This window comes from Sylvia atricapilla, chromosome 13 (genome assembly GCF_009819655.1).
Source record: "Sylvia atricapilla isolate bSylAtr1 chromosome 13, bSylAtr1.pri, whole genome shotgun sequence".
NCBI lineage: Eukaryota > Metazoa > Chordata > Aves > Passeriformes > Sylviidae > Sylvia > Sylvia atricapilla.
Genome location: NC_089152.1, coordinates 6,501,750 through 6,573,389, shown reverse-complemented (window position 1 = coordinate 6,573,389; position 71,640 = coordinate 6,501,750). Strand labels below are relative to the sequence as shown.

At 44.9% G+C, this 71,640-nt stretch overlaps 1 protein-coding gene across 1 annotated transcript; it reads left to right on the top strand.

Moving 5' to 3' along the window:
* The first annotated feature begins 37,370 nt into the window (after nucleotides 1-37,370).
* Nucleotides 37,371-63,567, top strand: SV2B (synaptic vesicle glycoprotein 2B). Its single transcript, XM_066328290.1, has 12 exons — nucleotides 37,371-38,065; nucleotides 48,249-48,429; nucleotides 49,029-49,180; nucleotides 51,014-51,147; nucleotides 51,872-51,961; nucleotides 54,106-54,216; nucleotides 55,326-55,414; nucleotides 56,099-56,263; nucleotides 58,802-58,935; nucleotides 59,673-59,873; nucleotides 62,097-62,256; nucleotides 63,275-63,567. Exons 1-12 carry the CDS (start codon nucleotides 37,582-37,584, stop codon nucleotides 63,456-63,458), a joined length of 2,085 nt encoding a protein of 694 aa, XP_066184387.1. The 5' UTR covers nucleotides 37,371-37,581; the 3' UTR covers nucleotides 63,459-63,567.
* Nucleotides 63,568-71,640: the final 8,073 nt, after the last annotated feature.

Here is a 71,640-nt window from a genome sequence, read left to right as displayed (position 1 = left end):
ATGGCAGCTGACATCACACCCTGGCCTGTCACAGCACACACCACTGACACCTTTTAAGAGCAGTGACTCTTTGGAAAGCTGAAGCTTTTATGCCACAAATAGTTTCCAGCAAAGTGTTTACCCTGATGCTAATTTCCTATTTTTCTAGTGTGTTACACACTCTCCAGCTCAGCTTTCCAGCTCAGGTAAGTTGATATTGCCATGGTGGCTGAACTTTTACCCTGAAATCTCAGCACCAGTGTTGTCACATGGGTTTGAGATAGTTCAGGAGCCCCTTTGGCTAGGAGGGCACAAATGCAGGATGTGTTTTGCAGCTTGTGCACTCATGAACCACCTCTCTGAGAAGGCAATGGGGCCAGCATTCAGAAGTGCAGTTGCTGCTGGGATTTCTTGGTCTTCCAGCAGCTGTGCAGCCCTTTGGGTTGCCATGATAATCAGGAGCTCCTGTCAAGCAGAAAGTAACAGGCTAATTTTAGAGAAAAAATATTATGTGGAAACAAGAGCCTTAATCAGAAAATCTCAGCATCTTGGGGGAAAATATGAAATGCATTGAGGTGTTTTCCCCATTTCTCCTACATTCAGTAATTCAGCTCTTTTATGCAGCACATTGGTGATGTGGGTGGCAAGGCTGGTGCTGCAGGAGTTACAGCACCCTGCAAGGGGCTGCTGCTCCTGAGCAGCACTGAGCAGCAGGGCCCATGCTGTGGGTGTCTGTGTGTATCCACACACCCCATCTGAACTGTGGGCATGGAAACCTTTCACAGACCCAGGCCCTGACTGCTGCAGGATTTCACATTGCAGTGTATTCAGTGTAAAACCCTTTTTTCCCCACTTCAAGCTGGCCTTTTCCTCAGACCAGGCAGCAGCAGAGTCCCTTTCTGGCAGGAGACAATGTAGCATGGTGTCACTCTGTCTCTTTGCCATGTGCTCTCTCCTCCTAATTTGTTTTTGGGTCTTGGCAGCACAATCCCTTCACAGCACAGTGAACTGACAGCTGTTTTATTGATATCCAGATTGATTCCATATGCATTTTATCTATATGTGCCAGTGATCAGGCAGCAATACCAATAATTAGACTTATTACCTGTGTAGCTCTTTACATTGTATTTGTTATCTGCATTACTAATCTTGCTTATCAGGTGTAATTGAAGGCGCAATCAAATATTGCCTGGGACTTTCCCTTCTATTAAGGCCAGATTCTGGCTTTTGAAAACAAATTTCATTAGCACGAGTGCTGGAGGGAGGGGGAGGTAAGGGCTGTTTCTGGCTGGACAGCTGTCACCAGTGGGGAGCAGCAGCCACCAGCCTGCTGTCACTGCACACCTTGGAGAGGTGGCAACGCCCAGCTCCTGCTGCCACCGCCCTGCAGCCAGCCCCCAGCCTCAAATCCTGACCCCTCAGACGTGTTTAACCCCTGACAGATGTTAAAGCTGATTTCTCTTGGCTCCTTCAGGACATGGACACCTCCAAGGACAGGTCAGCTGGGGCTCCTCGTACAGACTCTGTGGGAGGGCTCAGGGCAGTAGAGGGGGACACTCGAGTGTGTGAGTGTTGTGTGCGCACCCCCACACGTGTGTGAGTGTCTGTCTGTGGAGGGAGCCCTGAACATCACCCTAAAAGCCCTGAGCTGCCCCTGTCCTGGTCACACAGCACCATGTTGTAACGAGTGCCTCTCACAGCCAGTGCCTGGGCATGTAAGCCATGGCTCTGGCAGAGCCATGAAATTGTTTCATGTTTTGTTTCACACAAGCAAAACCACACTGTTTGTGTATTTTTAGAGTTGTGCTTTCCTTCTAATTACCTTCCTTTCACTCCAAAGCCTGTGAGCCATCCCAGAGGCTGCTCCTTCATCACTTTACTTCTTGTTTTGCTTTGCACACCTTCCCCAGAGCATCTGAGCACTGCTGAAGGAGGGTACCCTGCTTTGGCCAGCTCTGCACCTCAGTGCCAGGGTCCCTGGTGTCTGGTTCATGCAAGGAGGCAAAAGAGAAATTGCTGAGGTGGGATAAAAGAGGAAAATGACTGGATTTTGATGGTGGGGCTCTGCTCCATTCACATGGATTGGCCAGATCTCTCATCCCAACCTGCTTCACAGTAGATCTGTGATCTTTCCACTGTGCTCAGTGAGTTTATGGGGTCAGATCAAGCTTACAGGGTTAGAACAAGCTCTCTTTGCCTGTGCAGTCATATTGGTAAGTACACCTTCATGATCAGCCTTTACACAGTCTCCTATTTCCCTGGGATATGACAGCTTACATGATTTTACCCATCTCCATGCCAGGTACTTATTCATTGCAGCTCTGCTTTGTTTTCCATTTGCTCCTTGCAGCTCTGAGACAGTCGGGTTGCTGCAGATTTCATTAATGTGCTCTTTTGAACAGGGAGATGTTAGGCCTCCCTGTCCTGCTGCCTTGGATGTCAGGCAGCCCGTGAGGTTCCCCACTGGCACCATATGGCACCAGGGAAAATGGCTCTGTCTGCCTGAGGTACCTGGATACGGGGGCAGTGATTAACAGAGAGAGCACAGGAGGGTGCAGAGGTAATTAGAAACTCTGATAATCACAGTGCGTTGGCAAAGAACACCTTTAAACACCGTAACACAAATAAACAAAGATTTATTGCCTCCCTCCCTGTTCATTCTGCTGGGAGGTTTAATACAGGTTTACCTGAATTAGATCTCTGCTGCATGGGAAACAGTGAGAATATGCAGGGACTTTTCTGGGAATAGAGACAAGCCCAGCAGGGACACTGAGGTGCTTATTTGGCCAGCCTGCCTTGTCTCTCCTCTCTTCCAATCCCTCGTGCAAGTGGAAGGTGAATGAGGCAGAGCAATCTCCTTCCAACAGCCCCTGGGATGGAGCTGGGATTGCCCCAAGCCCTTTCCAGGAGAACACAGCATGAAGGGTGCTGTGCTCCCTGAGCATGACCCAATCATGGAGCTGACACCTGCAAACAGAGCTGCTGTGATTAGAGGAATTTGAACTATTAATGAGCTGGAGGACTGAGAGAAGCAGTGACAGGCAAGCAAGCAGTGCTCAGTGGCATGGTGATAGACTGGCTCTTTATAGCTTTGCCAGGGCCTTGATACTTGGCCTGTAATGTGCAGGAGTTCTGGTAATAATTTGACTTCTGAAGTGCTCCCACATCAAAGTGATCAGTGCACTGTACCAAACACAGAATGCAATTAAGCTAATGTACTGTGCAAGGGAGAATAAAGCTGAACCTTAGATTCGAGTTCCAATTTTTATGAGTGGGTGTAAAAAAAAAAAGATCTGAATTAATCACCTACTGCGTTTCCCGTATGGCAGCGATGCCACCAGTGCAGTCACAGGAACTGTATCAGCAAGCCATCGGATAAACAGAGAATTTACAGGCCCAATTTGGAATGCTGTCAATTAGAACAAGCACACCTGAGCTGGAGATTCAGATCAGGTGAGCTGAGGGTGTGCAGTAACATACAGGCCAGGGAAGAAGAGTGGAGTATGTGTCTAGAGAAACCCTGGAAACAGCCAAAGGAGTGACAATCTCTAGGGCTTATACAGCCTGGAGGGGCCATCAGTGCCAGTGCTGGCTTACAGGAGGGGAAACTGAGGCATGGAGTGGGAAAGTGGCTTTCCAGATGTCACCTGCTGATAGAGGCGGGGTGGGTGGCTGGAGTTGCACTTCCACTTCTCTGCTCAAGTACAAGCAATTCATACCCTGTAAATCTGCCCCTGTTTCGTTTCTGAAAAGCCTGTGGATCCATGCTGCTCTTTACGTTTAAGTTAGCAGAAGGAGAAATGAAAATCTGTCAGTGAAAATATTGCTCTCATTATCTGGATTAATTTGGGCACCTCTGCATGGAGAGATGTTGCTGGCTGTGGACATGCCCCCCATGTGCACTGGGAAGGCTTTCTTAGGAGCTGCAGCCTTTGTTTCTCAGTAAGACACCTCGTCATGTTACTGCTTATCTCTTTTAATAACACAGAATGATGGGGATGGATTTCCAGGGCAGACTGTGTTCCATGCTGCTGTGTCCACATGGTCTCTTTCCAGCACCAAATTGCATGGACAGTAGGATATTTCCTGCTACTCTTCTGGCAATGAACTCACAAATTATAAACACAAGGGAATTTTAAACAGAACAGACTTTTCCCAGGATTTTGTTTGAAACATGCCCCTACCCTAGCTATCCCAGGGAGAGGGGTCTCAAATGTAGCAGTGGTCTAAGATAAGAAGTGGAGAGATGAAGGATGCCCAGTCATGCTGGGATTCCCCTCTGCTTCCAGCTAGAAACATTCCAGTATGTCAGCAATTACACCAGAAAAAAAAAATTGAAAAAAAAAATCCCTCATGTAATGAAGAACTCTGCTAGAGAGCTGCAACACTTAGGCTCCGGGTTGGATTTTATTACCGTGATGAAATTACACAAGCCTTGCCTCTCTCTCCCTGCCTGCTGTGCAGCTTCTCGCTCTCTCCGCCGCTCCTCGGCTGCCTCCGCACGCTCCATCCCCGGGCTGGGGACGGCAGGGAAGCAGGTAGGGCACGCTGAGCTCCCTCCCAGCGCTGGGTTTCCTGGGCTGGGATCCCCGGGGCTGCATCATTGGCATGCGGCGCCTGGCAGGACTGCATCAGCGCTAGCGGAGATGCGAGCGCAGAGCCGCGCTGCGCCGCACCGCCCCGGCCGCCGCTGCCCCCGCACCTCCCCGCGCTGCTCCAGGTAAGAGCCGGGCTCTGCCCCACGGAACACGGGGGAACAGCTGGCACCTCGCCTTTGGTGGGGCTCGGTGCCAGGGAGGGGAAAGAAACTATAAAGATGCCGCTGGAAAAGAAGATGCGCAAGGGCGCAGAGTCGGCGGCGGAGTTGGGATGGATGGGTGGGGGCTGTAGGGGCTGGGTCGGTGTGGTGAGACCGGAGGGGTCAGGGCAGTTGGGAACAATTGAAACCAGCCCCGTTATGCCGCCTCGGCTCTCTGCTGGGAGCCCGGGAACTGCTGCGCTCTGGAGTTTTAACTCGGGCTGGAGCAGTTCGGAGCAGAGCGCTCCTGGTGTGTGTCCGCCCGGGGCGGACTGGCGGGGAGAAGGAGAGGAGGTTTGCCCGGGGTCAGGGGCTGTGGTGGCGGCACGGAGCTGTGCGGGGCTGTGGCGGTGGTGGTGGCAGCCCGGGGCTGTGCCTGAGTGTGCCGGAGCCTGTGAGCACCGATCCGGGCTGTCCTGCACCCACTGCCATTGCCCTCCCTTCACCGTCCTCTGCATGAGAGCTCAACTGCAGCTAAAGATACAAACTGCAGTGAGTCTCCCCTCTTAGGAAGGGTTAAATGAAGCCACAGAGAGAGAGCAGCGGTCTGGGAGCTGGCAGGGCTGGCTCTTTGGACGGCGGCTGTGGTGGGATGCAGGTGCTGTGGTGACAAGTTCCCGTGCATGTGTGCATGCTCACAGCCCGTCCTGTAACACATCCAGGCACACATCTCTGCAGGGATTATTTTTCTTTTGCAGGACAAGTGTTATTCAAAGGAAAATTTTATTACACGTGTCAAACTGCAGCAATGTGATCTGTGACACCAAGATCCCATTAAAAATAATGGGTAAAAGTGACCCTGCAAGGATATTAGTTGACAGAGATGACCTCATCTCAAGAAAAAAAAAGGAAAAGAGTAGCAGCCTGATGGTGATAATGTACAGGGGAGGAGCATGCAGTGCTCTGTGTGTGCTGAGGGGGATCCCTGACTGTGTTTAGGTGGGATACGTGTAGGTGCCCACTAGAGCTTATGGGGGACTCCTGCCATGAGGAGTCAGAGTAGAAGCTTCTGGCAGGCTGAGAGAAATTCATGGGTCTGACATAGCATGAAAATTGCTGTTTCATGTCTCCTCTCTGTCCCTGCTGTTATCAGTTGGGGGAAGGGAGAAGAAAAGGGTTAATTCTCTGGTTTACTTAGCCAGATACTGAACACCCGACAGTGCTGCACTAACCAGGCACTGAATCCAATGAATCCCAGGCACTGAACCCAATGTCTGCTGCTCATTTGGAAATACACCTTAGTGCCTCTGCCCTAAATGACACGGGGCCCTAGCACTTCATGCAGTGGGGTGTCTATGGCCAGACTCCTACAGGAGAACCTGGAGGAAGGAGTAGGAGCAGAGGCAGCAGCCATGGCTTCTGATTCTTTGTCACAATAGAAAAGCCCTCTTCCATCAGAAAGAGGAGGGGAACATCTCCAGTCTAAGAGAGTTACCACAGGTAGCAGCACCTACACTGAGGCCCTGGGTCTCAAGAGTTCCAAGAGATCCTAATTAACTCCTGTTCTTCTCCTCCTCATGGCCCTGCTGTGGAAAGCATGTCCACCACTGTTAGATGAATTCACCTGGAGATCAGACCTTCAAGGACACCTTAGGTTTTCCTAACACAATTTTGCAGTTGCATAATGGGGGTGCTGGGGAACCCTTTGGGAGCATCAAAGCCAGAACCAGAAAGCAGCTGACAGGAGACAGCCTTCCACTTCAGCTTGCCAGATTCTGAGAGGTCTGTCCCATGAAGCAGCTTTTTGCACCTATTTATGTTCTGGAACATCTTTAAATGAAAGTCTCTGGTACCTGACAACTTCTGATTGAACGAGCTGAGCTGGAGGAGGAAGCCCACTCAGGTTCTGAGCAGCCCCCAACCTGCAGGCACAGAGCTGGATGCTTCCCTAAAGTCAGCCTTGCACCTGCAGATGATTTCTGCCAATCTGGCTGTGTGCCTGCAGGCAGGGTGTGGGACCCAGCTTTTGATAGCACAGTCAAAGTGTGAAAAATGCCATGAGGAGAGCACATGGGCTGGTACTTGGTACAGGAGGTGCAAGAGTTTAGTTTAGCCTGTAACTGCAGGGGAAAAGCAGGATGCTTAAGATGCATCCCTTTCATGCTCTGAGCTGGGAGCACTGCTTTGGTGAAATAAAATTTTGAGAGATGAAAAAGGCAGGAAAATTCCCCATGACCCACAGTGATGCTGCCTCACCTGTGTCCAGCATACTATTGGGCAAAACCTGGTGAGATAGTTGTGGTTTTGAGGCTCATCCTGCAACTTCCACAGCTGCCTTCCTTGCCTGAGCCAAATGATACCCCCTGGGTCCTGCCACCTCCCCTCAGAGCTGTGGTGGGTGGCCTCTTCCTGGCCACCAAGTCCCAGAGCTGATAACAGTCCTGCTGGGGAAGCCAAAGCCAGCCTTGAAAATCCTCTTCCTGCATCATCAGGCTGGCAAATTGATTTTCCAGATCATGAGCTGAACCTCTGAAATTGTTCTCTTCTGAAGAGATTATGGAATTACTCCTGTGCTAATGAATGCTTTAATGTTACGGTGACTAAAGTCCCATAAGGACTTTAACTGCCAAAAAAAAAAAAAAAAAAAAGCCATTGTAGGAAAGGGGAGCCTGTAGTGGCTGTGTCAGACCGCATTTCACCATCTGGGGAAGAGGAGAGGAGGAAAACGAGAGGCAGATGAAGAGACACGCTCAGGAAAATAAAGAAAGAGAAAATGAGAGAGGTGAGGCTTGCTGTGGTCTCCCAGGGAGCTGCTGAATCCATCAGGAATTCCTCCTGCAGCTCCCCAGTTTATTCCTCCATCTCTGAATGCAAGCAGGAATGGCAGCATGTTAACTATTCCCTTTTCACCATCTCTCTGGCTGTACCCTCTGGCAGCAGGGATAACCCAGGTCCTATTGACCCAGGGCCCAGGGTGGGCAGCAGAGCCCAGGTCCTAGGGCAGGCTGCTGTAGCTCCCATGGGATTATCCAAGTTTAGCACTTCCCTCTGCCCTCCTGATGCATTGCTGTCAGGCTCTGATGGCACCGTGACACTGGTTTCCAAATATACAGTAAGTATATTCCCTGACACCCCCCACAAAGGAGTTTGATATTTATTAGGCAGAGAATGTGCTTGTGGGGATGAGTCTGCATTGATCCTGCCGGTGTTCACAGAACACAGTCTCACCTCTGCCTTACAAACCCTGGTTTTATTGCACTGTAGCTCCATGGGTTAGAACCAGGTTGTCCCAGATTTGAGCAAGAGCAGAGTTAACCCCTAAAACAGGACTAGGAAGCAGTGCAGGGAAAACACCTCTGTGCCACAGGAGCTGCAATGCAAGGGGAAGGCTGGTTTATATTTAGGTTAAGGGCTCTGCACAGAATGGGTAATCCTCTTTTCATGAATTATCCAGGGGATTAGACAGCTTTAAACTCCCCCAGGCCTCCCTGGCTGCAGCCAGGCTCGGTGGGAGCCATCGGGGGCAATGGCTGGAGGGAGATGCCAGCAGGTTGCTGATGACTCATTTGGCTGCTGCCAGCCTTGCCAAAGCACTCCAAGAGGTCACCAGGGGCCCAGACGCAGAGTGACACAGGAGTGACGTGCAAGGCGGAAGGGAACATCCCAATTAGGAAAGAACATGGAGCTTTATAAATAATTGCAGAGACGAGGAGCGTGGCAGCAGGTAGGAGGAGGGACAAGAGACCCGAGGCAGCAGTTTTCCAAAGTGTAATATCCTCGCTAGACTTTTCCAAGCTGTTTCTCTAACCAGAAAAAGGGATGATTTTGGAACTGCAGCTGATCCATCCGAGGAGATGCTCCAAACCCACCTGCTTGAGCTGGCTCTGCAAGTGTGATTCTGGGGATGCAAGTCAGGCTCATCTGTTTGGAGTGCGAATGGATCACTGTCAATACTCCATTAAAATGTTGAAGAGAAGCCAACAGCACAGCTCAGGGACAGTGAGGGGGTGGGGAAGAATGGGATGCAAGCAGGGAGAAAAGCTAGATTGCACCAAAACCTGAATATTTCACTCCATTATTGAACAAGTGCCCACAGCAGATTTCTGTTCTTTACCTAATGCACAGCTGCTAGAAGAAAAGGAGCCCTGTCACTAGTCTCACCCTGGGGTCCCATTCATGCCACAGAAGAGATTCTTGACCCTCCACATGTGGGTCTTGGGACAAAGCTTTGGTGTGGAGATGAATGAGAAAGGCTCAACTGTGCATGCTGGGCTGTGGCTGACACCCAGCTCCGCAAGGATAACGAGGGAGCTCTTCCTCTTTGTGCCAAAGGCAGTGGAAAAAGCCAGCAGGGAGGACCAGTTCAGGAAACAGGAACAGAGTCCTTGTGTCCTAGCTGATCTTCTGTCCATGGGTTTGTGGTGGGGACACTCTCTTCCTCCCCTAATCTCTAGATTAGGGGGTCTAGCTCTAAGCCAGTACTGTCTGCCTTCCTTCACTCCATTTTCCAGGCTGTAACTAAGAAATCAGTGCAGGGCTTTGATTTTCCCAATTCTCTTCACATTTTACTGCTGCCTGGACATGTAGCCACCTTGTCCTGGAGTTACAACCCCCTTAACCTGTGCACCCTCACAGTACAGCTCTTATCCCCCAGACTCAGCCTGGTCACCCTTGTCTGGACTGTGGAAAAAACAGGTTTATTCATGGGGAAGCTGAGTGCACCAAGACACTTTATTTCCCCTACATTTAAATCAATTTATTCTACTCTCTGCTGCTTATCCTACATAAGATAAATCAGGATTTCGACCCTGTGTTTTCCCCTGCCCAGAACTGGGACAAATTGAAAGCCTTGTTCTGCTGTTCAGCATCCCTTTCTTTTACTCATATCATCTAGAGGATGCTGTTTAAATAATGTCAAGGGAGTCTGAGTTGAAGAGGAAATAAAAGAACAGTCTCCCAACTCACTGCTAGGATGGGGAATTCTGTGGCTGGTCCCGCAGCTCCTGCCTTGCCCAGACACACACACAGAGTCAATATCAACCGTGGCTTGTTTCTGCCTGTGAAGGCAGAGCTAGAAATCACTGGGGAAAGCCTGTGTGGAAGAGCGAAAGCTAAGAAGGGAAAGACCGTGGAAAGTCTTTGCCTTTAATGTGCGCTAATGTCTTTCCTCCTTGCGTCGAACATCCCCAATTTCCTGTTTAACTCAAAGTCAACACATCTGTCACGTTAGCATCGCCCGCTGCCTGGTTTCCCCAGGCCACCCCCTCCCATCTGCTGTGGCTCCCGCCTGCAGCCTCCGTGCGCTCCCATTGCTGTGTGTGTGCCAGGCTGTTCTCTGCTGCCCCATGGACTTGGCCGCAGCTCCTGCTGCACTACCTGGGTGCGCTCGCAGCGGGATGATCGGCTTGGCTTGCAGAGCATTTACTTCTAATCTCCGGCTTGTGACATCCGAGCAGAAAGGGGCAGCCCTTTCAGGAGCAGCTCCGCTGGCTAGAGAGAGGGGAAATGGCTGGTGAACGGCTGTGATGAGATATTTCCTAGTTCTGGTAAGCAATGATGCTTTTTTTTTTCTTTGGTCCCTTTCTGGGCAATCGGTGCAGGTGCAAAAGTGATAGGGCTTAGTGGGGTAGAAAAGCAAAAGGAGGGAGCTGAAAAAGAGACAGGAAAAAAAAAAAAAAAAAACCAAAACCAACAAAGCAGTGAAGCTCATTTGGTTTGTAGTGAAGCTTTTCCAGGGGTCAGTGCTCATCAAAGCAATTTAATTACTGTTAAGTGAGAGGCTGGGAATCCAGCAGATCAATGTGTGTGCCTGGGCAGTGGGACCAGCTCTCACTCACAGGCACATCCACTGCCCACCCTGTATGTTTTTTCCTTTATGATTTCCAGCTTGGTCTGATATTTTCCATGTAGTCCTTTGTGAGCTCCTACCTGAATGCTGCTTTTTCTGCCCTGTGCTTGTTACTGTTGTGGGAAGTCATTCATAAATTCCTGCCCCTGAGTTGATGCATTGATTTTCCTAGCTGACAAACTGTCTCCATCCTGACGTCTGACTGCATTTTTCACTGAAACCAGTCCCCTAGGTTCTGCCAGTAGCTGATATATATGGAGATGCAGATAAGGATGTTTGGAAGGAAGGGGGTCTCACTGGACACTCTGTTGGGACCATGAGCTGTCTGATGTCCTGGACATGGGATTAGTCCAAGTGAGAGGTTTGCAAGTCAGTGTCTCACAGGATTCTCAAAATAGGTGTCCTGCATCTTAGTCAAGTGACAGCAGAGCTCTTAGACCAGGGATGAATTTAGGACCCTTGTTTAAAGAGGATCAGGGAATAATAAACCTAAGAGCAGCCTTTGCAATCTGGCTGTATTGAATCTGCAGAGGTCTGTACATAACAAAAAAACAAAGGAAAAATGTACTGGAGGGGCTTTGTCAATTTTTCTAACAGGTTCAAAGATATGACCTTCTTGACAGACCTGTGTTTCACCCAAAAATTGGTGCAGAATTTGGTTTGGGTATACCAAAACATTTTTTTTTCTAGATTTATTTTTGATAGGCAGAATTAAAACTTATTCTGGAGAACATTTCAGAGATGACTTGTTTATAAAAATATTCCTCTCATGATGTATTCATGCAGAAACCTCCACTTGCTAAAAACCTCACACATTTCCTACTCTTTGAAGTTAGATACTGTGACACTGAGAGTAGGGCACTTTGGGGTTTGTGATTATTTTAGAGAAACCTAGACGCTTCAAGCACCAGTCATATTAAATCTAAGGGAAAAAAAGCCTCCTCTCTTCAGCAGCGGGTTTTGACTTGGAGTTTTGTTTCAAGTGTGTTTCAGGGGGACAATCTTTTGACCAAATCTGTGTGGTGAAAAGAGTGTGAAGAGAACATGAGGAACTGGAAAGGGCTTTGCATGACTTTGCATCCCAGCACAGGGCAAAAAGGAGAGAGTGCAAGTGCAGGAATTGCCCAACTTGCTATCTTTGGGGAGTTGACAATGTGAGGAAATCATCTTAGAGAGGACAGCTTTTGTGTCCTTTAACCAAAACCTCATGGTTTGTTTTAAAAGGTTAAAAATCTTTCATTCCTGGAATATTGCTTCCGAGCACCAGAAATGTCTATAAATTATTTTTCCTTGTTCAATTATCTTCTAGAAACTGCAGTAATGTTGATTCCAGAGTATCTTTGCTGTCAGTTTGATGTTGTGTGCACTTGTCCCACATTCAGTCTACCATGCTGGCCAATGGTGACTGTGCCTTCCTGTCCCTCTGCAGTGCTGCCTGGCACAGTTAATTTCCCCTGTTTAATTAATGGCTCTGTAATATTTATAAAGAGAAAAACCTCATACCCATCTGTGATAACTTTGGTGCTTCTGCCAAGATGAAATTCCAGGGCCAAATGAATATTACAATATGCTGGATATAGAGATGTTTATAATGTCCCAAATTTCCTGAGCCATCCTGATTTGATAATGAGGAAGTGAAGGACTGATCCTAAAGTCTTTGCATCTGGATAGAAACAGAATTGAATGTGCTACAGAATTAATGACTGTTATGACTTTAATTGAATTTTAGTCTTTTCTTATGGACATTTGGGTAATAAAGGATGAATTTCCCTCATGAAAGAAATCCATTTGGTAAGGGCAGGGAGTCATTTGGGATCTTAAATGAAGAATACTCCAGATCATTCCTCTGATGGCACTTGGCATCAGTCATCATCTCTTCAAGACAAGGCAATCAAGAAAGATGGAAGATGAAAACTTTCCTTGCCAGGGAGACTTCCACATTATTTGATTGAAATTGGAATCCTGTCACCTCATGCTTGTCTCTCCAGATTTTTCTTACCACATCTGCTAAATTACCACCAGCTCTTTGCGTTTTAAATGAGGGCTCCCTCCCGCACAGCCCATCTGCTCAGGCTGCTGGTTCTTCCCGTGCAGTCACGACTTAGTGAGCAGCAGAGGAAACCCACTGGTGCTGGGGGGAGAGGGAAGTTGGGATTAATTGAGGTGGCCTGGCAGATTCCCTTGGCTGTGATGAATTTGGAAGAGGAGCTGAGTTAAAGCTGAGGGAAGAACCTCCCGTGAATGAGACTTCAGTCAGAGAAAGGGAGCTGGGAAGCTCCGGCCACTTTGAGGACAGTTCTTCTCTTTTTCTAGTACTGTCCCAGGGAATCTTTACAAATAGGTGTCAGAGAGTCTCCAATATCTAAGGTGACATAGCTCACCTGGGCAGGGTTTTGACTGCCCTAATGCCAGAGAGGGAGAAGAAATTACAGCTTGCTCGGAGGTGGTTGAAATGTGAGAGCAGTGTAAGTATTCTAATCTCCCTCATTAAAGCTGGACGGGCTACAGGTTTTTAGAGATGTTTTCTGCTCACCTTAGTGTGTCAAACCTGGAAATATGACTACAGATAGAGAGGGATGCAATCGAGATCTGCAAAGTTGTTTTGTGGAGGAGACAGTCAGTAGGGCTGCTGACTTACCTTCTCAAATCCAAGACCCAGGCCACATCAGAACTGACTAAGAGAAGCCAAGTACAGCTCCAAGATGCCTCTTGGCATGAGGACTGTGTCAGGTCTGATGCTGGGCAGGCTCCTCCAGGAGATGCTGCAGGACTGTGAGGGCTCAGCTCTCACTGATTCAGTGTTTCCAGTCAAACTCAGTGTTTTGTTGTGCTTCACAGCAGCTCTTGTGGAAGATGAGTTTGCAGGAAGCTGGAATTCAGCAGCTACCCCCTGGGTGATGGATGGGTTTGTTCAAGCCCTGGTTCCCAGCACAGCAGCTGCCTCTTGTCCTCCCACCCTCCCAGGCTGGGAGTGAGAGGCATGATGTCCTCTGAGCAGCACTGCGACGTGGAGACTGGGCATAGTCCCTGTGGGGTGTTCTGTAAGATGTGAGAGGGTGAACAGATCCCTGCAGGGTATTTTTGACCCTGGGGAAAATGCTGTGGGAGCCAATCTGCTTGTGCACACGATATGTACACCCACCCCTTCTGCTCTGGAGGTACTGCAGTGGTAAAGTGAAGACTAATCCTCTGTCAGGACACAAGTGGTATCTTGGGGATCTCTCCCAGTCTATCCCTCCTGGCAGCAGGGAAAAACCTGCCTCCTCCAAGAGACACTTCTCTTGCCCTTTGTGGCAGGTGGTCAGGCTGCTGCAGATTAACTGCTGTAATTATTGCAGCTTACAGGTCCCTGACCTCCTGAACTCATATCCAAACCCTTCTCAGGCAGGACTCTCCTGGTGTCTCCTCCATGCCTTGACACTCAGAAAAGACCCAGAGGAGGTGGTGGTGACTTCTTTGAAGAACCTCGTTTATATTGCACTCCTACAAACAGTCATGGTCCTCCAAAGGTGGTCCATCCAACTACACCTTGTTCTGCAGCTCCTGAGTCACACTCCCTGGGGGAGTAGCACATCTGGGGAATCAGGTTAGAGGCAGATTGGATTTGTTGCCTCCAAAGGGATGATTGAGGGTTTGGGAGACAAGAATGGAAGTATGCAAAATTCTTCTCCAGCTGTACTTGGCACAGAGGGTGTGTTGCACAGGACACTCCTACTGATGGATAAAAGTTCTTTTAGATTTACAAGTTATCCTGGGTGGGTGGATCCTGGTGTTATTCTCAGGGCTGTAAATCCAGCAAAATAAGTAAAAATTTCTCTGGACTTATACCAGAATAAGAGATAAAAGCGCTACTTTTTGGGTGATATCACACCTGATAATTCAATAAAGCAAAAAATTATAATTCTGATCTGTACACAAAGCCCAGGGCTCTCTCTGGCTTGGTAGATGGGAAGTAGGAGAAGAGGAGATGATTTGTGGCCACAAGAGGTGTGGGCTTTTTAAGAATTGCAAACGGTTCTCAAATGCTTTCAGCACACTACAAAGGAGGAAATCTGACCCAAATTCTTCTCATCTGCTTCCACTGAAAGTGAGAGTGGGAGCCAATGGGATCAGCCATTTCTTGGGGGGGTTCATTTGTCCTTCTACACCCCTAAACCAATGCACTGGCAGCCCAGTACATTTCAGATATGTTATCAGGGCTGTTTCATTCCAGCGATCTAGCGTGCATTAATTATAAGCGTGTGTAAATGAGGTGTTAAAAGATTTATACACAGACCCAGATTGAAAAATCCCAGTGGTTTCTTCTCCTGATGTGTAGCTGCTGTTGAAAAAGTCAGACTTGCTGGCATGGAAGAGGAGATGAGGAGTGTTCACTTGCAATTCAGACCCAAAATTGCTGGGCTTGGTGCAGGCTGAGCCTCCCCCGTGAGCCAAGGCAGGCTGTGACCAGCGTGGAAGGAGCAGGAAGCCCATCTCCAGTGGGGCCAGCACATCCCTGACAAATCCTGCTGTCACCACTGCCAGTCACTGGCCCTCTGGGGGCTCTAGTGGTGCTCTGACGTTGGGACACCCTTGGGAAGATAGGGAATGCCTTTTGCATTCTCAGAGCCAGGAGGATGGGAATTAAGAACTGAGTAATTTTAATTAATCTTGTACTTATTATTTATCAGTAATTGAATATGCCTTTGGTGCTTTTTTTTTTTTTTTTTTCTTCTTCTTCTTCTTTTAGATAAAGGTGTTTGGGGTTGGTTATTAGTATCTATTTTATAGTTCTAGCAAGAGAGGATGCTTTGGTCTTAGGAGCTAAGACACTGCAAACCCTCAGAGATGCTGCCTGTGCTGCAGCCATGGCTGGATTAGTGCCTGGGGATGCTGGGCAGCACAGACACCTCCAGCCCCGGGTGCCCAGCAGCAGGGGAGGGACAAACCAGAGCCTTGCTGGGCTGCTCTGGGTGTTGCAGAGATCAGAGCACAGGTAAAAAACATTCGTAAACCATTTCTGACCAGAAAGCATTTGGTGTTTTGACATGATTTTGGAACAGGCATGACTAAGGCAGGTCACTTTGGGGTCTCTCCTTAAGGCTTTATTTCCAAGCTACCCTCCTTAATTATGGTGGCTGCCAACAGAGTCTGTGCTGAATGCTGCAGAGCCCACCCACAGTAGATAGTGTCCTTTCAACTCCTGTAATCCCTCTGACACACGCAGGACGGGCACTAAGGGAATGAGGAAAGAAGAGGAAAAGCCTAATTTTGTCCCCACAAACACCCTGCAAATTCTGCAAAGCCTGGTCCATAGCCAAAGCTTACACCAGAAAGAAGTGGGAGAGAGCTCGAGTCCTGCTGACTCACAATTACAGGGCGCTGAGCACAGCAATTTCCCAGCCATCAGTAGGAAAGAAAGTAAGATTTACACCTGGGAAGTGGAATTTGGAAGGGAGGAATGAAAAATAAGGTGCTTCAAAGCCATGCTGTTTGGAAGCTGTCACAGGTAAAGAAGAAGGATGAAACGGGGCTCCCATTTGGTTTTCTCCAGAGCAAATTTGTGGAGGAGGCAAGTTTTTCGGATGGAGAGAGGCTTGGTGAGGATGAGAGCCCTCATCCCCCTCGCCCACTCTGTGCCAGGCAGCTGCTGCTGGTCCCTGCTGTTCCAGGCCATGCAGCTGATTAAATATTGAAAGGGTTTCGTGGCTGTTGCTTGAAAAGCTTGTGTCTGGATGAAAATGGAGTTATGTGAGGACAAGTTTGTGCTGGTGAAATTAGTCTCTGTTTGAATACATCTGGCCATACCATACAAACAGACCCAAATTAGCTTTGTGGGTTTTAAGGGAAAGGCACCATCAGGACGTGGGTTTGGGTTCCTCGTTCTCAGAGCCAAGGTGTGGGAGTGCTCAGGGAGGTGGGGATTGCAGATTGGGGTCAGGCTGAGTTGTCAGAGACCTTGTGGCATTCAGAGGTGCTCAAAGGCTGGTTGTGATGGCAGCCAACACCTGAGCTTTGTGTGTTCACACAACAGCTCCAGGCTGAGCTCCCACACACCCCCAAAACCCCAGGAGACATAGTGACGGATGGAGGTGAAGGCAGAGAGAGAAGAAGGGAGAAGGGATTTGTGATGAGTTATAGGATAAAGGCAGAGGCAGGAAGAGAGCTGGGATTAGAGGTAGGGGCCTCTAAAAGTGTGAGAGATTGAAGGGTTGATCTGTGGGCTGTGACTGTAGGGAGTGTCACAGCAGCACAGCTTGGCCTGAGACATTAGTCACTTTATACTGTCAGAAAAGACACGTTTGAGCAGGGAAGGAAAGCTCCCTTCATTGTCTGAGTGTCCAAAACAGGCATGCAAATCTGTCCTGTAATCAAAGGAAAACTTTGGGAAAACGTCTCTGATGTCATTAGTGTAAGTATAAACAGAGAAAAGATATCAACTTGATTAAAATGCTGCTGTAATCTGCAGAGATGCAGGATAATCTGTCCTGAAAGCACCAGGCCACCCAGCAGGCAGGGAGCCCATCCAGCCTGGAGGAACAGGACAGGATGGGTAAAAAGCTGCTGGTCCCTCTGGGTCATGTAGAGGTTCAGACAGAGGATGGGGAGACAGGATTTCCATCCTTCCTGCAAGGGAAATTTAGTCCTTGCATTGGATTGCATTTATTTTAATACAAAATCACCACCAATAATTGGTTTCTGGTTGTTTTATCTATAAATTAGGTCAAATTTTGTCATAATTTTATGAAATATTTCTAGAGTTTGACGGTTGCATCCTATGGGATAGAAATCTGTAAAAATGCCTGTGAGTAAATATGCAAGAAAAGCTTTGCTTACCCACAGCCTGAGTGAACTGGCCAGAATTTGCTACACAAAACAAGGCATTCAGCAGCTAATTTTTTTTTCTCAGTGGTAAGGGAAAAGGAGATCATATTTATCTTTCTCGCTCAGACCAAGGTGATATGTCTATAGCAGAATCTGGGTTTTCATTATTCTTTGGACCTAATTGAAACTTGATTTCAAAAATTACATGAATCAGTTCAGTTTATGGGAGTCATTAAGCAGTTTGCAAGTGGTCTTTTTAGTGTTTCTTGACAGTTGTTAATTGCATTTGATTAGAAGAACATAGTCACAGCAGGGCTGATGGATGGATTCTCATCTGAGCAAATCTGGATTAATCTATACCCTAAGGTTGTGGTCCATAACATAATTGAAATCAAATCAAAAATCAAGACTGTTATTAAAATGGGATGTATGAAAGTCATTTGCTATCTTTTTGGCATCTTTTTCATTCTTTCAGAGCATCTAATGGAACTCTTCAATTTCAATTATTTTTTCATAATTATAAGAAAAGTTTTTGCACTGGGAAATATTCAGTCTGGAAGATTTCCAAAAGAAAATATTTCTTTTGACATTTAAAAATCAAATTCTGAAACGGTTTTTAATTCCTACTAGATTTAGATAAGCCATTTGATTAAAAAACCATCCAGAATTTCCATCTCCCAGCAGTGCACTGAAAAATGCAAGACCTCATTTTAATTATTTAATTAACTATTGTTGAGGGGCATTTTCCCTCATATATGCTATGAAATAATACCATGATTTTGGCAGGCTTACAGCATCTGAGCCCATGTGGCTCAGCAGAAATGCAGGGCAAGTGAGGAAGCAAATGAAGTTTGTTACATTTGTGCTACACAGCTTTTCCCTCAAATGGGAAGGAGTGCCCAGCCTGCCAACCCCACAAGTTGGAATTAAACCCCCCGGGGTAAAGAGATCATCATGGAACAGATTCTCCCAGGGGTCTTGATCTCCTGTACATCTTCCTGAATGAGAGGATTTTCCCTTTGAGATGCTGCAGCATCCCAAGGGCTGTGGGATGGGGGCTCAGGGCTCCATCACAGTCTGTGGCACCTGAATTATAGGAGACAAGCTTTGTATTTTTCCAATTAATAAATTCAGTTCAGTTTCTTCCTTTACTCCTTCCTTTCTGTAAGTGTAAAGTGTGTGGGAGGAACTCCCTGTGGAGGGATCTCCCAGGGATGGGAAAAGCTCTTGTGGTGCAGGGCTCGGGTTCATCCACCCACAGACACCCACAAATACCCACAGACACCCCACAAATACCCACTTTTCCCCAGGGGAGCTGGCAGGGCTTTCAGTGGCCTTGCAGCAGCAGCAAACCCAGCAGCTCCTTGCCCTGCCTTTGCAGGACGTGGGAGGTGGCAGCTGGTGGATCCCTGCCCTGTGGGGGTACTGGGGATAATGGAGCTGCTTCCCTGATTAACTCTGGCAGCGGCTGCTGAGTTAATTAGTGGGCAGATATAGGATACTAGGCATTACTAATTTGTCCACAGATGCAGCTTGGAGCTGAGTGGGTTTGGGGTGAATTTCATCCCTGCTGTTAGCAAAAATAATTTTCAATATCTGTTTCAGAATGTTTCAAATTCCTGCTCGAGCAGGAGATGCTTCTGCTGTTCCCACTGTGAGATTCCATCATGTAGTTCAATCTACATGACATTTCAGTTCAGGATCTTCCTACATGGCTTCATTTCACATCCATCTGGCCCAGCTTGCTCGTGTCTGGACTTGTGCCTTGCCCTTGACAGGTGTGGTCATTCAGACTTCACCTTCTCACTAGGAAGGGGAATCTTGCTTGCTCCATGTGAGGGAGATCCAGTTAAGCACCAGAGGCTCCTGAGAGGTGCCTAGAAATAATTCATTACTGCGGTTGCAGAAGCAGCAGCTTGCTCTGACCAGTCATGTGTGGTTAAAACACATGAAGGCAGAGATCTCCCAGGATCCAGCTGATAGAGAAAGGACAGGCAGGACCCTTGGTCAAAGCCTGTAGTAATTTCACAGGGAGCAGCTGTTCAGGTTTGCATGAACTCAGGGCATTCCCATGAGAATTCCCGTCCTTGCAGCTGGAAAAGAGCCATTACCAAACGTTCACTACCACAGTAACCACTTTACCATTGGCTTGTGGCCGTGGCATGATCTGTGCATCAGCAACTCCATTTCCTGCTGGCTCCAGGTAGGCAGATGTTTTCTTTGGGAGTGTAATAGAGACTGTTAGTGGGTTGGGTTGGGATATTGTGCCTGTGCTGCATCTGCTTTCATCAGATGCTTCTTCTATAGGACATCAGAGATAGCATCTTCTGAGTGGGTGATGGAAAATAGGTGGAGTAAAAAGGAGAAAGGTTGAAAATGGAGTTACCTGTTAGTTACTACTCAGTTATTCATCACAGAGGAGGAGTTTTCTTTATTTTTTCCTCAGTGATTGCTGAGTCAAATGTGCCTATCACACTTCACCAAACAAGCCTGTTCTGCATCCTTATGCAGAGCATTTCTTGCTTGAGAATGGAGTCAATTACTGTGCATGTATTTACCCAGCCTGAGGAGCCTGCCAGGCTCCCATCTATATTTCATCAGCCTCAACACTCCCTGAGGCTTGCAGCCCTTTGCTCTGCCTGCAGTGAAGGGCTCCTCCACTGCAAAAGCAACAATGACTCAAGAGAAACACAGACACAGATGAAGTTCCCTGGATTTAACATCTCCTGGCAGCTTTGGCCTTATCCCCTTAATGCTGGGTGACATTTGGATGCTCTTTTCAGCAGCCAGGTACCAGCTGATGTTTAATCTACCTGCCACTGGGCTGATGTAGAGAACAAGCTGCTCCTCACACCCTGTGCAAGTTGGACCCCCTCCTGCCACCCTGTGGTGTCTTTTCCATCTTTAATTCATAGAAGGGTTAAAGCAAGATCTCTTAAAACTTCTGGCTCAGCAGGACAGTCAGTGCAGACTCACAAGTTACTGCCAGCAGTTTGTCTTTGATTTTCAGCAACCCCAACTGATGAGGTTTCTGTCTATCCCCTCAAGATGCTGTCCTTCAACCTCAGAAATGTTACTGTCAGGAAGCTTTGTCTAAACTTCAGCATCAGTCTGAATTTTGGGATTTTGCATCTGCTGCAAGTGTCCCAACAGAGCTGGGTCCAGCTGGACTGTCCCTTTATACTACCCAGTGAAGTCATGGAAAAGAGAAACTCCTCATTTCTCTTTGAAATGTTCCTTCCCTCTGGTCAAAGAATGCTCATCCAAAAATTTTATTCTCAAAAGAAAAAGGATCTGTTCTGGACAAATTAGAAGTGTTTGAGAAGCAAATTTTTCCCTTTCTCCATTTACACTGAAAATTACTGAACCTACTGCAACACTTTTGAGTCAGGGCAAGCCAGCCAAATTTTCAAGAAAAATATTATTTATGTAAAAAAAAAAAAAAAAGGCATTATTAGCACCTCTTTTTTCATAGAAAACCAGTCTATTTTTTGATGCTTTTTCCTGCTTTATCAGCCCAAGGAAACAAACAAGCAAGCAGTAGAAAACAGATTGATTTTTTTAACCTTCAAAGTTATTCCCCTGATTTCTAGTAGATTTCCCATTTTCTGGGCTCTTAGTCATGCTCATGTGGAAGAAACAATGTTTGTTCCTCTGAGCAGGGCTGTATTCTTAGAAGGGATGCAGAACAGAGAGGTAAGGTGGTTTTTCTTCAATAACAAATGGAATTTCCAATAGTGATCCCATTTTTCTAATTATTTTGATTTTACTTTAGGATTGAAACACAGTGGGTCCTGATGGTATTTGAACCCATCTGTGCCCATGTGTGATTTCTTTACATTGCTTTTATCGTGGAAAGAAAAAATGACACATTAGAGTTAAGTCTTCAGTCACTGATAGTGCAGCTCGCTTCTCTTGCAGTTGGGATCAAGCCAAAGGAATAATCATGTGTATCTATGCAATGCATATCTCTGAAATCTCCAGCTCATATTGCTCTGGGATCCCAACACAGGTGATTTTATGACAGTTAATACCTGTTGTAATTAGGAACCTTATTAAATATCCTCTGGTCTTACCTTTCTCAGAGTCAAACAGCTCAGGGGGCTGATTCGGATTCTCCAAGTCTCTCTTCCCAGGGTCTCCTGCAGCAAAGCATGGGTGATCTTAACACCCTTTGAATACAGACACTGCTCATCAACATCCCAGAGCTCAGGGGTGAATAGACCAGCAGCATGAGCCAATGTTCCTAAAAAGTACATGGAAAGTGTTAAAAAAAATAAATCCCACAGAATGACTGAGCTAGAAAGGAGCCAGGGAGGGCAGGAAAACTTGGCCAGGTTTGAGCAGAGAAAGTCAGCAGTGCCTCAGCCATCTGTGGCAGCACAGCAGGCGATTTGTCAGGTTAGTGTGGAGAGGAGTCTGAGAAGGAGCTGGTCTCTGGCTGGGGGCAGGTGCTGAGGGTGCTGTGCAGAAGGATCAGCAGTTTTGCCTTCACTTGGCAGCCAGGGTTACTCTACCAGAAGAAATCAGCCCTGTCCATGAGCCAAGGGAGCTCTCTGCATGATGTCATGCTGCAGGGGAACCCCTTGCTGCAGAGACCACAGCCAGTGCTCCTCTCCTGCAAAGCACCAGAAATGGGACAAGTAGAGAGAAAAGTTTCCTTGCCTGTAGCAGGAGCTCTGCCAGCTCAGCCTGGCTTTTATTCTGGCTGGGAGAGGTGAGTGCCCTAAATGAGCAGAGCAGAAGTGGCTGTTGCTTTGTAGGAACACCACTGAGGCAGCCTTGGGGTTATACAGGCAAACATCAGGGATGAATCTGGGTTCACAAAGCCCTGCTGTCTTTGCAGTCCACTGGAGCACCACTGTGCTTCAGCCAGCCCTGACCACAGGGGAGTTCCCTCACAATTTGCGGCATCCAGAGACAGCAACAGATTGGCAACCCTCAGGGACAGGCATTTTCTTTGTTTTCAACAAGGGAGGAGAGTCGTTTCAAAACAATTAGAGGGAGTTATTTCCCAGAGAAAAATCCTACTCATCTCACAGTAAATTCCCAAGGTACATTGCTTGCAGACAGGATCTGTGTCTGCAGGCTTGGTACTGTGGGTTTCTGTGCTCTGGCTGCTCATTCCTGGGCAACCAGAAAAATTTTGAAGCCACCAGACTTTACATTCAGTAAGTTGCCATCAGAAACAGCAGTAAGCTGCCATCAGAAAGCAGCTTTTTGCCTATCCAGCGTGGGTTAGCTGAAAGGCCTGACATCCCCCTGCTGTCTGTTGGCCGTTCCCTGGCTCCCTGACAGGGAAGTGTGAGGTTACACTTTGATAAATAACTTCTGATCATCACCTCCTTGCCACTTTCTTCACCTGGGATATTCTATCCTTTTTCCCCTGAAGGGGCACTAATGTGATCTGCCTTGAAGTATTTGTTATCCCTTTGAAATTTGCCAGCTAATTCCCCCAGGCTCGTCATTTGGAGGACACCTGCTCTCACACTCCACTGCCTCCTGCAGTCTCCCATATATCATCCAGGATTCCTGCTTCTAGCAAAAGTCTTGAATTTATTTTGTCTTTAGTCCAGGTGTGATAGACTTTCATTCTCTCTTCCCTGTGGGAAGCAGAAGCCATTTATTGAGATATCACTTTATCTCCTGGAGTCATTTCTGTGTCAATAGCCCCAGTGCAGAAAGTGAAGGGAGAAATATTCCACAGCCTTCCTATTACTGGTACCCAGGACTGGCAGCACAGGGAAATATCTAGCTTGGCTTGTCCTCTCTGGCACGTGGCACCAGCAAATATGTCCAAGAAAACTTCTTGGTTGATACTTACAGATCAGCCTACAGCAGAATGAAGTTCTCTTGATGTTGCCTCATGTCTTGAAGAACTTCTATCTCCCAGTGAAAAAAAAAAAAAAAGGTTGCAGAAAAAGAAACTCAGATGAAACTGATCTTCTTTCCCTCAAAAGCATCCAAATCCTGCTTATTAATGCTGCCAAGACCTGGTCCTTTATTCCCAGGAGCCCCACAGGTCAGTGTGTAAATAGGAATTTCCTTGTGCAAGATTTTAATCTTTTTCCTTTCAAATTTCTTTAATGTCCCTTTGCCTGCTATTATGAAACTGCAAGTCCATCTCATTTACATTTGGAGGAAAAAGAGACTGGTGGTTTGTGTTTTTTTTTTTTTTTTTTTTTTTTTTTTTTTTTTTTTTTTTTTTTGTTTTTTGTTTTTTGTTTTTTGTTTTTTTCTTTTCTTGCCCATTGCAAGGGATATTTTCCCTCTTCCCAAACCATGTTTGGAAGCAGAGCCCACACAGAGGGTAAGGAAGGCAGATAAGGCACGGGGGCCCCTTAGAAGCTGCAGCCTTGTTGTGCCTCGCCTTCCCCCCAACACAGGTCCTGGGGCTGTGCTGATGTGGCAGCCACTTGGCCACCAGAGCCCCCTGCCAGTGAGTGACTTCAGTCCTCAAGGAGCCTTGAGGAGCATTTCCAGCTGACTTGGGGCTGAAGGGAGGAGTGGAAACAGAGCTCTGTGCTGGGGCACAGGACAGGGTCCCTGCAGCTCAGTGCGGAGGAGCAGCAGCAGCAGTAGAAGTGTGACAGCACATTCCAGGCTGCAGGTGCTGCCAAATTCAGGAGCTCCCCTGTGAGGCCTGGGAAAGCAGGGGCTGGAGGAAATGCTCCTGATCTCCTGCCTCTGCTCATCAGAGGCCTTCTGGAGGAACAAGCTGTGGGGAGGGTTGGCAACAGGAGGGCACTTGAAGCCCAAATCCTGACAGCCACTTCCTGACATGTTTTTCAAGAGCAGCTCTTTGAGGCCTGTTGTGCCTGGCTCTGCAGCACACAGAGCATGGCCAGCTCTCCTGGAGCTCTGGACTATCAAAATGACAGTCATGGGCAGCCAAAAACATCCCTGAGGAGCCTGGTGAGGTTTGATCTCAGCGTGTCAGGATGTGGACTGGAAGCTGGGTAATAACACCCTGACAGATGAAATCCTCAGCTGGGGCCAAATGCAGCTGTCCACCTCAGTCCTTCAATTTGCCTGCTGACACCAAGAGCTGGGTTCCAGCTGAGGGGTGGAGAGGGCTGAGGGAAAGGCTGCCTGGATACCAAACAAGATTTTGCAAGCAGGCCCAGGGCAAGTGGAGACCAGCCAACATGTACATGAGGCAGGTCTCAAACTCCCAGCAGGAAGGAAGATGATGAAGGTCCTTGCTGCTTAAATTTTGCTGAAGGCCATATTCCTCCACTAAACTCACTTCCAGGGAGTCCACAGCTGCTATTTCGGCTGTACAGCTCCTTGAGCTGGGTCAAAGAGGCTGGGTTTTGGGGGCAGGTGAGGGTGCCCCTCACTTCAGTATCTGCAGGTAGGAGCACACTTGGACTAGGGAAAATGGGGACAGGTCCAAAGATATCCATTCCCCACCTCTGAATGCCAGAGCAGCCTCTTTGCATGGGTAGCTCAAGTTTCAGGATCTCTTTCAGTTGCCTTCTCATTTTTAGGGAGTCATCAGACTCTTAGAGTTCTTACATGTCTCCTTTGGCTAAAATGAGAGGAACAGAAGGAGAGCTATGAAACGTGCTGGAAATATTCTTGAATCTGATCAGGAGCAGCACAGAGGTCATTCACAGGAGGCTCTGTCCATGTGAGCATAATTTCAACATCACAGTGGTCTTGGCAAGGACAATCTGAAGTCCAGAAAGGTGATCTTTTGAGCTCTTCACCAGTGGTCACAAGATCCTCTTTTGAGTTATGCCTGTGTTTTCCCTACACAGTCTCTGACAGGTAGAGAAAAGTTATTATGGCTATTTTGCAGACAAAGAACTAAACCTAACAGTAACTAAATGGCTTGCCTTAGGCTAATGGAGCCATTTGTGGCATTAGAGAAAACTGTGCAGAGTTCTTGATGTTGCCCAAGTCACTAAGCCATCTCTCCTCTAATCAAACCTGTCTGAGTCCTAACAAGTGTCTGCACAGGCATGTATTTTTCTTTTTTCTTTTCTCTCTCTCTTTTTTTTTTTTTTTTAATCTTTTCATATTTTATAGAGAAATTCCAGGTAAAAACATTAGCAGAAGTTGCCTGAATTCAACTCTCCTGGCATAAATTCCCCTGATGGCAGTCTGATTTTAACTCCCATCTGTACTGTCGTGCCCCTACCCACAGGCATGAGTCACACTGAGCAATAAATAACAGCTAAATCCTTCTTCTGCCTCGACAGGTGATGCTGAGGATTTTCTCTCTGCGTACACATTGGGTATAGTGCTACAGCTTGATGATGTATTGTGGCTATTAATTTGGGGAGATGAAGCTTTTTCATCATTAATGTCCAACCTGAATGCAGGAATTTATTTGTGTGTTCAGGAAGCAAATGCAGAACCTTTTCACCGCTATGAAGTGCTGAGCCTAATTGGCTTCTTTTTGTTTGTTTTTCTTCTTTTTACTGGCTCAAGGCAACATTAGCTTCCAAGATTGATACTGTTATGCCTTTTTCTCTCCCTGCCTTTCTGACCTTCACCATCCCCTGCCTTGTCCTGCCTCTTTTCCTGTATCTCATGCTCTGCTGTTGTTTTCTCTCCTTCTTTGGCTCCTGCAGTATCTTCTCCTTGTTTCAGTTTTTTCCACCTTTCCTTGTCTATTCCACAGAGGCACAAACACCATTTCAGAAGACTGTGAGACAGTAAATGCCCCATGGCACAGCTGAAAGCCACATGGCTTTGGGTTGTCAGAATATTGGCCAAGCTCAAGTCTCTGTGTAAATGAGCTCCTCTTGGAAAGTTCTATCCTAAAGGCTCCTGCAGGAACAAGAAAGGAATGAGGGAGGCTTAGGAAAAAAACACTGCCAGGAAACCCAACTTTCCAAAATGTTAAGAGGCCCATTACATGCACACAAATTACCCATTCTCCTCTTCAGGTGCAAAAATACTGCTGGCTGCTCTTTTGAGTCTAAATCCTCCATGAGTATAAAAGCATAAGTATAAATATAGAGTTGCTATGTGTAAGGTTGCTGATAAGTCAATACCAACATATTTCAGGCCCTATGGCAGTTTTTTGATGACTTTCTTCAAGATGCTGGTTTCAAAAGCAGGTTCTTCAAAGATCTGAGAATCTCAGATATTCAAGGTACAGCTCAGACAGGCTTTGCAAATTGCCTCCTTACAGAAGAAGACACCATTCTGTGGGTATATTTTGTTTGTGCTGCAGTGATACATGTGGGGCACATAGTGAATTTGAGAGCTAGATAATGGAATCTGTTGAATCATGGCTGCTACAAGATTCAGGTCTCCTCAGTAGTGTCTTCTATTAAAAAAAAAAAAAAGAAAGAAAAAAGGAAAAAAAGGGAAAAAAAGCTTAAACTAATCAAAACGCTATGAACATGAATGGAGCAAAAGCAATTGCTCCAGTATTTTCCCTGCCACTTAACCTTGAAAGGAGTCTCTTTAAATTTGCTTCTGCTTGCACTTGTATTTCTCCACAGGCAAGGTGCATAATGAACAGTGCATTTGCAATTTTGAAAGCCCTTGAGGCCACAATACAATTGTTTTGGAGGTCTTATGCAGAAAAGAAAGAGGCTGGATTTAGCTCGAGAACCACCCCTTTTATCTCATCTCATCTCATAATAACTGTGCCCCTTTAGCCTTGATCATTGGGCAGCCCCGAAGGGAAACACAGGGATCAAGCCTATTAAAGGGCATGATGGAAGCATAAGGTTGTCTGTGTCTGTGACAGGCTGCAGGGGATTTCTGGGAATGAGTGAGAATTCTGGCATGGCCACTGCATTTGTACACTTCACTGGAGCTGGCGAGCAGCTGTCTCGAGAGACTGATGCCTGAGCATCCTGGGCTGGGAAAGAGCTGTTCCTGATGGCAGGAGTGGTTTCCAGCCTGTGGAAATGTCTCTGTTAGAGCTCTCTCTCAGCACACTCCAATGCCACAGAAAACAGGAGATAACAACCCTGCAAAAGCTGCTGTGAGGTGCAGTAAATTATTTTGTCTCCGTTAGTGGGGAGGGTGGCTGGTCTCCCAGCAATGGGAAGGTGATCATGGGCAGCAACTGATGGTTTTTTATCAGTACCTGAAGCACCACACTCACCTCCCATCTGAGGCTGGGGGTGATGAGGCATCCTGGCCACAGCAGTGTGGGAGCACTGGCTAAAGGATCGTTTTGTGGCCCAACACTCTGAGGACACTTTGGCTGCATGGATCCAAAGGAAAGGGGGAGCAAGGCAGAAGGGAGGAAAGGACAAGAGCGTGGGGTACTGGGGGCAAACAGACACAGCACACCTCAAGGCTGCTGTGTTAGGTAGAGGCAGGAAAAAGAAAAGGGGTATTTAATAAGGATACTTGCTCAAATAAAATCCCTCCTGAAAGAAAGCAGTACTTAAAAATCACTCAGGGCTTTTCTGCTTTCATGGCTCTGTCACTGGAGCAAATCTATTCATCACAGCCATGTATTAATGAATTAGTTAATTAAGTGGCTCATTATTTAATAACTCAGGTTGTAAGTGTGATGAAATAAAAATCCCCTTTGTAGCCAGAGGCACATCTTTGCCAATAAGCTAAGCAGTTTATAGTTAATCAGGGATGTTTGCTGTCTGACACAGGCAGAATCTGCTGAATTGCAAGCAGTTTACTTCCAAGGTTATTGCTTACAGCCCTCCCTGGGAGCTTGTCAGGGCCTCAAGGCCAGTGAGGTTAAACCTAATAAGCTGCCCAAGGGCAAACACACGTAGAAATGCTAAATTCATGAAAGGCCACTAGGGCTCAGTTGTTTCTGAATAAACATCCCATTTCCTATTGGTTTACACCGCCAGGTGCAATGCTGATAGAAAAGCAGGTTTATTAATAAGCAGGAAAACCTCAAAGATTGTAGCTCGTTATGATATTTAAAAAGACAAGGAAATAGCAGAAACATGTGCTGGTTGTTTGGCTCTGATGTGGCTCCCCCAGGTGATTTTGGGAAAGCTCCTCGATTTGCATCTACGTTGGGATACCTCTAAATACTACTTGGTGTCCAGGTTGGAGTTTGTGCCTCAGCTCCTACATTAAGGAAAATGTTTGTGGGGCAGCAAAGCTCACTTTTATCTTGATCATGTGGAGGGTAGCTGGGTTTGAAGATGGGAATAAATCCTTACCTTGCTTGTCAACAGGGTCCCTGGAATACAGGGGACAGCACAAAGCATTTCTATTTCCATGCTCAGATAAAGTTTTAGTCTCTCCCTGCCTCAAGTCATGATGTGCAAAACAAACCTGAGTATTTTCCCCAGCCTTTGATGGGACTTGGGAGCACTCAAGGCTGCTTAGGTCCTGTGGTAATGGGAGAGGAGGGCAAGAGGAAATAGATGTCTAGAAGTTTAAAGACCATGAGTAATTTCTCAGCTAAAAATATTGTTAATCACAGTAAGATGGCCAAATTCCAGCTCAGGCATATGCATCTCTAAGTTTTCTTTGGGTAAATTATCATTTCCACAAAACTCTGGCACAGAAAAGCAGACACTCCTCTCCCACCAGGCCTCCTGCTGTGCTTCTCCTCCATCCTCCATGGTTTTGTTCTTTTCCCCTTCAGCACCTCCCTTCTCACTCAGCCCTGGGCCTTGACTTCTCCCTGCGTTTGCTCCTTGAAGCAAGTCTGTTCATTATTTATTAGCTACCATACTCTTACACCATCTGTCTCAACTCATTATCCATATTCAGCTTGTCAAATTGACCTTTTATGGCCTTTCTCTGGAATCCTAATGTGTAGTCTGTCCCTCCTTATATAGATATGTGTTGCTAAGCTGTTGCTTTCCAACTCCTACTGTTAAACATTCCTCTCTTTATCTATCTCCTGAACACCCAGCTTTCTAGTCTGTGCCCCTAACTTCAGAAAAACTGTTTATTCTGCTTGACTGATGCTTTTTCCTTGTTTCATCTGCTGCATGTTTGCTGTGCCAGCTTGCTGTAGCACATACTGTCTTAGATATGACCTTTGAAGCATCTGCACCAGCAGAGTATCAGACTTTAGGGTATATTCTCCTTCTAACAGTCTGGGGGACTTTCTGTCCCTTAGTTCATAACATAACATAGTGGATTACAAGCTGAATTCAGCCCACAGCCACAATGCTGGGAGAGTCACCACCACAAAAGGCAATAGTATTTCAGTGTTCAATGTGCTGGAAACCAGAAGTCTCCCCAAGTGGGATGGGTGAGAATGAAAGAATGTAAAGGCATTGGAGCAGTGCAGCCAGATTCTTACTCAGCATAAATCAGGACAATTCAATCAAACTGAACTATTTGTGTTCTTACCCTGTCCATCTCTGCTTCCAAATCTATGGGCTACTGTAAATGCTTCAGCTTCAAAGACAATAGTTTCTCCTCACAGAACATTGTGCAATGCAGGACTGTAGGATCAAGCAATGCAATAAATATTTTCTCCTGGTGGAACAAACATACACAGTGTGCACCTGCCCAGGAATGTGTAAAACCCACCACAGATCAATAGAGATTATCCAGAAACTGCAGGAGAACTTCAGCTCAATAAACTCTGTAGCAGAGAATTTTGAACTAAAATGCTTTCTCTAAATAATTAATCAGGGCTGCTGGTGGCACACTAAATACTCCAGCTCTGGTTTCCCTGCATTTCTTGATACACCAGGACTGCATCTCCACCAATCTTTTCCAACCTACAGTGTGGGAGCAGTGAATAAATGAGTCCCATCCCAGAGCCCCTGGCAGCATCTTTGAGGAGATCAATGTTTTTACAGTGCACAGAGGATTTTACCCTGTGTGTCCTGCCTGTGCTGTAGGGGAGCAATCGGAAGTTGTCATCTGTACGGTTGAAAGTCAGTTCTTTGAACCACATGATTTCAAGCCAATGACTTTCAAATACCTTGCTCTTCTTTAGAGAATCTGTGGCACAGATAGCTGGCTTAACAAGCTCCATGGAGAGTTTTTGAACCTGTGTTACACATCTATCAAACAATTTCTTAATAATAATAAAAAAAATGTTTCAGGAGAAACTAGTTTTTCCTTAGTTTTCACTTAATATAGTGCACTCCTCTGAAGCTACAACAAAAAACACCTCTCTTTCCATAGTCCAAAGCAAATTCTTTTTAAAGGTAAGCTCTGCTGCAGACTTTGATTTTTAAATCCCTTGCTGTCAAGACCCAGTTAGCCTCTTGTGTTTGCAGATGCATTTGATTGTTGTAGCCATTATCACATAATTTTACACCTGAAATACATATATTGATATGCCCTTCCAGGTAATTTTGTTGTTTTTGATGGCAAAATAACTCATTTTTGCTTCCAGCTACCATGTCACTGAGTAAGAAAACAAAGCTCGTAAAGTCTTCTTGATTTTTTGGAACAAGAGCAGAAAAGACCCCTCAGAAATTATACTGGATCTGACATTGCTCCAGTTGCAATGAGTTTTCAACCTAGGACTGTGATACTGTCCTCCTTCAAGAATGCCTGATGACCATGGTTTCTTTTGCATATCAATTGCAAAGACGAATTTTACTTCCAATCTTGTGAGATTGGAGAGGAATCAGAATGGCAGAATGGAATTGTTTTCCTGGTGATGCATAAAGTGTTCCTTTACCTCTTTAAAATCCTGAAGAAACTTGCATCCTAAGGGCTGATCTGTATTAAAAAAAAAAAAAAAACAACAAACAGAGACCAGGTCTTTAGCTGATGAAATCACACTGATCCACTGGTCAGCGTTCAGATCTGAGAGCATCCTCCTGGAAATTCCCCAGGGACATAGAGCTCTTCCCCACCATTGATTAGAATATTTGATGGAGAGGCAAAGGAAGGAAAGTGACTGCTGAAGACCTGCAAGAGATGTGATTATTTTGATACAACTATTTTGATACGTTCAGTTGTTGGTGTGGTTTGGATTGGGTTGGGTTTTTTTTTTGTTTGTTTTTTGGTTTTTTGTTTTGTTTGGGTTTTTTTGACAGTGATATTCTCCACTGCCAACTTCTTCCAAGAGTGTTTCAGAGTCCTATGCTCTGAGGCTTTTCTCCTGTTATTTTGGCAGTGAAAGAGGGATGCAAAAAGTCAAGCAAGAATTAATAAGGCTCAGGGCTGATCTCTAACAGAGATGGCACCAGATGCATTTATAATCCTTGGATATGAAGACAAGAGCTACTGTTATTGAAAAGCATTTTTTCCTAGTTTGTGGATCAATAATATGTCAAGGTTTCCATCTTTCCCTGGACATTGCCTCCTTTATTCTGAGCACAGTTTGGACCCTTAATCCCTGTTCTTGCTCCTTGACTTCCAATTTCACTTGGTCTCTACCTTTTTGTATTCAAAGCCCCCTCATTTCCTTTTTCTACCCTCTCTCACATATAAATTCTCTTCAGATCCTGCTGCTTTTTGCTCTGCAGGATCCTTGCCAAGAGCCCAGCCTTGCCATCTGTCCAGGAGAATGATGATATTGCTCAGCTCTCTTCTGGATGCTGAATTGTGTGGCTGCAGCAGCAATTTTAATGTTAGTAAAAAAAAAAAAACAACCACCCAAAAACCAACAAAAAAACCCCCTCCCAAATAATCAGAGTCCTGTGGAAGAAAAGCCCTTTTCTGCCTCACAGAGGTCAGATACTTTTAGTCATATGCATATAAATAACAGGATTACTTTTCCTATATTGTATGTCTCTACATTGTCTTCTTAAAGGTGCACCTGAGATAATTTTACATCCATGAGAGAATAATCAGAATTCTTGTCACAATTTTTGTTGATAATAACCTGCCATTTTTCCAAACCTGAATTATTTAGGGGGAAAAAATCAGTTTCAGTGAATGTTTCTAATAAAAAATGGATCAAGCAGCTGACAGGATGGCATTTCTTAAATTAAATATTTTGTTTCAGTTTGAAACAAATCCCCATGCACCTCCTTTTATTTTTCTTTTTTTTGGATGCCAATGAAAAGGGCAACTTTGGACAGTATGAGATGAAGAATTTATAATGGAGCTGATCTGAAAGCATTTTTGTTGTGAATTATGGGGTTGCAGCCTATTTTTTTATTATTATTTTAAAAGAATTATCATTATTATTTATACTACTTGGAAAGTGGGAAATTTTCAAAGTTCTCCTGAGGTAAAAAACCATTTTTCATAGTTTAAAAAAAATTAAAATGCAAGGCTGCAAGACTTCACTTAAAACCTGACGAGGACCTGGGAGCGCTTTTCCTGACAGCTCCTCAGCTGTGAAGTTGGGAGCACAGAGACCTCTTTTCCTCAGATTCTGGTTTTTTTAAGGTTTAAGGTTTTGGGAGCACAAGTTGCCCATATATGAATATATTCATGTATTCATACAACCACAGCTGCAAGGGACCTGCAATGCCCAGCAGAGGAGAGCTGTGCTGTCCTGCTGTGGGGTCTGGAGGGACACAGAGATGCCAAGGGACAGAGCCCAGGATGCTCAGCCTGCAGCATTTCCATCCAGCAGCACGGTAATCATTCACTGCCACAGTGCTCAGCCTGTCTGATAATACTGGTGTCATTGCTGGCTGCCTGAAATCCAGGATGCTGCTCCCCTGGGAGCTGTGATTTGTTAGGCACCTCAAAAATCTGTCCCTTTGTGTGTACAAACAGATCCATTAGCTGCAACCTCATTAAGAATCTGAGATTGGAACTTCACAGAAACCTATCTACATAATCATCTTTCTCCTTCCAGTGAGGAAAATTTCTCAGGAATCTTTTTTTTTTTATAGTCATCTTTGTGACTGCAGAATGTCCTTATGGTCACCGTAGGATCTGGGCACCTTCCCATTGCTGTCAGCAGAAAGCAGCTCTGGGGGTGAGGATGTTTTGCAGGAGGAGTTGTCCTTCAGGCAGAATATTAAACTGCTCTGCCATCTGTTTTACAGGGATTATTCTGGTGAATACTAAAAATCCCTTGAAAGCATTTTTATGGTGCCCTGCTCCTTCTCCTTGGTGTTCAAATGACCTCTCCCTCCTGCTGTGGATTTTGAGTGTTCTCCCTTTCTGAGCATGCAGCAAGGCCCTGGGTGGCAGCTCCCAGCCTTGGCTCTCTCACTGCTGGATCCACACCATGGATGTGCATGATGTATTTATGTGTGTGCACCCACGGCTCCTGCTCCCACAAAGCAACATCCTCACTCTCTTTGCTTTTCCAGAAAACCCCATCATGCCCCAAGATGCAATATTTCATAAGAAAACCCTCCTGATACCTGCCCTGCTCACTAATTTGACATGATTTCTGTTCTCTGATAGAGCCCAGCTCTCTGACAAGCCCTGGCTCTCTTCATTTAGTACCAGGCACAAAAAGCTCACCCATCTCTGCATCCCCTCCAAGCTCTGCTGCCCTCCAGGCCCCAGTTTATCACCACAGCATGCCACACTTACCTATGTGCCCTCTCACAGAGGCAAATGCAGGTGTTAATCTGCTTTTTTTAAACATCTCTTTTCCTAGAGTAGATACCGTTTCTATTATGAGGATATCCAATACTTTAGGTTCCTATTTTAAGCTACAGAGCTCAAATGCCTGAATTCCTGGGTGAGTGTGCAACATCTGAGCTAACTAAAGAGCTAAAGAGTACAAGAAAACTGCAAGGTGCATAGTGTATCTTAAAGAAATGAGGAAAGGATTTGAATTCCGATGTATTCCAGGTTTCTGTGTGCAGCACTCAGTTTAATGGGCTGTTCTGGGCAGACCCAGAATGAGGCTTTCCTGCCTCTGCCTTCCTGCACCTGCAGACTCTGCCTTACAGAGCCTGATGTTTGTTGTGTGTTTGAACCTCACTTGTGTGTCTCAGAAAGGGAACAGACAGTTTAAAAGGGCCAAGGGTTGTAATTAGAATAATTTAGATTGGAAAATAACTGTAAGATCATTAAGTCCAACTATTGACCCTAAGCCATGTCCTCAAGCGCCACATCTACATGTCTTCTAAATACCCCAGAGGTGGTGACTGCCATGGGCAGGTTGTTCCAAAGCCTCACAACCCTTTTGATGATGCAACTTTCTTAATATCCTGTCTGAAACTTCCCTGGCACAACTTGAGGCCGTTTCCTGTTGTGCTGTTGCTTGTTATCTGGGAGAAGAGACTGACACCCACCCTGCTACAATAGGGTTGGTGTGATGTGTATATTCGTCTCAAGTGCTCATGCATCACTGTGAAGGGTAATTATAGCAACCCAAGCCTGCCATCTTTATGACACATCATGATTTCGCATCTAAATGCTAAATGGGGCTGTTAATGAGTGAGTGCAGCTCAGCTTGAGTGAAAGGGTGTTAAAGAATCAGGTCTGGAGTGAATCAGCCTGTGCATATGTGGCAAGGAAAGAAAACAAGTGGTGTGAAATACAAAAAGTGTAGCGTTCTGAAGTTATAGCCTGCCTCTCTGCACTGCTCTTTCTCCTAGGGTGATCCCAGAAAATATCCATCCTACAAACTGAATGGGAACCCAGTCACTATTTTTTGCCATGACCTCTTCTCTGATGTTCTTCCCCATACAGGTGACTCTCACTGGTCTGTGAGACTCATCAGCTCATGTCATTGTTTCTTAGGCTGCCCAAGATGTGATTCCATCTGGTAAATGCCAATCTTTGTGTGTCAGTGAAAGAGCATGGATGCTTCAATAGGTCTTTTCTAAGTTTGTGATCTTTGGTGCTCTTGTTGTGGGAGGCAAAGAGCCCAGCTTTAAGCCTCAGCAGCTTTTAAACAGAGAACAAAAGGATTTCTAGCACTTTGTCTTTAAAAACATACTTTTAGCTTTTGAAAAGAGAGATAAGGTCCGTGGAGACTCGGAGTCTGATCAGTTCTGCTATTGATCATTAGTGTTATTGTTACTTCGTTTCCTAAAATGAGTTTTCAATTCAGTTCTGTAGCAACCAGAAAGGGACAAACACAGTGAGGTCACTGAGCTTCCTGCTCCAACATTTGAGGTCGCTTTGAAGCATGACCTGCCAGCAGATGATTCTTAGAGACTTCCAAAGCAAGGCCTAATGTTCTTTTGCACATATTGTTCTTTTGTTTTTTCTCTTTAAAGAAAAGCCTCTTTCCCCTACTTTTCAAAAGAAAATATGTCTCTGTGGAATGACATTTTACTGCCTTGGAGAACAAGATGTTCAGTCATGACACAAATCTTTGTGTAATCAAGAAAGTTACTTCAGGACTGGGAGGTTCTGAGACTCAAAAGTAATTTTGGACATTTTTTTAACCATTAAAGGTAACACTCCAGCACTGAAACAAGAGCTGTAGAACTCACTTAAGTGCTTCTGATGGCTGTCACATGTATTAACTCCCTCGTACATTAACAGCTCTGGTGCCCATGCAAATACTTCTCTTTACTGCTCCCTGCACTGTAGACTCCTCATCATTATAACTTGATCAGAATGCCTTCAGCATTTTTAAAATTTTTTTTCCATTGCTTTATTGATTGCCCTTTTTGAGCCCTGGGAAGAATGCTCTGTTGCCTATTTCACTTGATGCAAAATGTGTGGTGTGATTCAGCATAAAGAAAGGGAAGAGGGAACACATCGAAGGTAGTGACAAATAGCAGAGGGGCAGAGAAAAGGAAGAGGTTCTGGCAGGCTCTGTAGAGGTTGTTTTGTAATTATGGGCCACAAATATATAGGTAGATAAGCAGAAGTGCAGAGGAGGCTTTTATGAAGTTCCTTGGAGCAGCTCCATGAACAGCACGGGCAAGGCATGGCCATTAACCCACACAGGGAAGTCAGGCCTCTGCTCCTTCCTTACCCTGAGCATTTGGGCTGCCAGAAAATCACAGCATTTGCAGCAGGAGTGGTGCCCCTCTGAGCATTTTATTATAGAGAATGCTACTGAATTTCTCCTCTGAAGTCATTTTAGCTGCATATAGCACTGTTATTTACAGTGTGTGCATTTGCGTGCGCTTCTATAGGTCAACTGACTGTGTAGGTAACAACACCCACACATCCTCAGGCTTGTGCCTGCCCATGTCAATCCATACCTCATTTACACTTTATTTAGGCAAGTAGCTCAAAGCTTAAAGCAAAGTCTACGTTCTGTGCATGCCTACGCTGTGCTGGCTGCTCTGGCGTGACTCCACTCCCTTTCCCATGTGCTTCTCCTTCCAAACCCTGTGTCTACAGCTGTGTGAGGCAGGGGAACACTGGAGAGCCAGCTGGCTGGAAACTGCCTGGAAAATAATGGAAATCAGGTGTCCAGAAGGAGAATGTGTTTAGATGTGTCTTGACTTCCCTTGGTTTTCCCTGCAGCCAGCGGCGATTCTGTATTAGCTTTGTTTTTTTCCTCTCTCTGAAAATCCTCCCCTGTTGATGTTTAGATATGGAGAGAACAGAGCTTGGTGGGACTTTTGGTGACTTTATCTTGGCAGATGCTGCATGCCAGTTGTGCATCTGGCATACAGATGGAGAGACACTAGGGGAAAAAAGAAGCCAATAAATAAAATTAATGTAGGGATCTGGATGAAAAAGAACACCAAGATCATATTTTGTCTCAGTATGATGCTAGCCAGTTGTAGGGACCAGGGATGAGTGTACTCTGAGGAGATGGATGGAAACATATTTAGCAACCTGAAAGCTCTGTTCCAGCAACCCAGCCTAGTGCTGTTCTGATCTCTGTGGAAAGCAAGACCACATATGGGAGGCAGGACTTCCAGGAATGACAGAAATTGGGACCACATGGTACTTTACATTCTACTTTGGGTTCCCACTGAACTCGGTACATTTTAATGCTCTTTTTTTTCTGAGACTTTGGGTTTTGGTGATGCAAAAACATTCCTCTGTTGCCACATTTTTTCAAAGAAAAAGCATGCGTTCAAAATGTTGGGCATTAAACTCAGGGCATGTGTGCTTGCAAGCTTACTGCTGTCTCATTGCTATTGTCTCCTCTTTCTCAGGACATGACCTTCAGCACCACAATGAATCAGGAAAAACCTGTCAAATCCTCCTAGCTCCCTGGCTGTGCAATTTGCTGTTCCCTCGCTGTTCCCCAGACAGCAGCTTTTCTGCTTTTCTCACCCAAAGCACAGAAACCAGCAAGTCACAAATGACAGCTGAAAAGTGAAGCATTACCAAAAGCTGTGTGAGGCTCTGTCAAAGAGAACTTTTATATATAATACTCCTTCTGAGCCTGGGAAGCTGTGCATCCCATCAGTTCCAAAGAACGGAGAGAAGATATGTTCAAGTAACCAACACCAGGAATTGCACAAATCCACACAACGTTTTAGAACATCTACGCAGCGATCTACAGCATTAAAATTCTCTGTTCAGAATGGATGATGGATATAGAAACACAAACCAGGTCTCAGATGACTACAGGTACCAGGATGGCAACTACGACGCACCCAACGACGGCTACTACCGCGGTGGGGACGAGCCCGCGCAGGACGAGGATGCCCAGAGTGACGTTACAGAAGGGCACGATGAGGATGATGAGGTCTATGAGGGGGAGTACCAAGGGATCCCACACCCAGATGACATTAAAGAAAAGCAGAAGAAGCGAGCCCCTGCCGTGGATGATGAGTACAGAGACCGTGCTGACCTTATGGCCGAGAGGATGGAGGACGAGGAGCAGCTCGCCCACCAGTATGAGAACATCATCGAGGAGTGTGGCCACGGACGCTTCCAGTGGACTCTATTCTTTGTTTTAGGGTTGGCACTGATGGCAGATGGGGTGGAGGTCTTTGTGGTTGGATTTGTTCTTCCCAGTGCTGAGAAGGATATGTGCTTGTCCAGTTCCAACAAAGGGATGCTGGGTAAGTGCCACTGGCCAACAACTCTTCTAATGCAGTGAGAAGCAGCTGGGACACCTTTTCCTAGTGACCAGCTGATTTCAGGATCTTTGGATGACTTTCTTCTTGTGTTGTATGTCACGTATAGTCATGCCTGGGTGGATCTGACTCGAGAGTGGTCCACATGCTGATGAGCAGCAGAATTGTACCAGAATGTGCTGTGGCCCCAGTGCCAGTCTGTTCAGATGGGCTGGATCTGGGCATGGCAGCTCACAGTGTGCACAGGGCAAAACTCCAAGGAGTGTTCAAGGATAAATAAGTGAAAATTTAAAGGTAGATCTAGTGATCAATCTCAAAATTCAAAGCTGTTTAAAACTACAGGCTTCCCTTTACTTCAGCCCAAAGTCCCAACTGGCAAATCAACCCTGCAGTCAGTTCCTTCTGCCTGCTAACTTCTCCATTTGCTCACATGTCCTGGGTCAGATGTTGTCAATGGAGGTTCTTTTTAGGTCTGTGGAATGCAATTAAAGTGCAGCATGCAGATTAAAGCTGAGGCTACTGGCAGCATCCCTTTTGCATCACTACCGACATCTCCCTGGGGTCAAAATGCAAGGCTCAGTTATTGGGAGTGAGACTGTGTGGAAAGGTTTGGATGAACAATTTTTTCCCTTGAACAACAGACAAGCCAAATTCCATCAGCCAAAATAGCAAAGCCTCCCAGATCTCCAAGAATTAGGACAGGATCCAGCATGGTCTGTAGTGAGAGCCAGCCACGCAGTAGGACAGAGCATCTGGAAGGGAAATAAAATAGCTCTTGGAATAACTGCTTGAGGAGGGAGAGAGTGTCTCTTGATGAGTATGTACTGGGATTGCAGGGAATCATCAGGGACTGTAGGTCACACATGCTGGCCCAGTAGCCTTGCCTGACGCAAGGTAAATGCAGATTTGAGACTAGACTCCAGACGTTGACTTCATTCTATTGACATTATTTTCATGTGACAAAGGCAATAGATAATTATCCCTATATGAATCTCTCCTCTTGCTGTACTGAGGTCATATTCACTTTCCTGTTTCTCCCTTTTTTCTTTGAACTTGAGGATTGGGATGTTTCTTTCTATAGCTAGCCAGGTTTGTACTGACTTTTGTACTGACTTTTTTGCTTTACAAACCCCTTAAAAATTCTAGCTCGAAATATTTCCAGCCAGATATCTAAAAGCAAACCTCTCACAATTAGATCCTGATTTCAAAGGGACTTTGGAATTCACCAGCTCCCTGTGGGACACAAGGCTTGGTGTCTTTTCAGTGATGAGACCTTTTTTGAAAAGCAGGTCATTTATTTTGGTGACTCTATGAAAGCTGAGATTTTCTGAAACTCTGACTCCATAAATATCCACCTCTGTTGGGCTCTTGAATGAGAAAACTTCAAATGTCACAAGAGATTCTATCTTTGAAGTATTTCTGGCCCAACCACAGGTAAAAATGAACACGAAATTTCCCCAGAGAGCGTGTTCTGCTTTTTCCAGCTCAGTATTTGCAAGGCTGAAAGTTCAGGGTGTTCTGATAAGCTCTGAATAAGCAAGGAGACATTTGGGTCCATATCCAATCCCAGCTCCAGCCTCCTGCGCACTGACAGAGCTAATCTGGGACTGCTAATGAGGGAAGAGAACTCTTCTTGCTGCCTTTCCTGCCCACTTTCAAACCCAGCTTGTGAGAACCTGATTTTGCAGAACAATTTCTCCTGTCCTTAGCTTGTTTGTCTGGAGGGATCTGCTGGCAAAGCCTGTGTTCAAACTATTTCATTACTTCATTATGAGAGGAAAAAGAATTTTTCTAAAACCAATAAAAGCTGGTTCATCTTAGTTTGGGGCAGGGAGGAGAGTGGGTGGTTATGGTAGCATGCAGTGGTTATTGGCTGGTGGTGTACATTGGGCAGGTCTCTGATTCAGTCCATTTTGTTTGTTAAACACCCTTTCTTGTCTTCTGGACATTTCTCTGCTGCTGGATCTGAGGTTTGTGAGATGTCTCTTTGTGAAAATGAGTGAAGCATGGCTTGGAAAGCCTTACACTGCCCAGCAGTGCTCTGATGTGAGTAATGAGTACCCTAGGCACCAAGAAGAGAGTGTGACAAGCCTGGGGTGGGTAGGGGGCTGCTGGAGGGCATAGGAAGGGAACAGTGCAGATCTCTGGGTCTGGAGAGGGGAAGGAGACCTTTCTGCCAGTTGGAGGGTGGCAGCAGCAGGGAAAAGAGGGTGTTGGAGGTTTGACAGGTAGCAGGGCAGTGCAGGGACACGAGGTGTGGGTGCAGCCCTGCCTCCAGCACAGTCTCGTGTCTCAAATACTGCCCCTGGAAGAAGGTTTCATCCTTTCTCTGAGCAGCAGGGACACAAGGACAGCAGATATCAGCTTCTAAAGGGGAATGCTAAGGAAGTTGATGGAGACAAGAACAAAATCATCCAAATCTTTCTTAGGATAGCTTCAGCTCCCATCTACCTGCAGCTAGGAAAAAAGGGATCTCCCACGAAACTCAGAGTGTCCAAGACAAGCTTATGCCCCTCTGTGAATCCATTCCCTTAGTGCTCTGTGGCAGTGCACGTTGATCAGGGTTCAGTTACACTTAGAGATTGATGCGGTAGCAATCAAAGAGCCTTCACCTCCATTTCTAACGTGCAGTGACATTCTTGCCCAAGTGTGTCTGCACAGGATGGACAGGGGGTGATTAGAGCAGGCACAGCTTTCCCTCAAGTTATCACAGGGTTTTAGGGAAGCAGGGATATTATGCACTCATGAGCTGCTGCCCCTTGCCTCATCCCCATGTTCCAATAGACATCTACACATAAGCTCATGTTTATTCCCAAGGGACCAATTATCTCCCACATTTTAGCTGAGGAAACATAACCAGGTTTTCCCAGGAGCAGTTAAGGTCACTTCCAGGCAACTGCTAACATTTAAACACACAAGGTCTCAGCCATAACAAGAGAGGACCAGGAGGGAAAAACTGGGAAATAAGTCAGGTGAGTAATCAAACTCCAGCAGAAATAGGAAGGGACAAATAAGAGAGATAAAGCAGATGCCTCCTAAAGACCAATTTAGTGAAGTTCAGCTTCTGTTAAAAGGATATTTTGCATTAAACACTCTGCATATTGCATTTTTTTCCCCTTGGAAAGCAGTCATGGGAAAATATCAAGCAAACTATGTCCAAATTATGCAAAAATTGCAAATAAACAGATGCCCACAGTGTTTCATGAAATGTGTGAAATGGATATGACACATCTTAGAAAACGTTTACATTTCATTCTGAAAATAAACATCTCACCATCAGATGCAAATTAACAGCTATTTTAGCCCTAAATATCCCGAGTGGGACAAAACACGTATTTGGAGTTTTTCAGTTATGAGAAATGCTATTTTAAAGATGATTTACGAGGTATTACAAAAATAAAACCCAACCAAAAAAATAAAAAAGAAACAACAGTACGCATATTTTAGCACTTTGATTCAATCAACTTATAATACAAGTTGTTCAGAACAAGTTTGGTAACATGTAACAACATTATTTTTACATATTCATTTGACAGATCAACTTTGCTGAGCCTTCATCAGCAGTAGTCAAAATAATAATTCAATTCTTAAATTTACTGAAACAATACTTACATATTCCTTCTCAGTATGAGACAGCCTATTGAAAGTATTTTTTAATATGCTAAGGGTAATCAAAAGAGTAATAAAATTTGTATTTTTGTAGTTGCTGAAAGACACACAGTATCATTATTTGGAGAAATATCTTATCAATACATATCTTTACATGCTATAAATCATTTCTTAGAGGACTAAGTATTATGTTTGCAAGCACAGAGCAGTAAGTACACAACAAGAATAAAAGAAAATGACATAGTAATATTTTAAACTTCTTCACATCCTGCACATAAAAAACTCAAGGCACAGTTAAAGCAAGAGCCTTCCCAGATCCCAGAGCTGCAGTTGTGTTATCGTCATTTCACAGTTCACTAAACTGAGACAAGGAAATTTTTAAGGGCTTTGCCCATAACTGTAAAACAGCTACACCAAGGCAGAGAATAAAATTGCTTTTTCAGGCGCCCATCTCCTTTTTATGATTTAATAATAATTTTTTTAAGGAGAATATCATATTACAGACTCTTGACCTCACAATGCCGGATTAAAAAAAAAGCTAGGAAAAAAATCATATAAGTAATCATATAACTATGCTTTTATGTAGCAATTCAAGTTTGGCTATGTGAGTCAGGTTAAACAGAATGTGTACAACATGCCTGCTTTTAGTTGTGTGAAGAGGATGTTTTATTATCAGCTGAGATAAAATCTGGTTGCAGCTTCTCATTGACCTGAATTCACCTGATATGACAGTAAATCCTAATCCCCTCTGCAGAGCTCCATGGCTTTTCTCCACTTCATGGGGTTTTTTTTCTTCTGGATGAGCACAGAGAAGCCCAGCCATGGCTCCTTTGCCCTGCCATGGTTATCTGCTGCCTCTTTTGTTCCTCCATGGCCGTGGACCCCAATACAGCAGCCACCACACCTTGGTGTGACCTGCCCTTTTCAGGCATTTCAGAATCCTGGCTGCAAATTTGCTCTCGGTTGGAAACACTCAGCCCAAGACACAGCCCAAGGAGCATCATCACCCTGAGCAGTAGGGAAAAAAATAAAGGTGTTTTTGTGATTTGAGAACACCTCACATTTTGTGTAGGTCTGATAGGGGCACGAATGGCTGTGTCCCCGTCTGTAAACACGGTGGGAATTTCATCTGCTGCTTCCAGCCTGAGGAGGTTTGTGTTAGACAGAAAAGGATTTGTTTGGCTTCCTCTGTTGAAATCTTTGCTTTAGTAGAGGGGTTGGGTGAGGAGAACCAGATGGTCCCACGAATACTGTGGTGCTGGACAAGTCCTGTGGGGGTAGGTGAAGGTGGCTGAGGGTAAAATCCACCCAGACCCTGCTGGCAGCACCAAACCCAGCTGTGCCTCAGCTCACCTTGTCCTGTGCCTCTGCTCACCTTGTCCTGTGCCTTGGTCACCTGTGCTGTGCCACAGCCCCACGGGCTCACCCCAGCTCCAGCTGCACAACCCCTGTATCCCAGCAGCCAGATTTGCCCAATTTCCACACACAGATCTCACTAAATGCAATGCTGCCTTTCCCATGGGAGATTCCCTTCTCAGTGCCAGAGCTGCTGGCTGTGGAAGGAGTGCCACTGCTTGTATTAACTAACAAGGAGAGTGCAAATGGGACAAGCCTTTCCTTTGACTTCCATTTAAAGGTCAAGTTGATTCATGGGGAAGGCCTTAATAAACCTACAAGAAAGAGCAGATTGAAAATTGCAGGAAGAATGGAAAAAAAATGACCATCAGCCTTCAGCTCATCCTCTTTCAAGACCCTCCCCTGTTCTGGGACATCACTGTGGTACAAGAGAGTCAGCACTATCCCTACTTTATTCCTCTCTTTCAGTCACTTACGATTGGATCTCTGTCTTGCCACATCCATCTCCCAAACTGTCCAGACCTGACTCACAGAGTTCTGTTTGTGTCCTAAGGTTCAACCCTAAAGATTGTGCACCAGTAACAGTATTTCAATTTTGGTTTTATTACAATTTGAACTACAAGATATATGAGGTCCTAATAGTTTTCTGTTGTCCAAATGCTTTCCCTCTTCAAAAGCCTGTTTTTGGTTTTTTTCTTTTGTTGTTGTTGTTTTGGTTTTTTGGGTTTTTTACTGTAGGGCTGTACTGGTAGTGGCCTGGGATTGGAAGGGAGGCAGGAGCGTTCCCATTCCTGTGGTTACTGGTTCCATGCAAACCAGAGACAACCCTGGGCCCAGGCTGCCTCCTCACCTCCCTGACAGCCTCAAGGACTCCGGGACTAATTCTTCTCAGTGAGCTATTTGGGTTTTTCTGCTCAAATTTTGTATTTATTCCACAAGTTTTGTCCTGTCATAAAAGGGATTATTTTTGGATGTGCCTCTTTTCTAAAAACTTTAATCCCATTAACTAACAATGAGAAAAATTCATGCTTGTGATGAAGATTTAAGTAAACCTTGATTTTTTTTTCTGAAACCCTTAGAAGTTTACTTTTAATTGTATTGAAGTAGTAAAAATACAGTTTAACACTCTGAGAGCCATATACTGTATCTGTAGTATATTCCTTTCTTTATTCCCAAAACTTCAGCTTTTAACTTCAAATTCCTGTCTAATGCAGAGCATACAACTTCAGTAAAGGCTAATAAATTTCTTAGTGTGAAAATGCTAAATGTGTTACCCCTTTTCTAATGGGAATAAGCCCAGTCAGTGGTCACATATTTTCCTTATAACTTCAGCAATGGATGAGTCATAACCCAAAATTTATTCATAGAATTTCAGCTCTTTGGTTTTCCACCACTTTTATGGGAGGCTGTTGCAGACTTTCCCACAGGCATTCATTATACTCCAGGACTTGTGGAATAGCCTGCAAATAATGGCTTATTCAGAGCTGCCCTTAACATTTCCTCTGAGCACCTTATGTGTCAATTGGGAAGCTGATCCCTCCTAGCACAGTCTAAGTCTGTGTGGTTGGAGGCCAAGTTTAGAAGTCAAGATTCTGGTGCAGACCATTGTAATGCTGTACTGTGGAATATTTGATGGACAGAACTAACCCAGAAAAAAAAAAACAACAAAAAAACCCCCACCATTTTGTGATCACTTTTCTTGTTCCTACTCTCCTTAAAATTTTAATTTCCTTGACTTGAGCTGGATCTTTTTCAGAGGTAGGAACCATGACTGTGTTCTCTGGAAGACTGTCTCTCTGCAAAGAGGCTGTTTGAGTAACTGTTCCATTCCTCCCTGGGTCCCTGCCACCTTGTTGTAAATCCAGGACACAGCAATCTGCAGAGCAGACTTTGTTCTGCACCCTGGGTCCCGAGATCCATCAGCTGACAGAGTGTTCTATAGCAGCTACCCCAAAATTTTAATTACATTGAGCAGAACATGCAGTCTTCACCCAAAAAATAGACCTCTCCATGATAATGAAGTGTTGTGTTGATTTTGTTTCAACCCTGAAGCACATATTTCCATAACCAAGATCCTTCCCTCAAAACCTGGCTAAGTAGGCAGTCTCTGGTTGTCCTTGATATTTTCTTTTCCATAGATTCTTATTGTTTTTAATTACTGGGGGACCATGCATCAATTGGTTTATCATATACGATAACTAATTAAAGCAACATCCTCTAGATGAGTTTGTGCCATTAACAGCTCTGCTGGGATTTATCTTCTCACTCTTTGATGGATGCTGTGTTGCAGAGATCCAAATTTCCATTCCATCACAAATTTGGGCTCCTTAGTCAGAATCTGCAGGGGTTTGCTTGCAAAAGCAGCTCCACTCCTTGATGTTGAGTTTCAAGCACTGCCACATCCCATGCTGAACCCACTCTTCTCTCCTGGCCAGAGAACAGGCTGCCCCTCAGCAGTCCCTGCAGTAAAACACCATCTAGAAGGCAGTAGCAATCTCCTCCACCTCCTCCTGACCTGGGACATTTTCTGTTACTAAGAGGATTTGGATGAACATCTGCCATCCAGGGATTTTCTCTGGAATAAAGAAAAAAAGAAAAAAGTGGGGGGGAAGGGAAAGGAAAAAAAATACAAAAAATTAAGTTTGGCAGATCCTTTTTTCTTCCTCATAAGGGTCTGGCAGTGCTGGCAGGGCTCGCTGCCAGATGGGTGGCTGTGATGCACCAGTGAGTAGATACAGGGCTGATCATTACTTCCTTCCACTGTCTGCCATCAGAGTTGCTCCATTAAATGTGGCTCAGGAGCCAGTGTAAAAGCATTAAGCCATCCAGCACTGCATTAAGATCCTTCCTTCAGGAAGAATTTGTACTGAAACTGTTTTTGCTTTGCCTCACCCTTGTAATATGCACCTCAGTGAACAAGATGGAGGTCAAAGTAAATAGAAATAGAGATCCCAGACTCTGAGATACATCTGTATCTTCTCTTCAGATTACTACCTGAAACCTTTACACACCTTCAGATCTCCTCACCAGGACAGCTTGGATCAGGATAGGGCAGGGAGTGCAAGGAGTGGTTGCACAGAGCCACATACCCATGGTGGAGGTACAAGTGGCCAAGTCCTGCCCCACAGTTCTGGTACAAAGGCTTTTAATAGACAAGAACAGATTTTTTTGCCTTTGACACACAAATCCTGCCTGTGAGACATTGTGTGGATTGAAAAGAATCACTCACAGAGAGGTGATCCCACTGTGGAATAGAGAGATTTAAGAAATCCAGACTTTTCCACATCTGATCAATGTGACGCAAGTGTCCTTCAAATGCTGCAATGGATCTCTTCTGCACAGCTTTTAATTTAGTAATGCATTTTAAATCAAGTGCAGGCATTTGCCATCAAAAGGAAGACAGGATCAGCTGCCAGCTAACTCTGCATTAGCCCTTAGCTGGTTTTGCTGGATGGCACAGAGCTGCATTCAGACTGATTGTTTTGTTTAAACATTAATGAATTACAAAAACATTCATTACCACCTTGTTTTCCAAGTGTATTTGACAGAACGATCTGGGGAAGGCATTGGGTCTCAAGAGAAGCCAAGCTTGGTTCAAGGTGAGGAATGAACCTCCAAAGAGTCAACCATGCCTGAAATATGTTTCTTTTAGCTGTATTTCTTCAATCAGTGAATAGGGATGTTTCCTATTAAGGCAGTGTGTTTACTTGCTCAGCATCCGATGCCTTCACTCAGGGCCAGACATGCAGGGAGCACTGCTGTTTTCCTTCAACCCCTGCTCAGCTGGGTCTTGAATCTGACATTTCCCCAGTCTCCAAACATCCTCAAGCATCATCCTTTTCCTTCAAGAACTCCCTGGGCTGCAAGTTCTGCTTTCCGGCGAGCAGATGTTCCCCATCCTGAAATAGCTCAGCTCATCTGGATCACATCCAGCCGTGGTCAGGCCCCATCAGGATGTCCACAGCAAGACTGTGCAGCCTACAGACACAGCCCACAGTCCTGTCAATGGGGTTTGATATGATACAGCAGGTATTCTTGGGAGCAGCCTTTTGTACCTCTCTGCTCCTCAGCAAAAGCTGTGATTGCAACCAATTTCTTCTGAACTACATCTGGAAAGTAGATAAAATAAATGAAAAAAATACCTTCCTTAACCTTTTAGCATTATTAGCCAGTGCTACTTACACTGGTACCTGCATAAAGCAAAAGGCCTTTAAAATAATAAATAAAATCTGTGGCCCTTCTGCAGCCAGTGGCAGTAGAAAAGCTAAGGACAAGTGCCGTGTTCTCCAGGAGAGTAGTAAGTACAAACTGAGCAGGGTACAGGGAAACTACCCAGGGTGGAAATCCATTCTCTCCTATTCAGGTTGTCACTAAATGAGTCACTGAGACTGTCTTTTGAGGACCCCATAGAAGAAGGTCTAGGGAAGTCAGATTAAAAAGAAGAATCCATCTTTCTCAGCAATGTTAGAGAGATAACTCTATAGAATAAACTTTCCAGACAAGCCTTAGATTCTCCCTTCTCCTCAAATTTTCAGATCAAGACTGCACTCTTGAGTAAGCTGTCCTTTAGTTAGATGCCAGATCTTGGCTCAGTAAGGAAGGAAGTAGCTGAGCTACACGAGGTGAGTCTGGGTAACAGACTGATCCTTTCAGATACAGCTGGGAAAAGCAGAGAGTGAAAGAGATGAAACACTGTGAAGAGATTTAGCCATGCTTCATCAGTCTCTCTGCTCCCACAGCTTTCTGAGCATAAACAGCAGCTTGACAGAGCCTCTCCCTACACATCCTGCACCCCGCTGCACTCAGGGGGGTCAGAGCAGTTAAGACATCAGACTTCTGTTGTATTGTTGCTGGCACATAGCTGGGACACGTGCATCCTAAGCTGCTTACGCCTGGCCATTGCTTACGTGCAGGGGATGTGTGAGCAGAGAGGTTGGGAAGGAAAGATGTGGGTCTGGTCAAATGAGGGTATGTCCATATTGCCTGAAATGATGCAAGCCCTTGGACACAGAATGGGAAAATTACTGTCCTGCCAATGGGCAGAGTTTCTGGCTTCTGAGATTTGGGGTGATTAGGAGTATCTCTCCTTTATTCCACGGCGTGCCAGGACAACATCAGCTGCCACATGGGCGCTTTAAAATCTGCTCTGCACTGTGTGCTATCTCCACCCTGTTAACAAGTTGACTGTCTCTCTCACTTGCAGGCTTGATAGTCTACCTAGGAATGATGGTGGGGGCTGTCCTGCTGGGCGGCCTCGCTGATAAGCTGGGAAGAAAGCAATGCCTCATCATATCACTTGCAATCAATGCTGCCTTTGCATTCCTCTCCTCCTTCGTCCAGGGATACGGATTCTTCCTCTTCTGCCGCCTTATCTCAGGCCTCGGGTGGGTACCTGGGGAACCTGGCCCCTGTCCTGGAGGAGCCCCAGCACAGCTGGGCAGGGTGGGTGTGTGGGGTGGGACAAGGGAGGCTGCTCAGGAGATGCATCCCTGGTACCCAGCAGTGATGGCATTGCCATTTAGGATGTGTGTCTGTGCTAGCTCATTGTTGACATTAGAGCTGTAATGGTGGGAAAGGTTGGTCATTGATGCCCAAACTGTGCAGAAATGTGGGTGAGACTGAAAAATGCCCACCTCCAAGGCCTCCAGTGAGACCCCCATCAGTTCCCATTGGCTACCTGTACTTTGGCTCCCTAAAATGAGTAATCATGAAATAATAAGAGAAAATGTTTAAGTGAAGAGCAGGGTATTACTCTGGGTTTGTACAAACTGTACAGGAAATTCAGCTTTTAGAGCATGAGAAGAATCTTGTTCATCCTTGATGTCTAAGACCAGTCCAGCCAAAGATATATTTGCATTTTCTCTCCAAGCCTCACTTCTGAGCAGCCCATCTGTGAGTGTGACCTTCCCTCATTAAACATGCCTAACCACAAAGACATTGAAGAAGACTCTCATTTTTCCCATGTGCTGTTTTTTCTCCTCAGTATTGGGGGTACCCTCCCCATCGTGTTTCCCTATTTCTCTGAATTCCTGTCTCGTGAGAAGAGGGGGGAACACCTGAGCTGGCTTTGCATGTTCTGGATGATTGGTGGCATTTATGCTTCAGCAATGGCTTGGAGCATCATCCCACATTACGGTAATTGGTGCTTTTGACTGTCTACACCACCACATTCCTACACCACTACACCACCCCAGACCCTTGCCCAGGTAGTGACAGCTCTTACACATCCCAACATAAATATAAATAGGTACCTGAAGTGCTCACAGGTCTCATAAATAGACTGCATGATTGACTGATGGATACTAAGGCTGCAGATAGGACTGGATGGGGCTGCTTTCCATCTAAAGCCTCAAATACATTCCTTGAATTACACTGCTGGAACCTGAGCTCTTAATCTAAATGTCAGCTCATTGGGGAAAACACTGACTGAGATTATATCGCAAAAATTGATCCAGTTATCAAAAACAAGCAACTTTAATCAGGGAATTACTGGATGCTGTGAATGATAGCAGTGAGGACAGCACATGTGCTTTCCCTTAGCCAAGTGTCCACACTGTCAGGGCTGGTGACACCTCTGCCCAGCATGTGATGGGCTGAAGCCACTTCTGACTTCACCTTAATGGATGCAGGAGTGGAATGAGTTCCCTGCCCTCAGCTGGAAGTGGGAATGAAAAAGTAGATGCCTGTAGACTGAAATTTACTTGTGCTCTGAGAAGAAAAATTTCTGCATGTCACAGGGAATTCCTTGTAACTTGTGTATATAACCTAGAAAAACACCAGAAGCAAGTATCTAGTGGAAAAGATTAATTCTCCCAGTATTCAGTGACACCAGCTGTTTGCAAAATCCTGTTTGAGGAAAGTAGGACGGTTCACAAAACCCACAAAGGAAACCACTAACATTTACCTATCTATCATTTCATTTTTAACACATTTAAAGCACATTCAGTATAAAGAAATATTCATGCTTTTGATTGACGTGACACAGACTCTTGGAAGAAATAGGCAAGCTTACTACAGTGGTTTCAGGTAGAAATAATTCTATTACCTGCAACAACATTTGCTTTTAAAAGCCCTTAGATATTTACATTACAATTATTTTTCAGATGACTTTTTGCTGCTGTATTTTTGTAGCTTCCTCTTTGATTTCCAGTGTTCCACCTACTATTTTGGAACTTTGTGAAATCTTTAGAACACCGCAACCGGCTCAGATGATACTTCTGCAAAACCCATTGCTTGATGATTTCCTTATTATGTGAATAACAGTTTTTATAGGAAAAAAAATGCTTTAAACACTCCTTATGAGATTTGGGCCTAGGGTGAGTGAATGGAGCAATGTGAGAGATGAGGCTGTACTTTCCAGTTCTTAGCAGGGGAATACCTAACTTAGTAAACACCAGGAAAAAAGCAGGAGAGGAGGTACCTCAAAAGCAGGATTAGGATTTTGATGCTTCTTAGTTTGAACCACAGCTCAAGTTTTGTAGGTCTGGAAAAAATTGAACTTGCTTTTCTTGCTCACTTCTATGAAATGTGAAATACATATCTGATGTAGGAGATGGAGAGAAGCTGTCTCTTATGTGCCTCTCAGAGCAGATATTTAACCTTTGTAAACCTTTGGTAACATCACTAGAAGCAATCAGTTATGGCCCTTATTCCTGTACCATTTCCCAGCCTTACTTGCCTACAGCTGCACGGAGCTGCTCCTGTCACTAGGTGATTTCTAAACTCAAAGATAAAAGAAGGTTCTTACAAGGCAGAGCCTGAGCGTGTTCCAGTTTCTGTACTGAGCCTGAACTTTCTGCTATCTACTGAGCATGTTATCGAGCCTCCAAGAGCCAGCAGTACTAAGAATAGCAAATTTTCAACCTGTCCTCATGCCAGGCAGAGCTGCAAAGTTCAGAGCTGCTTTAGCAGAGAAAAACTCAGAATTCCTGGTCAGTATTTTTACTTGTTATCTCTTGCTGTTTCCAGGCTGGGGGTTCAGTATGGGAACCAAATACCACTTCCACAGCTGGAGAGTCTTTGTACTCGTGTGTGCTCTGCCCTGTATCGCCTCCCTGGTGGCGCTGAAATTCATGCCTGAGAGCCCACGGTTTTTGCTGGAGGTAAGATGATTCATCTCAAATGTTACAATCTGATACCAGCAGAGGATGGGCAGGTCCCTAATGTGTCCCTGTCTGTCTTTCTTTGTCCCATCAAACACACAGAGCACAAGCTCGGAGGCAAAGCCACTCCTACATGTCTACACCAGCTCCACAGACTGCTTAGACCCCAAAGGTTGCTGACTGTGGGGTCAACCACTGATGATTAGTGTGTCACTGCCACATGGGGTACAGAAGGAAGGGAGTGAGAGATGGGAATTTTATCTGTCCAACAAAGGCACTTTGAAAACATCTCTCAGGGTTTGGGCATGGAACTACTGAATCCTGGTGGAAGAGCAAAGGGCAAAATATATTTGACTGAGTGAAATACTTAAACTTCAGAAATCTTAAGCAAGTATTCTGTATCTCCTCCTCACAGATGGGAAATGTAGCAATACATAGTTCAAGCCTGAAGTCTTTAACAGAGCTGGGATGAGAGCCCAGTTCTCATCCATCTCCTCTTCTTTCATCTGTTTTTAAAGCTCTATCCCTGACTCCTTTTCTGCCTCAGGCAGTTTTAGGACAATTCCTTTCTCCAGCACAGAGTTGCTGCACTCTGTGAATACCAACCATGTTTCAGCTCAGGCTCTATTTTGCTGGGCCTCTAGAATTGCTTTCTCTCTGTGCTTTGATAAGTTACAGAGCTGGGAGCTTGAACACTTGCTCTCCTTCTCTTTGGTGTTTTCAGATTGGTAAACATGATGAAGCTTGGATGATACTCAAGCAAGTCCATGACACCAACATGCGAGCCAAGGGCGAGCCAGAGAGAGTGTTTACGGTGAGTTGAGAAAAGCCATGGGTTAAGAAAAGCTGGACATCTCTCCTTAGTGCAGCACAGCACAACCTTATTCCTGCTCAGGACCCTTTCAGTGTAATCTCTCCCCCAGCAATCAGAAAAAAGGGACTATGAGAAACATTTTGTGCATTTAAACTTAGAAGCTGGTTTGTTTTCTCAAGAATTAGTCAAGTCTGTCGGTTGCAGTGAGTACTCCTCATCCCTGGTGTTACTCCACATCCTTTAGACCTGTGATTTCTTAATTATGCACATGCTTAATTGACTTGCTCTAAGAGACTGAAACAAAAAAAGAGAGATATTAGCCATGAGGGAGACCTGAGTCACTCCTTTCTCCATTCTGGCTTCTAATCAAAGTCTGATTAAACTTCATGTACTTTCTAATAAGCTTTCCAAGCTCCACCTGCCTCATACCAAGTCTTTAATCTCTCCAAGGGAAAGTGGGATGAGTGGCTATTACTCATTGTCTGCTGCTTGTTGTGGAAAAGGTCACACCAGCAGAGTCGTTAATAGTAAAATCAGAGGAAAGGTTTATGGTGGGGTTAGCTGCAAATTACTGTAATTCAGTTGTAAAATCCTGGTTAGCCAGCCAGGGAAGAACTCTCGATTTATGCTTTTAAAGATGAGAGCACACATGCTTTTAAAGGAAGGGAAAAAAGGAGATACACTTGTGTGTGAAACATGTACTTATGATCAAGAAGGAGAGCAACACTCCATGTTCAGGAGTGTTGTCAGGAAACTGTGCCCCTTGGGAGGAAATTTAAGTTTCGTATCTGAGCATGACAATGGTGTGCAGGTTCATGTAGGATCTTAATGAGCATGTGTTATTTTTAGGCTACCTACCATTTGAGTAATGCAAGCCCTGATAGCAAAGGTGAAAGAGACGTTCTCTTTAAATCCATCACTGGCTTTGCCGTAACGCTGAGCTGGGAAATGAAGCTCAAATATAAATACATAAATATATATATATATATATATATATATCAATCACAAAGTAGGGCACTATGAGAGTCTGCTCTGAACAGGAGAATGAAGGAGCAGTTGTAGAGCCTCTGTTAGTGCTCCTTACTCCACAGAACAGAGTCATGACTGCACTGGAGGGGCTGAGCTCGGTATCGCACCTCGAGGCTCTGCCTGAGCCGGGATGTACTGACACCCGCTGGCACAGGCGAGTGATCAGAGCTCCTGGTGTGGCACAAACTGGCAGCTTTTGTGTTTTTCTGATAGGCCAGAAGTTGTCAGTTTGTGGTGAGTCAGCTGGTGAGGGACAGTTCCCAGATCTGACATTTAGTGGGTGCCAGGAAGAAGAATGAGGAGACTCCGCAGCTGAGCCAAGGCGCTTGTTCACACTCTGAAATTTATTCAGCAAATTTTTGCCTCCTCCATGTGTTTACAAACAGCTCTGTTTTCCTCCAATCTGTCCTTTAATTAAAGTTACTAAGCAAATATTTCCTGGGACCCATTTGTAAGTTTTCCTGTGCAGACCAGTTCAGGTATTCAGCAGTGAAAATTCAGACTCTTTTGATGCAGCAAACTGCATTGTGTGGGCTCACTTGATGGCAGGATGCATTTTCAGCTCCAAAGAATCTCATCCACACATTCATTTGTCATAGAAGTTCTGCCAGTGGTATTTAAAAGATGTTGAATGAGAAATATTCCTGCTAGTTGTCTTAGAAAAATGAAATCCTGAGGACACTTGAATTTGTACCCTGAATTTGGGTGCAATTGGCTGATCGCTGACATTAGAGAAAATTTTTACTATGCTTTCTAAGTCCTAATTTGTAGTGGGAGTCTGAAGATAGAGAAATAAGGTAGTGTACAGGTACATTAGCCAGCAAATCAAAGATTGAAGTGGACATGATGTACTTAAAATATTTCATGGAAGAAAAAAGAGAGAGGATGAAGGGATGGATGAAAAGAAGGAAGGCGGGCTTATTTCTGTTAATAGTCTCTTGATGTAATTAAATCAATTAGCTCAATTGATAATGCTAACTTTGAAGGAAAAAATGATAAAGGCTATTAGGTGGAAACATTGCCCAGAAGACAGTGGAATTTAAATCCACCCAAGATCAGTTCTAGAAACTCCAGTCCAATTTTTTCTTTTCTTTTTTTCTTTTTTTTTCCTCCAGGTTTCCTATATCAAAACTCCAAAGCAAGTAGATGAATTTATTGAAATCCAGAGCTCAACAGGGACCTGGTACCAGCGGTGGCTGGTCAGAATCACAACTACTTTAAAACAGGTAAAAAGAACAAAACTTCATCCAGTGCTCCAGTGCCTCTTTGTTTCAGGTCATTGTACCCTGAAATCCTGACTCTCACCCTAGAAAGTCTTCTGATTTTTGCCAAGAGCTGTAGTCTGGCTGCACTTTCTGTGCAGATGTGTGCACCTGCAAGATGCCATGCTGCCAGCCAGCCCCTGAAATGCTCCTGTGAGCATCACTGTCATCCAGCAGTGCAGAGCTCCCAGGACCAGCCACAGCCCCAAGTGCTTGGCTCTCCTCCTGAGCAGATAAATACTGATTCTCTCTCCCCAAGCCTAAGTGAAATTATCACCTGCAGTGGAGGCAGAAATTGTTTGCTCTTTGCTCCTGCTGAGGCCAAGTTTCTAAGAATGTTATATTGCCTCCTAGGCTAATTTAACCTTTCATACCTACTATGCTGCTCACCTAATGCCCATGTGGGACTGTGGAAAACCTTGCTAGAGCTTCTAGTCTTGAAGGATGAACTGAAAATAAAGGAAAGTTCTTCTTAATTAATAGCAATGCAGGTGCTATACTATTACTATACTTACATGCCAAGATAAGAGCTTAAGGAATTACACCCCTTCATGTTCTTGGCAGAATTTTCTGCAAGGAGTCAAGAACAGATCTTGGTCTGCCTCCTGCTTCACTTCATCCCTACCTGATTTAATCTTATTACACTGAAGTGCCAGCTGTGTTTGGGTTTTTGCTCTTCAGAGAGCTTTCCATCTCAGTCTGAAAGCACTCCTGACACCATACATATATCTGAAAAGATAAAGTTGTCAGAGGGTCTGAGAACAATCTCATATCCACATTTGCTGATATAACCTCAGAGAGACACTGCCTCATACCCAGCCCTAATCATGCACTCCAGCTCATTACAGAGGGCTCAGATCAAGTACTCTGGCACTGAGCTGAATAAGTGATATTTTGTAAGCCATTTACTTGACAAATATAATTTTGAAAATACACTGAATGTAAGCCACACATCTGACCTTCCCCTAATGAACCCATTTTTCTGACATTAGGTTTATGATGCACTCAGAAATTAAGCTGTCAAGAGTCTGCTGGGGTGTCCTGGCAGCTAATTCCTTCTTGTGGATTTGTAGGTCTGGGACAACGTGCTATATTGTTTAACAGCTCAGTACAGGATGAACACACTGATGCTGGCTGTGGTTTGGTTTACAATGGCCTTAAGGTAAGGAAGGTACTTCTTTATATTTTTCAGGAAACTAAAGCACTATTCAGAATCTGAATAGTTATTTACACATGCAAATAAACTATTACAAAATTAATCCTGGTCTTATTTTAAAGAGTCTTTGTGAACTAAGCCTTGCTTTCCCACAAATATTGATCAATCTGATTGCTTTATATGAAGTACAAGGTGCACTGAACACATCAGGACTTGAGAAGTGGTTGGTAGCACAGTAATAAATTGACTTTCCCACCTTTAGAACTTTCATTTGATCTTGTCCACACACACACACACACAAAAGACACAATCCTACCAGATTCTCAGCTGTTCCTTAGTCTTGATCAAAACTACTCAGGGGGTCTGAATCTAAACTACAGGTAAATTTTTTCTTATTCTCACTTGAACTGCACACTTACAAAAATCATTTGTTTCTGCTCTCCTAAGCGTAGCAAAGCTAGCCCATTTCTTTATTCTCCAGCCAAGGGGAAGTGAATTGTCCTGCTTCAAGTGAAAGGGAAAGGACCAACACGGTTCTGAGATCAGCAGGGTGCTTTGCTCAGTACTGTGTCAGAACTGAGCAAGAGTTTGTGTCAGAAATGCATTCACATTTGGAGCTTAACAAGTTTACAAGCTGTGAAGTGGATCTTTGGAAGAATATCCCTGATGTGTCTCCCAATCCCGCTGCAGTTACTATGGCCTTATTGTCTGGTTCCCTGACATGATCCGGTATTTCCAAGATGAGGCATATGATTCCCGAGTGAAGATCTTTGATGAGGAAGAAGTGTCTCATTTCACCTTTAATTTCACCCTGGAAAACCAGATCCATAGAAATGGGGAATACAGGAATGACAAGTAAGTGAACAGAATTTGCTCTGATGTATTCACACTGAAACAAATTTCTAGAAATCTCTTTCTTTCTTTTCCATTCTCCATCAGTTTGAACCTCTCGGTTGTTCTTTTGGACACTCAATCTAAATCCCTCAAGTACCAGAGGTAGTTTTTGACAGATAAAATATCATTTTAATCCCGATTTTCCACCTACTTTGCCTCTGTCACTGACTTCTGCAGAACCCAGGGGGATGTCTGTGAGGAGTCCTGCTTCCAGCAGCCCTGTGTTGGGATCAGGGCAGCGAGTGCCCACCTGGCAGCCCTGGATGCAGAAGTGACTTCTTTTTCCTTAGCCCACACTGACATCTACTGGGCTTGGGCAGTCACTGGTAATTAAATTGCTGCTGTATTTCCAAAATAAAAAGCAATTTCTTCTGGAGTCCTCTATATGAATTACCCCAGTCTCCATCCTGCAGCCCATTAGTGCAAGCTGGGCCCTGGGCATACTAGAGTTCCTGTCCCACTGCAGTCACTATCTCCCCGCAGATTAGTGTGTCACCTTCTATTTTAGTCTTTTGAAGTCAGTGAATTTACTCCAGCAGAACATCACTTTCCTTCCTTTTTTTCCTCCTGTTTGGGCTGGACTTGATGTTTCTTCTTCTGTGTCCAGCCTGGACCCCAGTCTTCCACAACAATATAAATCCTAGTAATTCCATTACTACTTTTCAAAATCCCAATAAAAATTGTAATTTCTGTGCTCTCATTGCCCCGGGTAGACCTAACAGGATGCTGCTCCAGCTGCCTGGATGGAAGGAGCTCCTCCCCATGTGGAGTGGTCCCACTACATATTCAATGTTACACAAAACACTCATTGTTTTAATCTTCACAGCTGCAACCACATCTCACTGCCCAGCCAGGTGGTTCTGATGCCCTCAGAAACTATTTGTCTCCATTTGCTTGTTATATATTTGATATACATTGGTGGGGGACCCCAATATGTGTCCTCATGTCCTTCCATACACCTTCCCTGCAGCAAGGAGCTGAGCTTGATGATGAAAACCTAGCCCCACAATTCCTGTTACCCAAAAAAAAGTGGTGAGAAGTGGATGTTGGTCAAATTTAGGGATTGGAGACATTTTTCTTATGCCTAGAGGAGGTGCTGAATTTTTACTAACTTCATTGAGAATTAAGGATATTCAGCACTTTGCTGGATGAAGACATTAAACTGTGATGTAAATCACTATTCTCCTGCCTTGGCTCTCTCCAGTTCAAATACTCAAAACCTCATCAAGCTAAATTGCAGTAATGCCCAGAAGTTATCTCAGGATGGTTTACCGCTGTGTTTTCCTTGCAGCCCTTGGCTGTGAGTTAAACTCCACAGATCACCAGGCCATTGCTATCTGACTCCTCTAAAGCTGGGTGTTAAGAAAGCAAACTGCAGGGGGGAAAAAGGATTTTAACAGCCTTTGGGAGTAAATACATCACAGGCAAATACATCACTGAGCAAATGCAGAACAGCTTAAGTTTTGCTGTAACCTCTGAGACCCTCTACATGGAGCAAAACACTTGAATAATCTTCTTGTGGTATTTTGTGCATTAATAATTCCTGTTAGTAGGCTCAGTCAAGAAGCCCTGCAGTGCTCATTTAAAGGTATAAACAACCAGCACGTTACGCTGTGTTAAAAGTGTTCAATTCAATTAAGCTGCAGAGTATATGTCAGAAGGGGTTTTTTTTTAATCTGGTGACAGTCTTTAACTACAGCAATAATGCTTGTTCTTAATAGCTCCTTACATCTTCTAAACATGCCTGTGCATTACCTAATACATCTTCTCAGTGTTCCTGCAAAATCTCACAGGTAAATCAATATTGTGTCATCTTTCAGGCAGCCAGGTCAGACATGTCACACTTCTCATCAGAGGAGAAATCAATCACCTGACACAGTTTATTATTTTTAGTGAAATCTGTTTTCATTACATGATAAGTAATAAACCTCAAACAGAGATGGTTACAAGCAGAACTCAGATAATCTCCCCACTCTCTCCAGAATCCCTACTGCATTTTCACTTAAAAAATCACTTTGAGTTTAAACAACTGTCAGAAGCTTTTCACCAAATGGCTCAATAGGCTCCTGATAATGTCTGGTTTTATTTATGATGGAGGAAGGGGGAGACTAAGGAAGGCAGCAAGGTTAGCTCATGAAGGAAATGCCCTGCGTTGAGTGAAATTCTGTCTTCTTCAGACAGACTAGGATGGAACATGAGGATTTGGGTCCCCTCAGCTTTAGAAGCACATTTTCCCAGGTGTGCTTATTTTGAGGAATAGAAAAACTGCCCAAATCCTAAAAGATCCATGTCTCTTTTAAAAAAATACATCTTCAGACCCTTCTCTCCTAATAAAACACAGAAGGACCTGGAGGGAGTTAAGCATTCAAGCAACACCTTTTCTGTAACTGACACTAGAAATTGGAATTAGTGCTCTGTCTTTTTTAACAGCCACTGCACATTACAAAGTGTAGAAAATACCTTGAAGCACAGAGTGAAGTTCTTTTTCATGCCCCACAGATTTATTGGCATGAAATTCAAGGAAGTGAGATTTGAGGATTCATTATTTGAGGATTGCTACTTTGAAGATGTGAGATCCAGTGAGACCTTCTTTGAAAACTGCACCATCATCTCTACTGTCTTTTATAACACTGGTAATGGAATTCCAGCTGCACTGTCATCTCTGTAACTAGGAACTATTATTTTGTCAGAAAACTATTTTATTGGAACTATTTTATCAGAATTGTTTTATCTGCTTTCTGTGAGAAAGGTTGGTAGGGATCTGTGTGTTTGAGTGTGTGCTGGGTAATGAGAGTGATGCTGGAGGAAAAGAGTGTGATGCATTTAGAAGGAGACCTCAGGCTGCTCCATCAGAGATTTAAACCCCATGGCTTCTGGAGTCTCTGGGTGCTATAAGGGGAATGCAAAATTCCATGCTCAGGCCCTGACAAGTTAAAGTAATGGCAAAATTCTCAGCACTTTACAGTTCTACACAGTAAAACTGGCTTAAAATATAATTTCAAGCCACCAGTAATTGAAGATCATTAGTAAAATAGTCACTAATTTATACAAAAAAAAGCTCCTAATTTCTATTCTAATAGAGGACAAATGATAATGCTGTGAAAACTGAAGCCTACATTGCCCTGTCCTTGTGGCATGGGGAGACTGGTTCAGGTAACTCCACCAATAAAAGGAGTTTATGAGCTTGCATTTACCAGGAGCCAAGGACTCAGCTGGAGTTTGCCACTCTAATAAATTTCCACTGAAATAAATACTCCCTGGTTATTTCCATCAGATGATAAACTTCTCTTTGGTCTTTGGTTTGGTCCTTGCTGTTGCATGAAGGGAGTTCAGCCAGGCAGGGTCAAGCCTTTGCCTCTTTCCCTCACAGATCTCTACGAACACAAATTCATCAACTGCAGGCTCATCAACAGCACGTTCATGAAGGAGAAGGAAGGCTGCCACATTGACTTTGAGGAGGACAATGATTTTCTGATCTACCTGGTCAGCTTCCTGGGCAGCCTCTCCGTGCTGCCAGGCAACATCATCTCTGCGTTGCTCATGGACAAAATCGGGAGGATAAAGATGATTGGTGAGTGGGGATAATGGGTGATGGGGCAGGAGGAGCACAGCCCTGCAAAGAGCCCTGCTCTGGTGGCAATGGGTCATCTCCAAAACAAAAGGAGCAGAAGGATAAAGACCAGAGGGTGAGGCAGATGATCTACTCCATGGCAGTGAGCAGGTGACTACTCCCCACCTCCTCACCCTGCTTTTCTATGTGTCTGTAGCATTTTTATTATTATTATTTTGCTTTTTGTGTCAAGTCCTACATGTTCTTCCAGTGTTCAGCAAATCAGGGTCAGAGCTAAAAAAGGACCTCTTGGTCCTGTTGAGTTGCTGCTGAAATCCTAATAAATGGACATTTTGCTTCTAGCAATGAATATTCACAAAGATTATTTGATGTGGCAGCTTGACAGCCCAGGAGTTCCCCCTTTTGGCTTTTGTCTGACTTTCAAATGATTGCACAAGCAGCTTCAGAGACCATATGGTAAATTAACTGACCATGTCACAGCCAAGAAAGGAGCCGTCCCTTAGCATCATGGGAGAAAGTTATCAAGTTATCACCTTATCAGCTTTGTGAATGCTTTGGGAATTGCTGGTGTTACAGCCTCCAGGGATCAGACCTCCTCTCCAGGTACTATGGGACTCCTGCCCTGGGGGACAGGCAAAGGAAGGTAATCAAATCAGGGATGTGGCTCAGGGGTAAGGGATGAATCGCTCTATTGAGCTCCTCTCTCTCCTCTGAGAACAGAGGGAAGGTTTCGCTCAGCCTCACCTTCAGACAGGTTAAAGTAGAGCAAGATGACTGATGTCTCAGGAATGTACACCGAGGGAAAATGAGCATTCATGTGGCGAATTTGGAAAAGACCCAAACAAACCAGAGGGTCTGTGGGAAATAAATGAGAGGAAGCTGAATGAGAATCAGATTGTCCATCCTGCAAACCTGTCAGCATTTCAGCATTTTCATCTGGAATTGAGATGACAGCTGGAGCCCTAAATGCTTATTTCTCCTGCAAAAATGAAGAGAACAGGACGAAAATCAGTAACAAAATGCTGAAAGGTTTCACTCTGGAATTTCCAATTGAAAGAGCCTTCTGGCGTCCCACCTGTATCGCTCTGTCAAACATATTATTTCTGATCAGCTTAACAGGAAAACTGAATTTCTCCTCCGTGTTATGTGCCTCAGTGGGGCTTCAGTTCATCTTTATCACGTCCTGCCAAACCTTCTCTTGTACAAAACAGCAGATCTCTTGGTGCCCTTGTTGGTGACCAGTGCTGGGCTTCTGCAGCAGGGGGAATATCCACACCACACTGTGGGGATGTAGTTTGGCCTTGTACCATGGAGGAGAAGTGGACACAGAGTCCTGCACGGCAGCTTTTCATAGGCAGGCCACTGCAGTGGCAAGATGCAACACAATGTCCAAATTGAAGCATTTTAGTTACGCTTCAGCTCCCAAATCATTTTGGATGGCGCTAAATTGACTCCAAAACCACCAAACAACAGAGAAAATTGTTTGCTTTTCTGGTAATAAATAGAGGTATTTCAGTGATAACAGAACATTCTGGTGGAAAAGAGTCTGATTTTTCACAAATTTCATCTTTCAGGTGAAAATTCCTAATGGGGTAGAAAGCAGTGATGTAGCTATTAATATTTCTGAATCTGAACTGTGCCTAACTGAGCATGAATACTCTCACATTCTCCCTCGGTGATGTTCATAAAATTATGGCTCCTGTGCAAATGTGCCATGAAATCTAATGATGTTCTTATAATTAAAAGAGACCTCAAGTGCTTCCTACAAGTGACTGTAAATTATCCTAATTGGGACTAGAAATGTGTCGAGTGACTTCAATACGATGTGAAATGCACAAGCTTATCACTTGAAACTCAAGTTGCAAAACCTTCACAATGATGCTTCCTCCTTATTGACTTCAATGTTTACTTGCCTCTGCTCTTCCTGGGTCCATCTGGAAGTCTGAGATGCTGGAAGCCTGCCTGGAAAAGCCTGTCTTCACAGCCTTTGTGGAGCAGGACTATCAGCAACATCAGCTGGACATTGAGAACATTTCCAGGCTGGTTTCCAAGCATCAGAGAGTGGCAGATAGGCAGGACCAGGGTGTTTTTGGATTCTCAAAGATTTAATTCTTATTGGGATGAAATGCCATCACTTGAAAGCCATCTTTGACAAATGTCTTTGCTCGGCTGTGGACAGCGGAAGGTGGTGCCAAGGTTTTTCTGGTGGTTCTCCCCCTGCAGGCGGATCGATGCTCATCTCAGCCGTGTGCTGCTTCTTCCTTTTCTTCGGGAACAGCGAGTCGGCGATGATCGGCTGGCAGTGCCTGTTCTGCGGGGCCAGCATCGCCGCCTGGAACGCCCTGGACGTCATCACCGTGGAGCTCTACCCCACGGACAAAAGGTGCTCAGAACACTTCTCCTTTTAGTCTCTACCCTCCACCTAGTCCTCCTGGTTCCAATGGAAAAAGCTGTCCCAAAGATGTGTAGGTGGGGGAGCTGTATATTTTAATTTATTTTACTTTCACCAATCCTTCAGGGCTGTGTAGTTCTGGGACAGAACAGATATTTGCAAGCCTAATTCTGCATGTGTGGCAGGCTGAGCACAGGGATCACGCAGACTTATGGAAACTATGGGCTGATAAATCAAAGTTTATCAGCTAGTTCTAAACCCATGCCATGGGTAGGGGCACCAAAGAAAAAATGTTCTCTGTCATTTCCATGGATGTGCAGGGAGGTCTGGCCTTTCACACTGCATCCCCAAACCTCTCATCATGGCTCATCACTGGGGCAGCCTTCCCCTCCAAAACCTGGAGAAAACCATGTGCATAGAGTGATTTGGGACATGAGGAAGAACAGGAAACTTTGGGACAATGTCCTGCTGATTAAATCTTTCCTTACAACATCATTTAAGCCCCTTTTTGCCTTTCCAGTTTGTTAGTTAGGGGAAGCCAGAAATGAAGAAGAACTGTACATTGAATCACAGAATCACAGAATGATTAGGTTGGAAGAGACCTAAAGTAGTGTGCCTTTAGCTGCTGGGTGATTTAGAGGAGAGCTGTGGTTGCTCCTCTGGTGACAACCCACCCCAGGCAGCCCTTGGAAGGGCTTTGAGGAGACCTAGAGCAGATTTTGTCCCATTGTCTTTGGGGAGGGCAAAGGCTGACAGAGTGGGCCACTCTAGGGCTGGGGAGAACGTGAGATGAAAAGGAGAAATGTGTGCACACACACATTCTCCTCATTCACACAGACATGCAAAACAGTTGCATCTATTTATCTATTGATTTATTCTGCCCAGTTTTACTTGCTAGAAGCGTAGCCTGGGCAACATAAGAGCATTCCCAAAATTGCCCATCCAAACCTTCTGTGACTGTGCCAGAACCTCCCTCCTAACCTTTGCTTTCTGCTTTTCCTCTCCACAGGGCAACAGCCTTTGGCATCCTCAATGGGCTCTGCAAGTTTGGTGCCATCCTGGGGAACTCCATCTTCTCCTCCTTCGTAGGGATAACCAAGGTGGTTCCCATCCTCCTGGCCTCCTCCGCTCTGGTTGGAGGTGGCCTGCTGGCTCTGCGCCTGCCAGAGACTCGAGAACAGGTCCTGATGTGAGCAGCAGAGGCCAGGGGGCTTGTGGGGGAGGGCAGATGTAGAAGAAGAACAAAAAAGAGCCACGTCTGGAAAACCGCAAACGTTCACTCTACACTGTTCTGTTGACACCTCAAAGAGGCAGAGGGAAAGAAGAACTCGCAGGGATATAAACGAACCCGTCGTTTCTGACCTTATTACAGCCCTGACTTGTGCATGCAGCCCCCACACACCCCTTGAAGAGCTTGGGTTCCACCCTGCCCACGCTGGGAGTCCCTTCTGTCCCTGTCCATCCCCCTGCGAGGACACCAGATGCAGACAGAGGCTCCGTGCCCACTTGTTCCCCCCATGGGAGTGACACAGGAGAACAGACCCTGACCCTGCTGCCTCTGCCCTGCTGTGAGCCCCTGCCCTGCCACCCAGCACCCCTTGGCCACCCACATCAGCTCTGCTCAGACACCCAGAGCACCCAGGGGGAGGCAGGAAACCAACCTGCTGGAGGTGACCTCCAGCAATAGGGGTAAGAGTTGCAGAGGTGTCCTGATTTTGGGATTATCACTCCACCCACCTGGAAGAGTGAGAGTCCTGACTTCTTGAGGATGTGAGGGTGGGTGCTCAGCTGTCTCAGAAGACTCACAGCTTCAAAGCCCTTTCCTGTCTTCACTGTCTTGGGCACAGTGAGTCACTAGGCACCTTCTTGCTGTGGAAGAGAAATACTTAAATAATTATATATATATGTATGTATTTACACCTACTTGCAGACATACATACACCCATTGAAGTGGTCAGCTATTTAAGAGTTAGGATTTTTAATTTCTGCATCCTTAAGAGGATTCTAAGAGTGACACTAAAAACAAATCCCTGTAATTCAAGATTATCAGGAGTCATGACCAACTTAGTGACACTTCATTCTTTACATCCAGATACCAAATATTTAAATGTGTAAGTGGCTGGGAATATACATTCCTTATAATGATTAAGAGGGTTTTTTTCCTACAACTTTCACAGAGGAGAAATTGATATGATATTGGAGCATTCCACAAACCAAATATGTACATATTATCCAGTGTAAATAGAGGATTTTTGCCTAATATCTACAGTATGGTAACTGTGAATTTACCAGCATTTTAGCCATATTATTTGAAGAATATGATGCTTGATTTTCTAATATACCTGGGTCTCATTGAAACACTGTAAGCACAGTTACTTAAAGCCATTTAACTTGTTACACAGGGAATGCACACAGCAAGCTTTCACTGTACAGAACATTAAATTCCCCATTAAGTGGCACAGTTTAGTTTGATATCCTGTGGAGAACATTTCTGAAATTCATGTGCCCTTTTTATTATAGCAGTTAAGTCCTGCTGCACCCAGAGGTGAAGTGAGTTGTGTATTTTGGGGGGTGTTTTGGGAAACCAGAATGAAAAGCATCCTGTTCAGCAACACACCAGTGCTCACAATGGATGAGATAACACTAATTATATCCTTTCAACAAGCTCAGCAATAGACCAGAATTGATCTGAAACCACCACACAGTGCAGCTAATTTGTCAAATCAGGATATTTTGTGACGTAAAAAGTTCTTTTGTACTTTAGCTGGTGATCTTCTTTCTCATTTACCTTTTGTTGGATCTTCTTCGTTGGTTTTTGTTTGGTTTTGCTTTTCTGGTTTTTTTGGTTTTTAAAGAAAACCAAGCAAGGCTAGGCTGAAATGCTGCAGGAGTGATGCTTCACACCCCTGCCTTTGAAGGCACAGTTCCTTGCACTTAGGCTGGCTGGCACCAGGGCCAGCCCAGGCTGCAGCTGTGGGATTCAGCACGGTGCTGCTGCAGGGGCAGCTGAAGGACTCACAGCAGAGTTACAACACAAACAGCAAATCCTTGCCCATGAGGCAAAAGCCTCTAATGAGCATCACTTTTATCATTGTGTCAGTCAGGGATAAGCACTCATGGATCAGCTAGGCTACAGTGGGCTGTTAGAGATTTTTTGACCTTTATTCTGAGGTTGATGAAAGTGATAAAATCACAAGCTGCTGTAATAACCGAGCTTATTATGCATCATTCATTCCTTTTATGGGTAGCTTAGTGCTTTTTAAAAAAAAAATATTTATTTTATTTGTCTTCAGAACAGCAAGGTTCCTTCTCTAAGGTAGGAGTGAATGTAATTATGTCCTTTGGCAGCAGTTCACAGCTTCTGTTCAGAACCACAGCCCAGAATGTGGGTTTTTTCTCTAAGAATATCTGGTCCTTTTGCATGATAAGAAATGGTTTAAATATGTATTTAACACAAAAGATCACCATGACCTTTAGGTTTCATCCATTTTGTTGAGTTGTGCTTGCCAATTACCACATTGCAACTGGCCAGGGAGGAGAAATTTCGTTTCATTTTCTGTACTATTTGCTTGTGCTGCTCAGAGGAGCCAGAACCTATTTGTATAAATATTTCTTTTGCATAACATTCCTATTTACATGTCACCCAATGCTCATAGCGAACCTGACTATTTGTGTTCTCCATTGACATTTTGCAGTGACATTAATGACATCATTTATTTTGCAAAACTTCCCTGTTAACTTTGAGAGAAGGAAGAAACTGAAATCTTAAGGAGAGATAGAAAAGGCAAGGTAATATTAGGAAATATTATCCAATCTTAGAAACCTTTCTTCCTTACAGAACAGCTCTTTCACAGGCTGCTAAACCTCACCTCACAGAGCAGCTGGGACAAGATAAAGAGTAATAGGATCTCCTTGTCAATGTCACCTGGAGATTCTTTGCACCCCTAAAATCCATAGGTCAGTCACTTGAGGGCTAAGGGATATTGCATGTGTTGGGGTGTTGGGACAAGGCTCCTACCACTGGCTTCACCAGGGAGTTTGTGACCTAAAAGGTCACACAAACCACAAACATACACCACAGCTGGCATGTGGAAGCCTGGGATAAAGGACAGCCAAGAGCAGAGGAGGAAGAAAGGAACAGCTTAGGAGAATTCCCATCACCTAGCTGAGACACCCAGGACTGGACTGAATGGATTCCCATTATTCTCAGCTGAAAGGCAGAGGCCCTGGATTGTCCTGCTTCTTCAGGGACAGAGAGATCCAACAGCTCCAGCTCAGACACTGCATTTGGGACACCTGGGCTGACATCTCCCACCCAATTCACAGGGACAGGCTGAGTCAATATTCCCAATGTGCTTGTTTGCTGTCCTTGCCATGGTGTAATTCAGCTGCTCTCCAGAGCAAAACAGCTGCTGGGTGCAGGACCCCTCTGCATTGGCTGGGGTTGCTTTGGGCTCAGTTTCAAACCTTGGCTACCTGCTAGGCTTAGCCTCAGTCACGGATCCTTGAGCCTCAGGCAAGGGAAGATTTCTCCTCAGGCACCTCCTCTGATGGCTCAGCTTAACTTCTGCTGTTCAAGGGCCAGTACATCTCCTCCCTCAGTTCCCCTGCCCATGCCTGCCACAGTGAAGAGTCTCTGTCTTGGATACACTGGACCATCCATGGAGAAGTCTGCTGACCACAGGTCCCCTGATGGTCTCTGCACAGCACTATTTCCACGGATTCATGAACTTTACTGCAACAGGGACACAGAGGACCAAGGCAGGGGACTTGCCTTAAATCCCAAAGACCTCTTCTAGAGGACAGCTGGATCTCTTCATGCATGTGTGGCACACCAGGACAGCCACTTAGCCAGGGACATTGTGGCACGGGGAAGGTGAGTCTAGGGGACCCAAACTGGCCTGCTGTGGCTTTGTGTCTTCAGCTCTACAGCACTGTAGTGGGATGAGTCCATGGCTCAATTTCTGAGCATGCAGACTCAGGCTTTTATAGGAACACCAAGCGCTGCTGATATTATTATTAAAGACTAGTGGTATTACAATAAGAGTTCTGCCTCCTTGTATTCCCTGTTGATTTAATGGGCTGTGGTATATTGTGATTTATTTACTCCAGTTGTGCAGGACAGCTCCTGTTGCTGCCTTTTGCTCTGTTACATCCTAGTGGTGGTGGCTGCAGCTTGTGCTGGGTGGGTTGATCCCCTCCTTGCCCATATCAACATCACTCTTTCAAATTCCTTGAAATGCTCTGGGACTTACAAATGGTGATGCGTGGATCTTTTGGACTATGAAGACAGTCAGTCATGGAAAACCCATATCCAGTGCCAGAGGTTCTGCACACTGGGAAGTGCTCAGGCATCCTGATGTCCTCCAGTGATACTGGAGAGGCACTGAGGGATGTCCCCTGAGTCCAGGTGTGGTCCAGCCCCAAGGGCACAGAGCAGAACTGCATGGAGCTGAGCTTTCTGCAGATGTCCAGGTCCCTTCCAGGTCCTGCTTTGAGACCTCCAACAGCAGAGTATACCCTGATTCTCTTAAGGAAGAGTCCTTTTATATTCCCTGCTTATGTCCTTTGACTTTCCAAAGAAGCCACAAAACCTGAGAGGATATTTTTAGGTTTATGTAGATTTGAGCCCTATGCATTTTATTTTGCGTTAAGTTTCTCCCTCAGTTTCTCACACTTATATTATTAGCAAATACTGCTTTTAGGAAGAATGAAGCCTGGGAACTGTGAAGGAAACAAAATGAAATTTATTTCTTTGCTGTATGTGATGCTAGTGCTGTATAAATGTACACACACTGCAAGTCCCACTGTAAATAACACCTGGTGTTGTGCTTTAATGGAAAGTTTCATTTAGATGTTCTGTCAACTCTGTTGTGAAATAGCCAATTCCAGTCCCTTGATTCCTTTTCTTCATTTAAAACCTTCTTTTATTTTTTTTATTTGATCTGTGTCTGGTCGTCACTGGAAATTGCAGCTGTTCCAATGGACTTTGTTTTTGTTCTCTCTGTCACATTAAAAGGCTGGAAGAAAAAGAATGGCTCTTGTAGTGTTTGTGTTTAATGTACATTTTGAGCCCTTTCACAAGGACTCTACCAGGTAACTTTGTACCCTGAGACTGTGGAGGTTTTCTTTGATGCTTGCTACTTGTTCATCCTTCCTCTCTCAAACAATCCCAACTCAATTAAGACTGCCTTCTATCATAATCCTTTCACACTGTGGGCTTCCAAACACTGGACACGGGAAAATCTTTACCCTGAAAAAATTTCTGGTTGGAGGAAGCATGAAATATCTTCAAATGCTGTGCAAGACCAAAAAAGCTAAACTCTGCTTTGTAGCAAGAATGCATCCCCAAAGAAGCACTTCTTTTGAGACTTGGCGCACCATTTAAGCACAGTATAGTTCCTTCTTGGATGTATTTCTAAGGATGTGAGCTTTTTCTTTTTATTTGCAGCTTTTTGTATATATCTAACTGTCCAGGCCAAGCTTTCAGAGCAGTGATACAGACAGCAGCAACTGTGTAGGAAAAGAGCTCATGGCACAAGCAGACTGACAGACTATAGGGCTTATGCAAGAGTTTCTTTATGTAGAACATAAAATGCAGTGACTCCAGTCCTAGGCCTGCTGAAGGGTTTTGATTTGAGTCAGCTCTGGCTTGTTGTTGTGAAATGTAAGTGCTGAGAAGTTGTTGGGTAAATCTGTGATTAGTCCTCTTACCACATCCACTGCAATGTGCTAAAGGTAATATTAAAGTGAGAGATAAAGAGCTGGAGAGATTGGAAATGTAATAAAGAAACCAAAAAGGTATTTCCATCATTAGGGGACTAAACCAGCATTTTCCCTCAGCTTGGGTTCAGCTGGGTCCCACAGGACCTGTCTGGGCTGGGGTTCCACTGAGGGAATCAGAGGCAGCAGCAGTGTGGGCTTGGTAAGGGCTGGTCTCAGGTGGGAACAGGTAAGGGCTGGTCTCAGGTGTGAGTCAGTAAGGACTGGACTCAGGTGGGAGCTGCCAACTGTGAATTTTGCAATGCTCATGTCCAACTGCAGAGTGCAGAGCTGTGGAGTCAACCTTCCCTGAGCCCCTGCTGTGTGTTCTGCCTGCAGGAAAATGTGCATCAGCAAACACCATCAGAAAGCATTTTCTACAAAGTGAGGTTTTAGATAAAGGTCAGAGATTTGCACTGAAAGCCTTGGAGGTGCTTTTGAGTCGTTCTTACTCCAGGCTAGTTGACATTCTGCATAAGGCTGGAGCCTCAGTAAGCAGAAAAATCCCATATTTGAATGTTCAGACAGGGTTGCTGATAAAAACAGTGCATAAAAACCCCCTGACTAATTTTAAAGCAGGGCACAGAGAATTTAAAAGCAGGATTATGTGACACGTCTGCCTGAGATCACATAGGATGGACTGGTTGGTAAGAAAACCTTTCCAAATCTGTGTTCCTGCTTTTCCATATTGATGTTCCTGCCTTGACCATTCCTATTTCGTCATGTGGATTTTCTGGCACAGATTCTTGTAGCTACTAACTAATGACCCAGATTCCCTGGATGTGGAAGTTCATCCAAGCTGTCACAGAAGGTTACCTGGTGCAGGAAGAAGGCTGGCCATGATGGCATTCCTAGCAGCCACAAAACCCAGCAATAGGTCAGAGTGATGCTTCTGAGCTGTGAAGTGACTTCATACTAGGAATGTGATTTGAGACAGTTATGGTAAGATGGCAAATCATTTCACCAGTGTTCCTGTATTTAAGACTCTAATCTGGGACTTTAAAAGTGGAGACCAAGTTGGCAATCTGAGTTCACATTTGTTGAAAAGGCAAGGGAAAGAGACAAGGGAAGACCCTATTTTTCCAGCTTGGGGCAGAAATTGCTGGAGACTGATCATCCTGCCAATACACAAACCATGGTATGATTTTGGGGCTGATACTAAGTGAGTCTGCTCTTCTCAGACAAGGTTTTTTTGTGGGCAGGTGATTATAAACCAGAAAAAACTATCAAAAGTTTTTTTCTTACCATTCCCAGGGAGCAAGGAGAATTAGCTGAAGAACTTTCAGCTACCATGGCCCATGATAATGCAAACAGGGGATTATATATAATTTTTAACATTTTAAGAAGTGCACAGATTTATTACCACACTCACTCACATAGTACTATTTGAAAATAGTAAACGTCAGATTTACAATTATTGTTCAGCACTCCTTTTTTCACCTAAAAAAAAAGGGTGTATATATACATACACGTATATGCACACGTATGCAATTAGATGTATGCAAAACTAAATTACTTGACCTTACTGATGATGCCCAAGCTTTTTGGGGATTGAAAGACCAGGAGATGGCAGCAGCTGCCCACAGCATCGCCTGGCCTCTGCTCGGCAGTAACTGCTGCAGGCTGTGCCCAGGACCCCCATCAGACAGAGAGGGTTCTGCAGCAGTGCCATCAGACACAGCTCACAGGGCTCTGACCCTCAGCGAAATCACGGGAAAAGGGGGTAATTAAAAAAAAAAAAAAAATTCCAAAGTTTAGGGAACAAACAGCCCTGACTAGTGCCAAAGCTTTTTGTAAGCGAGTTGTGCAATCCTGAAGCGATGCAAATGCAATTATGGGGGAGAAAATAAGAATTTTTGCTTCAGTAGGCTGGTGCAATGGTTTTCAGGCTTTCTCAGCCCGCACATCCTGAGTGTTTTTTTCAGGGGAGATGTAGATTTCTTGTAATAATGTGGTGAGACTGCAGTCAGAGGAGAAAAGCTGTGGACTGGGCAGTGCCTTTCCTGCAGGGCTCTGAGCATGAGTGGTGTCCCTGGGGCAGCCTGATGAGATGCTGTAGGGAATGGGCTTTGTAGAGAAGGTTTTGAGCCCAGCTAATCATGACAAGATGTCACCAACGTTGTCTCATAAGTTCCTCCTCCTCCAGAAGGCAGAACCTTCTGCAGTTAAAATTTGGGCTATTAGAAGGAGGAGTCTCACCACAGAGTGGTTTGGTGAACCCCTCCCACACCTCTGTATGAGGAATGTCAGTAATTTCTAGGTATTATTATTATCATTACCATTAACATGTATTTCTAAGTACTTTGCTTATCCCCTCAAAGCAACCTGAGGCCACAAACCCTCGATGCTTTCCCCATATGGAGATTCAGATCAGAATTGTGATCCTGCTGGGAATGAACCAACTAAAACCACCATTGCAGCTGTCCTGCCCACAGCTTCCAGAACCCACAGAGCCCAGCCTGAGGCTTGTGATCCTCTTAGCCAGGGCTTCACCCCAGCATTCGGAGCTCACTCCCTCCACACCTGGACACAACCAAGGTCTGCCGTGGATATTGTGTTCATGTTTCCTCTCTGTGAGCCACAAGCTTAGAATTCCCTGGAAAACATTGCCCT

Coding starts and splice junctions, on each gene's coding strand:
- SV2B (XM_066328290.1), top strand. CDS start 37,582: ATGGATGATGGATATAGAAACACAAACCAGGTCTCAGATGACTACAGG. Junction 51,148..51,871: donor GCCCACGGTTTTTGCTGGAG/GTAAGATGATTC, acceptor TGGTGTTTTCAG/ATTGGTAAACATGATGAAGC. Junction 56,264..58,801: donor GGGGAATACAGGAATGACAA/GTAAGTGAACAG, acceptor CATGCCCCACAG/ATTTATTGGCATGAAATTCA.